Source organism: Convolutriloba macropyga, chromosome 13 (genome assembly GCF_964194025.1).
Source record: "Convolutriloba macropyga chromosome 13, txConMacr16.3, whole genome shotgun sequence".
NCBI classification, from domain to species: domain Eukaryota; kingdom Metazoa; phylum Xenacoelomorpha; order Acoela; family Convolutidae; genus Convolutriloba; species Convolutriloba macropyga.
The window spans coordinates 21,210,353-21,282,441 of NC_134480.1; the positions used below are offsets into that span (position 1 = coordinate 21,210,353).

The window sequence follows — 72,089 nt, forward strand, 5'->3', positions numbered from 1 at the left end:
AACTGATTATCGAAGAGTAGCTCAGCTGAAAAAAAGAATAGGTTAAGTAAGATGACTGAGTGGTTGAAGTTCGATTTTTATCGTTTATCCCACGCTATGAACTTTTGCGATCCAATTAATCTTGCGTTTACATGTTGCCTGTTTTTGTCATATATTTCACTGAATGAAAAATTTGATAGGTGTACAATTGATCTGATCATTTATCAATTGAATAATTTTATTGTTCATGCGATCCCTAACAAGGTGATTGGAGCAAAAATTGATAGCTACTGCGCGCAAAATTACGTTCCCCTAACATTCAATTGCCAAGATTGAATCTATATGATTTTACAAGATATCGGTGGTTTGGCGGAGCTGAAATATAATTTCCTTTTTATTTGGTATCTGTTTTGTCATCATTGTTGTAAATTTTTTTGTATCACTAGTTTTAATAGGCTTTAACATGGGTTGATTCTCTCGTAAACAAACGCTGCAACAGACCGTTTGAATTTTTTAAAAATATCTCTAAAATCAAATGTTAATGCTGTCATCATTTAGTTGATGCACATAGCTTTGCAGAGCATTAATTGACCATCGGCTGTGATCAAGTTTCGACTCTCATTGATGGCTGCTAACGTATCTGATCTAGAATTGCCATGTGTGATTTCCTGACGATGAATGTAGGAACTGATTTTAGGTTAAAATGCTGTCTGTGGTTTTGCAAACATTCGGATGGGATGATGAAGGCGATAGCTAGAAGGCTCCGAGAGCAGTTCGCGGTTCGTTGAACAGAAGAAAATGGGCTTTTTTCAACAGCTCAAACTGCTGTTATGGAAGAATTACACTGTGAAGAAGCGTCACCCGGTATGTGTCTGGGAAAATTAAGATTGGTAAAATTAATCAAAGCCAAATTTCTCACAACTTTTCTAACCTGGGATGTGACTGCTCATAATTGGTATTAAAAAGCTTTGTATCTTTTAGTTAATAGTTTTCTTTGCTTATCCAAACTCAAAGCTATACGAAGCATAATAAAAGTTGTGTTTTTTTTTACAAGATTCCGAAAATATACCGGGAAAGTTATTTTAAAATTGGTATGCGATGTTTGGTTTCAGTTTGTGTTGCTTGCGGAGCTGACAATCCCTCTGGTCATTTTCTTTGTGTTGGTCGGAATCCGGCTACGCGAAGAGCCAAGACGATATTCAACTTATAACACATATAAGCAACCATTGCCATCTGCTGGGCTATTACCGTTTCTTAACAAGTTTTGCCCTGGTGGCGAGAGAAATCGAGTATCAATGTTTGCTGATTTGATTCGGGTTCTTTCGTCGCTCCATCTTAACAATACCCTTCTTGCGGAAAACGACGAGATAGCCCTGGATAATGCACCACGTGGAAATACTAATGATGGTTTGAATGGGGCTGAAACGTCCGACCTTGGTTGGGTTCAAGACCCTGTTGGTGATCTGGAGCTATTCAACTCTAGTAAGTAACGGTCAAGCTCAACTTTTGAAAATCATTAAAAATACTTTTCGAGTAGATTTTGGATTCTTTTAACTGCAAAAAAAAACATTTCATTTTTCGTCGGTTTGCTTGACATGAAATGTACCGATTTTTTTTTACTTTGCGCTGCATAAGTTGAAGCAACAAAATTCCTAAGCATATAGCTATGCTGTATTTGAAGCCAGCTGAATTTAAATCGTTTTTTTCGTTTAACCATTCTTCGTTGTAAGGTATGTGCGCCCTGCCCTGTATTTGAAGGCATCCTATAAAGTCATGTGTGATAATTTTGGAACTAATGTTTTCGACGTATCGACTTACTAATGGGTTGAGAAGAGGCCGAAGTCCGAGTGAAACCACTAATAGCGAGTGTCGAAAGCAGTAGCTTATGTGCTTAATTTACTGTGCGTCCGACAAAAAAACTTTATTGATACTGAAGATTACGTCAACTTTTCAGAACAATAATATTGCCTATTAATTGCTCTCGAACGAAGTTCGTAGCAATTATTGTAAACGTGTTGGTATTTTTAATGCAATTTTTTCGCTTGACCGTTGCGGCGCTTTTCTTCTAGAACATTCTTTGACTTCTCAAGTGACTTTTTCACGCTTTCGTTCTTCATTTTTGGGTGATCTCTAAAATGAAAAATTGATTGCAGCAAAGCGACAAGAAGTGGGCAGTTCGAATCCAGGCGTGGTTTACAATTTTTGCACAAATAAAGAAAAATTTATCTAGGCTACAGCCGCTGAATTAAATTGCCGCGCCTGTCGTTCGAGAGCAACTCTTCCCACATTAGTCGGTTTGTGTTTATCGGACAGTTGACGTAATAGCTGTAATCATTGGACAGTTGACTTAATAGGTGCTGTTTTATTAGATTGTAGACGTAATTTTCAGTTTTATTGGCCAAAAATTCTGTATTAACCGGCACAAATCGCGCTTTTCTGTAAATTAGTGTAAATTAATTTGAAGTAGAGATTTGAAATTGCATGATTCAATAGTTCGTGAGGATTACAATGTTTTTTGTCCAAGCTGCGAATTGCCGAGTAGGAGAGTTTGACACAGCTGAAATTAGCTATATGTTTGATGTTAAATTGAAAGCTTTAAATTTTTGTTCATTCATTTATGAATGAAGAAATGCCTGGTTGCTTGGTAAAGTAATTCCAGGAATTATTTGTTTTCAAACTAATCATTGTTTTAAAACTGATTGATTATAGCTAAGTAAAGATTTACTTCGGTTAGTGATTTTTAGCAGCCTCACTATGCCGATCGATATAAATGTGATCTCAGTGAACTATTAAAACTCAATTTTGGATTGCGAATACATACATTTACTTAAACAGTCATGTACAATTCTCGAGTGTAAAGTAGTTATTTAATTGAAGTAATTTTTCCAAAGAAATTACAAGTTATACATGACGTCTAACCTAGAAAATCAAACACTTTAAAATACATCCATGAAAGATTTCTGCCCAATTAATGAAAATCCGGATGATAGTATCGCAAAAAGAACTTTATCGAAAAGCGTTCGAAACATTTTTTTGTTTTCCTACATTTAAAAACATAGTGGTAGGTCGTTCAAACTGTTGATGTCAGGCGGCATGAATGCTTGTTTGAATTTTCTGCTTTTGAAGAATGTTGGGGAAGTTTCTTCGTTCTTATTGATTCTGTTGTGCCGTTGGAATTGGTTGAGCCAATTTATAGAAAAACGAAAGCAAAAGACCTGGCTTAATATGCCAGAATTTTGACACTACTTGTTTCGTCTAAAAAAGGTATAAAACAAAAATAAAGATGCATGAATTTGAAAGTCAGGATAAACCGTTGAAGACGGAGAACGTGCGTTGGGGTGCAATTTTTAGAACCTACTGAGCCAGTAATGTGGACCGATTTGGAAACGCAGTTAGCGAGTCAGATTTTTAACATTTCCAGGATTTTGGATTGTATTGATGCTGTTTTTTAAAATGTTTCCACAAATTTTTCCATGACAGCTTTAAAAACGAGATAAACAGGTGACGCCCAGAGGGCAGTAATTTTCATTAGAGGTTCCTATAGTAAGCCAGTAAGCCATATTTTTGTCTGTTTTTTTTGCTATATGTTTTGACATACATTTGGTAAAAAGGACAATTCTTTTTCCACCCACAACATTAACCCACCGAATTCTTCTGTGTTTTCTGCATGACAACTTTTGATGGTTTGAATACCCCTACGACCTATCCAGTTTTGCTGCAATCCACTCAACCTAACCGATTTCATAGAAACTTCTTTTCAGTCTTTAACTATAGCAATTACTTTACTGTTGTTGGTCTTTTTATGCAATTTGCTCTCTGAGCAAGAAACATTCGCAACTTTTTTTACTTCAGAAAAGGTGCATTTCTCTTAAAGTTGATCTCTAATTATGCAATTCACCGAAACTGCCGAGGAGACATACATTTGGTAAAAAGGATAATTCTTTTTCCACCCACAACATTAACCCACCGAATTCTTCTGTGTTTTCTGCATGACAACTTTGATGGTTTGAATATCCCTACGACCTATCCAGTTTTGCTGCAATCCTCTCAGCCTAACCGATTTCATAGAAACTTCTTTTCAGTCTTAAACTATGTCTTTACTCTCGATGCGATAGCAACACTTCTATAACTTATGAGAGGATTTACTTGATAACGTCCAATTTAAATAGAAAATCAAAAACAAAAGTGGCATGATATGTTCCGTGATTAGAGGAGGAGTTTACGCCCAATTTTTATTCAACAACAGTGTCAATAGAAGTGTCATATAATCATATGAACAGTGGCGTAATTTATGCAACTTTTTATCGCGGTGAGAGTTGGGATCTTTTCCGTTTTTTGTGCCCCCCCCCCCCCCCCAGCTGAGTGCCGTCATATTATTTGCACCCCCCAGAAGCACGTGCCAAAGTTTAACACAATGATTTAACATGTAATGACACGTGCTCTACATCTGGGGGAAGCATAACGTACTTGGGGGGGGGGGGGGGCACAAACGGAAAAGATCCGAGAGTTAATTAAAACAATATACGTCGCGGTTGTAAGCTAAATCTCTAAACTATTCAACGACTATTCTTCGCCTCATGTGGAGGCTCAGCATCTGCGAACTACCTCATTTTATGTTTTTGTGTGAGTTTTGTGTGAGGATTTTTGAGCATACGTGACTCCAGTAGAAAAGAATATCTGTTGTTTTTTTTGGGTAATTGTAGCTGAAGCTCAATTGAGTTTACGGAAACTAAAGTCTTGTGCTGAATGATTTATAAGTAGAATAATCGTGATTTTTTACGAAATTGAGGCTGGGCGTGGAGTTGGTTCACACTTTCTTATACTAAGCATGGACTAAATTGAACAGTTTAGCATAGACTAAATTGAGTAATTTAAAAATGATGTTTGAAGTGGCATTTTTCATATAATTGAGTCATGTATTTCAGGTTTGTAGCTCTCGGTATCAATGCACTATCTCGCATAGCTATATCAGTATTGATGTATTTGAAATAAATTGTTGTCATTTCTATTCCTTGCTGCAAAAATTCAAAAGTTTCAACCAAAATCAATTGTGATCCCAAATCTAAATCTCGTTTTGAGAATCGTTGGTTGGAAACAAAGGATAACATCGATTGTTGTGAAACATGTAGTAATGTATCGTGAACATAGTCGTTTTGTTGTTTAGATGCACTATGGAATGTGAATGTTACTTTTCGAGAAGTGCTGTTGGATGATAGAATCGTGGCCTTCAACCATTTTGTGGAGAAACAGTTCGGAAACTATTCCCAAGTTGCAGATCAACTACTTTCACAAGAGTTTACACTGGCAGTTGTGAGTTGGTTGTATCTAAGAATACAAATTTAAGAATTGTTTTTGATAACACGTTACTTATTGCTCCGACATTGACTGGTAATGGGGAACTAAATCAGGATGTCTTTTTTTTCTCCGGTCGAAATGGGAAATATCTCTACGCATTTTAGAAAATTAAGGCTGGTGCCATTTGAATGCTCAAACAGAATTCAAATAGAAAAATAAAAAAATGTTTACCCCCCACTCCCAGACACACAAACAGCGCCACCAACTTTTTTTAGCATTTTTTTTTCAAACAGCCGCGTCATCTACGCCGACAACTATTTATGTGCTCCTAAAGTTTTTACAATTAAATGAGCATAATTTTGTTTAGGGGTGCTGCCTTTTTTACGCCTCTTAGAGGATTTAAGGTGGTCTTCGGTTTTTGAATCGGTGTCATCGACAAAACATAAAAGTACGCCCGGGTATAGAATTAAGCTTTTTGGTCAATCTGCCCAGCATAATTAAAAGGAAGAGAGAGTGTATTCTTTTGATCGTGTTACACGAGGGAGCGAGAAAAGTGGCTTCAGAAAAATTGTCGCTCATGGTGTAGAAAATTTTACGTTGATATTTTCATTTTTATCTCTGAGTTTTATCTCTTAAGTTGTTATGCGCAAATTGTTCTTCGCAAATGCTAACAATTGGCATGCGAGAGCTTATAACGGGAGAGTATATTGGACTATTTTAGACATTTACTAGTCCGTAAGATGTAATATTGAGCTGTTTTGCTATATAGGCGTTTTAGAAGTTCTCAGAACTTTTTGTACTATACTATGCTATTGGGCATTCGTTGGGAATCGTTAAGCTCTTAGTGATGTTTTTGTGACATTTTGATCAATTTTGAAGTTTTAGATTACTTGCTCTTAAGGATTCTTAGATTACTTGCTCTTAAGGAAAGCAGCTTAGATTTTTTTCAACTGTGGCTATTTGACTTGTTGTTTTTTCTCTAAATGCTTTTCAAAATAAAGCACTTGTCGTTTCTGTGTCTAGTTTTTATGTTCAGTCAATGAATTGTTGTTGTTGTTGTATGTTTCTTTGAATTGTTGTTCATCAGTTGCCCTGTCTTTTTTTGAGTTCGTTTCAACTTTCGATCACGTTTTTGTTTTCCACAAGACACTACTTTCACGCTTGACTTATGACTGACCTCGCTCATTTTCAACTGAATGGATTTTAAATTCTTTCACTCATTTTTTTACGCGATGTAGTGAATACTGTCATAATCAGCGAAAATTCAAAAGTAACTGAATGAACCGATAAAGCCTGGACACTAAGACTTAACGACTTAGTGCCTTATGTTGTCGAAATTCCTCGGAGTATACTGCTGACGGGTATAAGAATTGAGTTTGTTGTTCTGACTTCACATTTCATTAAAATGAAGTTACGAAATAAAGTGAATTGTGTCAAAAGTGAAATCAAACGAAAAGGGATAGACCGATAAAGCGTGGCCAAGTAATAGTGTATAAGGTTATCAGGGTTGATTAGAGAAATTCAGCTTCCATTATTATTAACTTAAAAGCCGAATAAAAGTATAGTTGTGTAATCTAACTTGCTCTCCTAAATAGAACATTTAGATAAGTCTGTTAATTCTTCTTATGTTTTAACCCTGGGCTTCAAAGTGTTCAACGGCGTCTGTTTTCCGACGATTTGCCAGCTGTGTTTTGATTTTGGTGACATTGAACAACAACTGATAAACAGTCACTACAAATTTTTCAGTTTTCGACTTTTTGTATACTGTTTTATTAACCAAAAGGATATCGATTCGGCAATTCAATTATCAATGAGCCAGTAAGTCAACAGTTCGCGCTATTTTGACTTCGCTGCAGTAGCAATGAGTTCAGGAGCAATCACAGGAAGTTTTTTGATTTTGTACCTTGAGTACATCAAAAATTCTATATATTCAATAATCAGTTCACGCGAGAAGGTAGCTGCACTGAGTTCAGATACTATTACATGCATCATATATGTTGGTAATTAAGTACGGGCTTATGTATTGAGCTACTACCTGTATGAATAATATCATCGTGTATACAAACCGGATGTGAGTGCCTGTGAGAATATCTCATAAGTAATAAACAAATTTATTCTTGTTACCATCTTTTTGGCTTTCTAACTAAAGTAATCTGATTTGTGCATAATTGTTCATCATGCTGCATCTTCTTCTTTCACTTTCGCTACTTTTTAGAGTGTAATTGAGAAGTGAATTGCTTCTTCAAGCGAAATATAGCCAGAAAATTGTGTAGCACACGAAGCATATTTTGCGTAAACTTAGAAGTTGAAAATAATTTGTTAAAATTGCTGAAACACACTGATAAAAACTAGATTTGTTAGTTGGTATAAATATCCATCTGCATTATGGAATATTAACAAAAGAAAGCAGATGCGGATCTTTTCCGTTTGTGCCAAACCCTCATCCCCCGGCTTAGAGGGCGCATATTATTTGCACCCCCAGACGCACGTGCCATGTTTTTACATTATGATTTACATTGTAATTTTACGTGCTCTGTAAATGATGGAGGGGGGCGCATAACGTACTGGGGGCATAAACGGAAAAGGTCCGCAAATGCAAACAAAGTGTATTTGGCTGATCTGTAGTGATTTAAAAATTTTAATTTTCCTACACTACACCCGCTGCTGTAGCACAAAAGATGTTATCTCTGGTCGTTTCAGCTGTATGACATGTACAAGGCGCCCGATGGAACAGTTGGAAGATCGAGGCAGGATCTTGGCTTTGGGGCTATTCTGGCGACCAAAATGATCCCATTGCTGATGTAAGCGTTCACTCCTATTGGCTTCGGGACAACTCAGGGGAAGTCAAATTAGATAATTAAAGTCAATTAAATAATTTCTTTAAAAATGGTTGTAGATCTTCTTTATCATGAAGAAATACATAATATTGATAATGAGCTAGTTTTTCGGCAATGCTTTGAAATATTACACGTTGATCATTCAGAGAAAAAAATTAAGCCTTGAATTTTTGCAGGTATTTTATCTTTTCATGTTGCAAATATGTAACAAAATTATTTGTCAATTTATGTAATAGATTTTTAATAGCCGCACAGCGATAGCTGGGGCTATTATTGGCCTTCTCTTGGTTTTTTTACGACTCGAAGAGGAGTATTGGTTTTCTCTCGGTTTTTTTTACGACCCGAAGAGGAGTATTGGTTTTCTTAAGGTTTTTTTTTACCGGAAGTACTATTCGTTCAGACGCTGTTTTGACCTAAAAGCGAAAGTGAGAAAAATTGCCGTGTGAACTAATTTTTTCTGAGCGAGAGAAGTTTTTTGATCATGCGCTGCGCTTAGTGAATGACTTCTTGACTTTGAAAAGTAGCTTGAAAAGTATAGATAACCGTTTTTAGCCGTTTTTTCGTCTAAGTGGCCCATTTTTTTTGCTTGTAATTTAGTTTTTTGTAGAAATGATTTTTATTCGATGCTATATTGAAATGTAAACCTTGAAAATTAATAGCAGTGTTTTGCAGAGCCTGAAAACGCGTTTCAAGTTCAAAATTGTCATAAATTTCCTGATTATTTAATTATTTTTTGGCTTTTTTCCTATTATTTTCTTCATTTTTGGATCTTTTAGCCGTCTTTTTGTCAAAAATCAGTCAATATGACAACTTCCCTTTGACAATTCATATACTCAATGCCTCTTTTTACCTCGATATAATTTTGTTTTATAAAATTGTACATATGCTAATCCGATTTTGGTAGTTTTTTTTCCTATTTTTCTCAGTTTTTTGTCTGTATTTTGGTTTTAATTACTAGAAATATTCTTCTTGTGCAACATGAGGGGCTTTAATTTTGTTTCAATAAAAACGTCAATAATTTTTTAGCGTTGAATTTTTGAAAAACAGTTAATTTTTTTTTATAAATGCAGTCCTAAAAATTTTTTGACCTTTTTTTGCAAAATGTTTCAAAAAATGCTTCTGCTTTTTCTTTTTTTGATCTGTTCAGAAGGATAAATTTTTGTCTCGGATGAATCGTTTTTCTTTTCTACGTCTCGAATGCTGAAAAATGAAATAGTGTTAGTTTTTCTTGTTTTTTTAAATTTGATTTTTAAACTTTCAAAACTTTAAAACTTTGATTTGAATTTTCAAAAATCAAGAATTAGTCTTTGTTGCGGTGTTCCTTACATTGTGTCCATATTGTTCACATTCTGGCTGTGTCTTGGCACCTACATCTATACTGGTTATATTGATTTTTTCAGGTATTAACAAATTGAATGATTTCGGCTTTTTCTTAGATTTTCGTCATTTCTTTGGGTTGCAATTGATATCATTCAACATAAGGCAGTACTAAGAGTTTACTCGAAAGCTTTTTCCAGAATTTCCTCTTATTACTTTTTGTATTTTTTCCGACCTTGGTATTGTTCTTAAACATTTTTCGCCTTTAAATATTACTCGGTTGCTTTTCTATGATTATTTTAATTTTTCAATTAGTTTGAAATCATGTCTATTATATATACAAGAAGAAAAAGTATATGTTGTTTTTGTCTTAATTGCAGTAATGAGAAATCTAACTGTAGTAGTTTTCTGATTCTTAACTTTGAGCATTATTTTTTGTAAAATTTAATTTAGTTTCTAAGTTATTATTATCTGCCGTTTGCGTTAGCGATCTTTTTGAGATTAGAATCATGAATTGTTTTAGGGCAGTTGATAGCCCTGTCAGCTTTTTGAGACTATCAGTGTTTCGACTATCTTAATTATTTTGCACTTATCCTTATCAAACGTTTTCAATAATAAAATAATTGCGGCATTTTGTTTCTCTGGGTGACAGGGGTTTAAATTTCACCAATTTTTAGAGCAGACCGAGGGGGGGGGGGGGGGGGGGGAGGGAGGGAGGGAGGGAGGGAGGGAGAGGGAGGGAGGGAGAGAGGGAGGGAGGGGGAGGGGGGCAATAAGTTTATGGTTTATTAAAAAAGGTAATGTTTTCAGCTGCAATTAGGGTTTTCGTCAAGTTTTTACGCTTCGAGTCGCTTCCGGAATTCTTCCGGCTGTTTTTTTTTTACAGGAAGTAGATTTGTTCACGCGGCATTTTGACCTAAAAGCAAAAATGAGAAAAGCTGTCTTGGTGAACAGATTTTCGCTAAGCGAGAGAAGTTTCTTGATCATGCGCTGCGTCTAGTGAATGACTTTTTGACTTTGAAAAGTAGTTTTTGACTGAATTGCACATATAGATAACCGTTTTTAGCCGTTTTTTCGTCTAAGTGACCCAATTTTTTTGCTTTCAATTTGGTTTCTTGTAGAAATAAATTTTATTGGATACTATCTTGAAATGTCAACGTCGGAAATTGATGCCACAGTGTTTTGCAGAGCCTGAAAATGCGTTTCAAATTGAAAATTGACACATAATTTTTGATTTTTAGTTAATTTTTGGCTTTTTTATATTAATTTCGTCATTTTTGGATTTTTTAACCGTCTTTTTGTCAAAAATCAGGTAATATGGCAACTTCTCCTTGGTAATTCTTATACTCAACGCCTCTTTCTACCTCGATGTAATTTTGTTTCATAAAATTGTACATATGCTAATCCGATTTTGGTAGTTTTTTTCCGATTTTCGTCAGTTCTTCGTTTGTATTTTGGTTGTAGTTGCTAGAAATAGTTTTTTTTGTGAGACATGAGGGACTATAATTTCGTTTCAATAAAAATGCAATCATTTTTTGGCGTTAAGTTTTGAAAAAACAGTTAAAATTTTTTCATTTCAAAAATGCAGTCTTAACTTAATTGTTCTTTGACCATTTTTTTGCTAAATGTTGCCTTGTTTCGTATATATGAATTCTGCTTTATCCTATATTGTTGTTTTCTTCAGGAGGATAGATCTTGTATCGGATGACTAGTTATATTTTCTATGTCTTGAATGCTGAACAATGAAATGTATTCGTTTTTCTTGAATTTTTTAAATTTTAACTTTCAAAAATCAAGAAGAATGTCTTTTTGTTACGGTGTTCCTTACATTGTGTCCATATTAACATTGTAGTTAGTATCTTTCTAGCTTTGTCCTGGCACCTACATTTATTTTCGGTATATTGATTTTTTCAGTTGTAAAAAGAGAAAGATTTCAGCTTTTTCTTAGATTTTCGTCTTTTCTTTGGTTTGCAATTGATTTCATTCAACATAAGGCGGTACTGGGAGTTTGATAGCAAGCGTTTTCCAAAATTTTCACTGATGGCTAATAACTACAGCTTTTTTCCGGCCTTGGCAATAATTTAAACTATTTTTTGCCTTTGAATATTCTGCTACTTATGTCTTTTCTATGATCAATTTTATTTTTGAATGAAATCATGTTGTCTAGCTTATGTACAACGAGGAACAGGTGTGTGTTTTTGTCTTAATCGTAGTGATATGAAGTGAAATTATAGGTGTTTTCTGCTTCTCAATTTTGAACTCTCTTTTTGGAAAAGATTTAAACTTAGTAAGATTTTCTAAGATTATTATCTGCCGTTTGCTTTCGCGATCTTTTTCGGATTAGAATCATGAATTATTTGAGGGCTGTTGATAACCTTTTCAGCTTCTTCAGTCTATCAGGTTTTTGAGCACCTTAATTATTTTGGATTTTTTTAACGTTACCAAACGTTTTCAATAATATAAAATTTTGCTGCATTTTGTTTCTCTTAATGACAGTTGTTTAAATTTCACCAATTTTTAGAGCAGACCTGGAGAGGTAGTGAGCTAATGGTTTAATACAAAAGGTAATGGCTTCCGTTGCAATTACGGTTTTGTTAGTGAAGTTCTGATGCTTCGAGTCGCTTCCGGAATTCTTCTGGCTATGTTTTTTATTTCGTCGTCATGATTTTTGTTACGACCATATGACGTCACAATCACTTCAAATCTGCTTTTCGTTCATGCAATTTCAATTGAATTGCGTGCGTCACGTCATTTTTCACTCTTAGTGGAGCGAGTTTTTTCGTTCATTCGCGTGATTAAATTTTTGGTCACACTTGACTTACCTCACTCTCCAAAATGACTTCCTCACTTTGAAATTGACCTTAATTTACTTTAATTCAAAGAGATAAGGTCAAATGGGTGTGTGTCACTCTAAATGAAGGTTATTTGAGAGCAGCTATTAGAGGCAGCAAAAACTTATACAGATTTTTAATCGAAATATAACATATCAGGCTTCAATGAAAAGACGAATTTTTTTGGTCTGTCTTACTGTTTTTTTTGAGACTGCAGATCTACGAAGCTATTGCGGCTATTTTCTGACAGTCTGCCAGCTATGTTCGACAATTGTTGCAACATTTGTCAAGCGTTGCAATATATTTTCATGAAATATTCGCTTGATGTAAATCTCGGTGGTAGAACTGGACTTTGTGAAATCAATATCTCAATTAAAAAAATCGGTCATATTGTTCAGTTTTGATTGACCTTGCAGTTATATTCATGTTGAGTCCGCTTGCTAATATATTATTTGCAGCATGACTATAGTATGCTAGATGCAGCATAGCTATGTATGCATGCAATGTTATGGTCGCATACGTAGAAGAAAATTCAAGCAGTTGAAAAAATTACATTGATCTGATGGAAATAGAAAATCGCACCTCAACCAGAGGCATGTCAAAAATTATATATTAGTTTGCCTCAATCCGAGGTTTTTCTAGTTGCACGAATTGCCTCAGTGCGAATAAATTTCACGTAAATGCAAAATACACTCGGAATTGCGGTTTGTGAACGCAGAAAAAATCTTTAAGAAACTGGTACCGTGGAAATATATGGTGGTCATTGTATTGGCTTTCTTGTCTACTGATACAAAGAAAAAACTAGTAACAAGGAATGTGGCTTGTAAATCCAACCGTCTTTTGACGCCCAATTGGGAAAGCGCTTAAATTTCGTGTAACTAGTCTCCACACGGCAATTAAATAGGCTAAAATGGAAATTATTTCCAAAATTTGTGATGATAGTTACGTTGCGTTCGGTGGTAAGGAAATTTCACAAAATTTTGATCCTTTTAAGTGAAATGATACCGAAGTGAAGCGAAATGTACAGTCAGATAAATGAACCGAAGTGAACCGAAGAAATGTACCGAATGTACTTAGACAGACACATTTATCAACATTGATTACTAAAATGAAGATTATACTTCAATTAGTGATATTACGGCAATTTTGCGGGATGCGCTTCCGCAAATAGTATTCTGCGGCAGAAAGTAGATTCCAATTTTTAACTTCCAGAGACCGAAATTTCCATATAGGGAACCGCCTTTTTATCTGCAAAGTTTGTAAGTACGTTTCACACGTATAATCTATTAAGATAGAATTGAAATCTGGTTACAAAAATGAGTAAGTGTGCTTAAAAAAATTGGTACCGGTAGACGCTCGTAAATTGTACTAGTGAATTTTTTTTAGGTGTGGCCGAGTGTTTGAGTGAATTGCTTAAGCGTTCTAAACTGCTAATCTGTCTCCAAGCGATTTTTATGCAGTTTTTGTCTGCATGTTCTCAGCAGGCTTTTTTTGTGCTCCCATTTTGTTTTTTTTTATTTCAGCGATTAAAAATTTGTTTCATTTTGCCACTTTTGACCTGCTCGAAACCTTTTTGACTTCTCTAAGCTAGTCTCGTTCTACGCTCATGCTGCTCATAATGCTTATCAACAGCAGTTGCTCAGCAAAGCAATCTAAAATGAATAGAATCAGCATTAAAAAACGAAATCAAATTAGGAAACGAGATAAACCCTTAAAGCCAATTTTAGATGCCAGCTACATGATCTTTGTTATAAGTCTTTGTCACCATCACTAATGTCTATTGTTGTTAGTACTTACCCCTGTATCCTCTCACCAAGAAGCTGGAGTATGTCTAACAACAGAATGAAATCAAAATAGTTCGCTTTTTAAAATTGTTTTAATACTTCAATCTTTTTCTCCCATTTTTCTGTTCTATCTGTTCTAATCGGGGTTATGGGAATCAATGGCGTCTCCTCTACGGCAGTTTTTTGTACTTTTTCAGTTTTGCGAACCAATGAAAATGTCTGTGTTAATATGTTCAAATAATTAAAACTTCTTTGTGCAAGGATTTTAAAGCTTTAGAAAGTCATCTATTCAAATTAATTAAAAACATGATTTGAAAATTTGGTAGAGAAACTAAAAATATATCAAAATTGATATCATTGTGGAAATTTTGCGCTGATACAAGTTTTCAACTTTCAGTTTAATGGGATAATATTTTACTCAACAGCAGTTCTTCTGTATACTGGAAAGTCAAAATTAATGTTTCTCGTTACTTCCGTTTTGAATATGAAAATAATGATGAAACTAGGTGGTGCGAAACGTTCATCGTAGAGTTGATTTTTGTTCCTTTTCAGCAGTGGGCCTCATCTCAGCTGGCTATTTTGCTGGCCTGTTTTTTAAAAATCAAAACATTTCGGATTGTATTTGTTTTTTTAATCATAAAAATTTGGATGGTATTTGCTTTTTTGCAAGATGAGTTTGCACACTTTTTCATCACTTTGAGACTTTCAACACTTCAACAGTTAAAACCCAATGCGGATAAAGTTTCTTTGGATACCCCCGGCTGCCCTAAGTAATCGTGTAAATGCCTAGTCTACGAAAGTTGCTGGGAATGCCAAATTTCAAGTTAAATGTTTTTTTGGAGCTCAATTTTTCATTTTTTGTTGGTCCCTTTACTTTCCAACAAGTAGAGTCCAGAGGTCATTAGATCTACATTAGAGTCCCTGTAATTTTCTGAATGCTAAGTAGGCTGAACTTGCTGGGAAGGCCTAACATCGAGGCCAAAAGGTAGCTTTTAAGGGTTTGAGGACAAAGTGAAGCCTTTTTTGTAGTTTTTGGTGTTTTGTTAAATGATTGTTAGTTAGACGTTTGTAATAGTTCATAGAGGTATTGTACAAGCTAAATTAAAGAAACCAAGTATTAGTATTTATTTAAATTCTTTTCAATTTTCTTATGAAGTTTTTGTTGTTTTTCGAAATTGTCGACTCTTAGGGACCAATTAAAGTTTGTGTGTAGTCTAATAGGTAGGTTTTAACTACACAGATTTGGTTTTGAGAATATTTTAAATATTTTGAGTTCCAGCAGTCATGAAAACTTCTTTTTGAGCTTGAAGCTATGTTCTTGCGTCAAATGGTTATCAAAACATGAAATGCCGGTAACTTCAGTAATTCTTTGTATTGTGCTTAGGGCTCTGATATTATTCGTTTTTTTGCCTGCCTTGGTTTTTCTCTTAGATATCCAGATTTTGTTAAGTGGTTTCCCAGCATTGTCCATAAAAAAGCCTTTTGAACAGTGATACCAAATGTATGTATAATTTTAATATATTTCATTCATTTTTTTCGGTACTTCTCTAAATTTTTGTAACAATTTGTCTGGTTTGCTCTTAATGTTCAATTGTATTCCTGGTCATTGCAAGCGTTATTAGTTTTTGTTCAATTTTGTGGATTGCTTTTCAGGACTTGGTCGTGCTTTGATTTTTTTACAATCCAAGAATTGGATTGTATTGGTGCTCTGTCATCTTTTTTATTTTTGTAACATGTTTTCACACCTTTTTCATGACTTTGAGCTTTCAAAGCGGGATAAACAGGTAAAGCTCAGAAGGCATCAAGTTTCATTAGAGGCACTTAGTCGCGTTTAGTAGTCCTTCAAGTACTTTAAGTGGTCTAGTCCTTTAAGTGGTGAAGCTCCTGGGAAGGCCTTAATTCAAGGTTAAAAGGTCATTTTTTAGGAGTTTTTGAGCCCAAGACGTGAAAATTTTTGGTATTTTTACTTCGTGTTTCATTTCTTTATTCGATTTGTCTATAATTGGGATTTGTAAAAGTTGACAAAGGTCTTTTGCAAGACGTAATTACTGTTTATGGCCATTTTGAGAGCTATCTATTTTGGTACGCCAAACATAAACACTTAAATCTATACTAATTTTTACAATTTCGTGCAAGTTTTTTGAGAGCTTTTGTGATGTTTTGAGTTTTTTCAGGCCTTGGTGTCAAGAAACCTCAACATTAGTTTACTAATAGGTTATTGCATAGCTTTTAACATCACGAAGTTCAGCAATTTTCTGATGAAACTTTCGTTTTTATCAAATTTTCTTAAATTTATCGTCATTATTCAAGTTTTTCCAATCCCGTCAGGAAACGTTAGGATTGGATAATAGGCTATTAAAAATTTAAAATTGGTCATGGAACTCTTTTCAACTTATTATCACAAATTTTAGCAATTTTTTTATTTAACGTGCAATTTTTTGAAATTTTTTTTTGTCATTTTTTAGGTTTCTCTAACCTGAATGGCCAATGAATCTCCTCTAGGTTTTGGTTTTAGGTTACTGCACAGTTTGCAGTGGTAATGGGGAATGTTTTTCAAAATGTTAATCTCTGAAATTCAGCGATTTTGAAAAAAATTGCAAGTTTTTTTCTGAAAATTTAGTATTTTTTCCTCAGTGGCCACGGATTCTCCTATAGCGCTTGGTAGTATATTACTGCATAGATTTTAGTGGCAATCAAATGTTTTTCAATTTTCTAATATCACTAAATTTAGCAGTTTTTTGCTATAAAACTTGCAGTTTCTTCAAGTTTTTTTTTCAAATTGTTTATTTTTGAGTTTTTTCCTGCATCAGGGGTCCAGGAACCTGCTCCAGGGTTTGATGACAAGTTACTGCATTGTTTCTAGATGCAATGCAATGGTTATCAATATTTTAATAACACGAGTATTTGCAATTTGTCGATAAATTTTATGGATTTTTGAGCTATTGGAACTAGTTAAGGCTTAAAATAGTGATACAGGAGGATGGTTTTTAGGGACACTAAAATGGTTCTGAATATATTAATATTACCAATTTTAGCAAGATTTTGTTAAAGTTTTTAATTTCTTATAGATTTTTGAATTTTTTTTGTCTTTGAGTTTTACGTTATTTATTGGCCAAGAAAATGTATTTAAGTCTTGGATAAGGGTTAAACGACAGAGCTCCGGAGAAAAAAAAGAGGTTTTGAAAATTTTTTACAGCAGATTTTGGAAATTTAAAATTATGCACTTCAGTTTCTTTGAAGCAATTGTCATGTTTATCAAGTTTATATACCTTTGGTGGCAAAATAATCTCTTTCAAGGCTTTTGCGTGATTTAATGAGTGTATTGAATTATGTCATTATAACCTTCAGGATATAGTGTTCAAGGGTCTTAGCAATAATTATTTCAATTTCTTCAACGTTTAAGATTTTGTGTTTTTGGCTGCGATTATTCGATTGATCTCCTGGTCAGGTACATTAGGTCTCTTTTTCATTCAATTCTTTGGATTGTATTTCAGGACTTGTCCTGCTATGTTTTTTACTTCGTCGAACAAAATTTTGTCCTAGTTGTACCTTATTTCAATGTTTTAACATTTCGCATATGATCTTTTTGATTTCTCTTGGCTGGGATCATTCTTTGCTCATTTTGCTCAAAGTGCTTTCGAACAACAGTTGCTCATCAGAGCCATCTAAAATGAACTTAGTCTATCGAAAATAAAACAAAGATTGAAGCTGGATAAAACTAAATAGCCCAATTTTGCATGCCCGTATTTGAGTTTTGTTCTAATTGATATACGCCCTCATTTTCTCAACCTGCTGTTGTTACCAGAATTTTCTTGCTTCCTCAATTTTTGTCCATTAATACAGTTTCATTCGCAATCGCCGTTATGGGAATCAATAGCGGCTAATTTCATGTTTTATATGGCAACAGATCACGCGATTTTTTTCTAAAGAATATAATTGAGAATTCTCTTGATTCTTTTGATAACTTTCCAGCGTTGTTTTTTCCTTGTAGTCAGATGACTGCAAATTTTTTATTTGAACCGGATAGGTCGAACCCTTTTTTTTGCAAACTTAATATACGAGCGCTTTTTCTAAGATTGTGTCATCCTGAATAGTTGGTGAGGGTTTGAGCATGTTTTTGAGCTAACAATTTGTCTGTAGGAAATGGGGTCTGGACAAACAGGCATCCAAACCGCCTCAAGAATTAGCCGAAAATTTTCTATCAGCTGCCGAAATAATATCATACACATTTGCTCGGCGAGCGGAGCCTGTGGACGTCCGCAACAAACTCAGAAACCCGGTTGCGAGTTCTCAAATCTGCTCTATAGTGCTTTCATCTTTCTTCACTTCTTTACAATCTGCAGATGATTACAAACAGTTGGTCAAACAGTTGATTTGTGATGACGATCCGAATGCCGAAAGTGACTTAGCTTTGATTATTCTATCGAGTATTAATGCTACAAAGGCACTCGAAAGTGCGTACATAAAAGTGGGAAGAGATTTCAGTCAGTCGAGATTCGACCTCTACTCGACGTTCACCAGTGACCTTGATGACATTTACAATTTGGCTGATTATCTTCTAAGACATTCTAGTGAGTAGTGGCTCAATAAACTTAACTGCTTAAAAAGCATGCTTGCTTAACTGCTGATCTGTCCCAGAAAGTAATAGCGCAAGTGAGTTTTCGAAAAATTCCCGTCTCAAAGTAATAGTGCAAGTGAGTTTTCAAAAAATACCTGAAAAGCAAATGCTTGTCTATCAACGAGAACATTTACATTCAGTTATTTTTCATTTACATTTTGAACATTTACATCATTTGATCTTTAATTATATATTTTTTGCACTTGTCTGTTAATTTGAAACCATTCTTTTTAATAACTTCATGTGATGTCCTAGAACAATTTTTAGTTTAGAGCTGACCACTTTCCACGTTAGAAGACCAAATTAATGATGCTGTCATTCAGTCAGTGTATTTCTCCCTTATCTCGAACCTTCGTATTTATTGAAGGCCCCTTGCTGTTTATAAGATGTTTTTGAGTTTCAATATGGCCCAGGCTAGCTAGTAGTGTTACATCAAGTATTTATTAGATGTGTCAAAACTAGCTTAGATTGAACGGAATTGATACAAAGTGCTGAACAAATTTTGTTCAGGTATCACAGTTCCAATAGTTGCTAATAATTGCGATATTTATAGCTAAGCGGAACTAATATAGGCCTTCTCTTATATTTTTTCGTGAGTTTCTAGACATTTCTTGAGTTTTTGCATAAGAGTAATCATCAACCATGTGAAAAAGTCTTCCGAGATACTTCGTTCTTGAAAATTAAAAATTGGTGGGGAGGTATTTAAGTTGCTTGAGTCACCAACTTGGTAACATTAAGTTTTCGAAATAAAAGACGTCAGTATAGGGTTTCAAATGTCCCAGGCAACTATTGTAAAAGTCACAGACGCTTTCTCTCCTATTAAGACATCAAATTGGTTCACGAATACGCTAAAAAAAGCTGCGTGCCAAAAGAAATCGATTTCACAGGAAGTGGCATCGAGTTAAATCAAACACTCAAAAACCGTCAAATTTCAGCGAAGTACGACTGAAGTTTGAGAAATGCTATGCAGCAACTAAAAAGGACTTCTATATTAAAAAATTTGTCAATTGTGTCGGAGACTCAAAACGTACCTATAAGTTGTTAAATGATATCAAAGGTCGATCTACAAATGACCTTACTCTGCCAGCTCTGTCATCTTGCGCGGGTGATAAAAATAGTCCTCCCGTCACGGAAGTTGTGAATAAATTTAATGAGTTTTAGGACCATTGGAGAGAAAATCTGATATTTTCTTTATACTTCTACACTTATCTTGCCTAGTGATCAAGCTTTCTTTATATGTGCATCAAACTGACGAATCTGAAGTAAAGCCGTTTATACTCAGCTTGGTGATAAGTTGTGTTTTGGTATTGACAACTTGAGCAATGTACTAGTGAAAGAACCGTGGTTCCAGTTCTGTTTATTTTAGTATACAACGAAGTCCAGTGCCATTTGTACCGTCTTGTAAGTATCTAGGATTGTGTTGAACTGCACGCTGTCTTTCCAAACCGATATTGAATATGTTATGAAGCGATTAAGTACACAATGCGGGTAATCTCCGCAATGTACCTCGAAAAGAACTTTTACTTTATTACAATTACTAGTGAAAGCGACTGAGCCCATAACTACGTCGTATCTAGTTGAGATCATTAACAGTTCCTTTGGACAGGGTTGTTTTTCAAATCACCTGCATAAAGCTAAAGTTGTAGCGCTTTATAAGTCGGGTTCAAGGGTTGATGAAAATAACTATCGGCCAATATCGCTTCTTGTTGTATAGAGTAAAATTTTTGAAAGAGTCATGTACAACAGATTTTACTACTGTTATGAAGTTCTCCATCTATTCCACAATAAAGAGTTTGGTTTTCGGAAAAGGCATAGTTGTGTTGTTGCGTTAGCAATTTGTTTTGATGTAGTTGTGTTGATGTTGCAATTTTTTCCTGGATCCTAAAAATGGCTTTGATTCACTGTATCAAAGTATCCTAATTCAAAAGATATCCTGCTATGGAAAACGTGGTCAAGCATTATAATGGTTTGACAGCTACTTGTTTGACCGGTCGCAGCATGTAGAATTTGCGAGTTTTAAATCTTCATTTAAAACGGTAACTTGCATTGTGCCTTAGGGGTCTTACCTGGGCACCATTGTTTTCTTAATCTTTATTAATGATCGCCCACGTCTCTCTAAAATCTTTGAGTTTTTTCTGTTTACTGATGATACTAATTAGTCTAGAATGGATACAACATTAAATGATATCTCTGCCGATCTGCAATCTGTTAGCGCTTGGCTAGTTTTAATAATTTATTCCTCAATGTTGATAAAACTGTAGTACGAACAATCGGTAACCGTGCTTCCAGTTCTGTTTACTTTAGTATAAAACGAAGTCCCGTGCCATTTGTATCGTCTTGTAAGTATCTAGGAGTTGTGTTGAACAGCTGGATGTCTTTCGAAACCGATATTGAATATGTTATGAAGCGGTTAAGTACACATTGCGGGGAAATCTCTAAACTGCGCCACTGTGTACCTCGAAAAGAACTTTTACTTTAATACAGTTCCAGCGTTAATTCCTTCATTCAGTTTGGTCTGCTAGTCTACAGTTGTTGCAGCTATTTTAGTTTGAGTGAGATACTTACGTAACAAATAAAAGTTCTGATGTTTATACTCTTTAGAAAAAAGCGTGACCGCTGCTCAGATCTTTTTCAGAAAAGTTTTCACGGTTTATGAGCTATGCACATTTGAACTGCTTATATTTGTTTTGCGTTCTTTAAATAGTCATCACAGCGAAGCATATCTCAACCCATACTTTACGTTTGATCAGTCTCTTCGTTAAACTAGAAATTCTGGACTACGGCTGTTAAAGGCTCGTTGATGCAAGAGAGAAATCCATATATTCAATTTTTTTACAGGTCTACCATTATTTTTAATGATTTACAGAGAGCGAGAGAATTTGCCCGTGAATATCACTGATGTCACACCGTTGCAGCTTTCATCTTTTGTTTAATCAATTAGAAAGAACTTTCTCATTGGGGATACTGATTTAGTCAATCTGGTGTCCCTAATGTGTTTTCGGAAAAAGCATAGTTGTGTTGATGCGTTAGCAATTTGTGTTGATGTTGCAATTTTTTCCTGGATCTTAAAAATGCCTTTGATACACTGTATCAAAGTATCCTAATTCAAAAGATATCGTGCTATGGAAAACGTGGTCAAGCAATAAAATGGTTTGACAGCTACTTGTTTGACCGGTCGCAGCAGGTAGAATTTGCGAGTTTTAAATCTTCATTTAAAACGGTAACTTGCAGAGTGCCTTAGGGATCTTACCTGGGCCCCATTGTTTTCTTATTCTATATTAATCTCCCACGTCTCTCTCTAAAATCATTGAGTTTTTTTCTGTTTACTGATGATACTAATTAGTCTGGAATGGATACAACATTAAATGATATCTCTGCCGATCTGCAATCTGTTAGCGCTTGGCTAGTTTTAATAATTTATTCCTCAATGTTGATAAAACTGTGGTACGAACAATCGGTAACCGTGCTTCCAGTTCTGTTTATTTTAGTATAAAACGAAGTCCCGTGCCATTTGTGTCGTCTTGTAAGTATCTAGGAGTTGTATTGAACAGCTGGATGTCTTTCGAAACCAATATTGAATATGTTATGAAGCGATTAAGTACACATTGCGGGGAAATCTCTAAACTGCGCCACTGTGTACCTCGAAAAGAACTTTTACTTTAATACAATTCCAGCGTTAAGCCCGTGATTCAGTTTGGTCTGCTAGTCTACAGTGCTTGCAGCTATTATAGTTTGAGTGAGATACTTACATAACAAATAAAAGTTCTGTTGTTTATACAGTTTAGAAAAAGGCGTGACCACTGCTCAGATCTTTTTCAGAAACGTTTTCATGGTTTATGAGCTATACACATATGAACTTCTTATATTTGTTTTGCGTTCTTTAAATATCCATCACAGCGAAGCATGTCTCAACCCTTACTTTACGTTTGATCAGTCTGTTTGTTAGACTAGAAATTCTGGACTACGGCTGTTAAAGGCTCGTTCATGCAAGAGAGAAATCCAAATATTCAATTTTTTTTAAAGGTCCACCATTATTTTTATTGATTTACAGAGAGCGAGAGAATTTGCCGGTGAATATCACTGATGTCACACCGTTGCAGCTTTCAACTTTTGTTTAATCATTTAGAAACAACTTTCTCATTGGGGATACTGATTTAGTCAATCTGGTGTCCCTAATGAGTTTGTTCGGGCGCCTGTACCGGCTGCTCCGGGCGTCGGAGCCCTTTTGTTTTTCTTCGGGGTTTTTCTTTGCAAATATGAGCACCGTTTTTTTTTGTTTGCCAGATATGGCCCTTTTTTGGTCCATGAGAGCAAAAGCACAAGAATATTTTGGTTCTCTCAGGAAGCTAAACTTGAGTTTTTTGAAGTTCTTATTTTCCCCACGGCTTTTCAATTCAATTGAGTGCAATATACCAGCAGCTTCCAGAGAAGAGAAACAAAAAAACTCGTTTTTTTGGTACATGAAACTTCTCAGCACTACAATGATAAAAGTTTCATATAGTCTGGGGTTCTTCGTATTGTACTCGAGATGGGTTACGCACATTCGGGTGGACCATTTGTAGGGCTGATGGCCTCGTTGTCCGCGCTCTCCAGACGCAGTATCCAACACAACTTCTTTCTCTATTTTTGTTTTCAATGACATAAATAATATGAATTTATTCATTTTTTTCTAGAAATAAATAAGTTCCTGTCTTCAAAATTTTTTGCACGGCCATATGACCTCACGCTCACTTCAAATCAGCTTTTTTCAATAATTCATGCAATTTTCCAACTGATTTGAAAGCGGGGCATCAGTTTACTCGCATTGGAGTAAGGTCTGTTCACTCGAGTGAATAAGTTTTTGGCCACTCACGACTCTCAGAATTTATTTTCATCGCACCCAAAAAGACTTTTGGCTGCTTTAGCTGAATGATTCATAGTCCACAGAGAATATGCCATTCTAATTGAAGGTTATTTAAGGGTAGATAATAAAAACAACAGAGAATATACAGATTCGTCTTAATCAACATGCGACTTTCAGCAATTAATAAAAACTGAAATTTCTCGTCTTTTTATTTTCATTGACTTTTCGGAGCCAGGGGTCTACACAACTATCGCAGCTATTTGCTGGCAATCTGCTAGGTATGTTTTATTGACTGAGTAAACTTGCGGGAAAAATTATTCAGCGTTATATCATGTTTTTGAAAATCTGTTGGAAGATCTGTTACGGTTAAGGAAACAAATGCTCTATCGTTGTGGCATTATTTGATTGAAAATAATGACCGCTAAAATGGTTCGATTATAAATCGTTTTCAGTGAAACTATATTTTGCGCACTTTTGGATGGCAAATGCTCGAGGAAGATAGGAATTCGGTCTCAACAAACAACCTATGTGTATTTTTCAAATATGGAGTTTCATTTGAAAGAACTAACGTACCTAAATTATTGTTTTCCATGTTTTTGAGTATCAAATTTAACTCCTAAGATTGTCTAGTTTACTAAAATTGTCTAATTAATTATCAGTATTGTTTTGTGAATCCCTCCAAAACCCGAGCCCAGTTTTGAGCTCTAATTGCTCTGAGCTTCTCAGAATTACATTTTAACATATAATTATATGCTAATTTTCTGGAAGAGTATCTGTAAGCTATTCATATGCTGATTTTCACAATTGAAATCAATTATTTTATGAGCCGTTCAGGAATTGTCAACAATTAGCCCGCCTCCATCATTGCGGCAAGTTACATTAAAATCGTCCACCGTCGTTCTAGAGCGATATATCCGACTCTAGATCGCATGTTCAGAAAATCATCGTGAGAAAGCATATTTATAATTTATCCCCGGATCTAATCAAGCTAGAATTAAAGCCAACTCCTCGCCTGTCGTTCGAGAGCGATTCGTCCAACGGTTGTTGTTTATGTTTAAGATGATTTTCTTCGAAGATATTCTGCGGTGTATTGTCCACGTGACTTTTCCTTATCAATTGCTCGGGAACTTATTTTAAATGAGTGAGTCTTTTTTATACAAATTTTTCTGCTTTACCGTTTTTGTTGTAGAAAAAAATTTTCGCTCTCTTGTGACTTTTCCACGCTTTGCTTCTTGATTTTTGCGTGAGTTTGTTCTCATTCTGAAATTAAATATCTTGCTAAGTTAAAACCGGTTGTAAAAGAAATTACAAGACTGTAGCGTAGTTGTTACGGTCTGGGGCTGTAATGCGGGAGGGTGCGGGTTTGAAACCCTCCACGGTGGAATTTTTTCACCCAGAAAAAGTCTAGGATGGTCTGGGTTACACCCCCACTTTATAAGATTGCCCTTGTCGTTCGAAATCAATTTGTCTGACGTTAGTCCGTTTTTGTTTACTATTTTTTTACACGCATTATGTTATACAGCGTTATAAAAGCATCAAAGTTCATCATTACGCTGTATTTGGTATTAAAATGGGATCTACGATCAAGTAAACGTATGCAGATTAGTATGCGGAGTCTGTTTTTGCGGTACTAATAAATGAGATATATGAATTTCAAAACCTTTTCTTTGTTTCTTTTAATGGTTATGTGTACATAATCTGAATATGATTTATCTGTTTTTAGTATTTTTGCTCCAATTGTTTTAAGCAATTATTTTAGTCCTGTCGATCTTGTGATTTTTTTACGTAACCGATTTTTCGCTTGACTGCTTGTTCGTCTGACCAACAATTTTTGTGACTATTTGTCTTGAGGAATGCCATAAACTTATAAAGCCTGAGGGCAATAAATATGCTAACGATCTCTCTAACGATCTAAAATCATCTCTTGGGAGTTTTGGGAGTGTTTTAGATTAGCTAGATGCGCCAAACCTAGCTTAGATTGAATTGAACTGAGTGTTGTTAACAGATACACAACCTTTGTTCATTTTTGGCTATTGTAACACTTTTTAATTGCTCTTGAACGAAGTTCATAGCAATTATTGTAAACGTGCTGGTCTTTTTTAATAGCCGCGAAGCGATAGCTGAGGCTATTATTGGCCTTCTCTTGGTTTTTTATTTATTTCGTCGTTTTTTTTTGTTACGACGTCACAACCACTTCAAATCTGCTTTTTGTTCATTCGTTGATGAAATTTCAACTGAATTGCGTGCGTGACGTCATTTTTCACTCTTAATGGAGCTCGTTTTTTGTTCATTCGCGTGATTAATTTTTTGGTCACACGTGACTTATCTCACTGTCAAAAATGACTTCCTCACTTTGAAATTGACTTTTTTGCTTTAATTCAAAGAGATAAGGTCAAATGAGTGTGTGTCACTCTAATTGAAGGGTATTTAAGAGCAGCAAATAGAAACAGCAATAAGTTGAACAGATTCTTAATCAAAAATTAAAACCTCAGCCCTTAATGAAAAGAATAAGCTTCTTTTGTTTGTCTTTTTTACTTTCTTTTTGAGACTACATATATGTAAAGCTATTGCGGCTTTTTTCTGGCAATTTACCAGCTATGTTAATGCAAATTTTTCGCTTGACCATTTTGCGCATTTCTTCAAGAACATTCTTTGACTTCTCAGGTGACTTTTTCACGCATTCGTTATTCATTTTGGAGTGATCTCTATTGCGCTCACTCCGAAGTAAAGCTTGTTGATAAAATAAAGTCGATTGCAGCATAGCAAGAAGAAGGGCCTGATAGCCGAGTGAGCAGTGCTTCTGGTCAGGGAGCGGGAGGTCAATGGTTTGAACCCAGGTGTGGTCAATTGTTTTGGCAGCCATAAAGAAAAATTGATCTAGGCTACAGCCCTTGAATTAAATTGCCTCGCCTGTCGTTCAAGAGCAATTCTTCCGACATTAGTCGGTTTATGTTTTATTGATGAGCTAACTAAGGCACATAATTGCCCCGATAAATCTTTTCACCTTTATAAGAGGTGACACTGGCCTACAATGGAATAATAAGGGTCCAAAATATCCTTTACAGATGTCTATATGTTAGTGGAGGGGGTGGTGGAGGTTCTGTATTAATTTTTTGTAAACGACGGTTTGAATAAATTTTAGCTTAAATCCTAAATCTGTACAACAAAGTGCTTTAATGTGATTTTGTAGAATTGGGCTGTTATGTTACAGGCAATTCATCCCTTGAAGATAATGACGTGAATTCAGAGGCCGAAAAACAAGACGAACGGGAATCGAACCTTCTCCGATTCTTTCTCAACATCGCTGTGAGTTTTGCAGTAGTGAACTCAACTTTTGTTAGACTTAAATGTTGCGGGTGGGTTTTTTCCACGATAACAAACAGCTAAATAAGCTCTAATGTTGACTTTAAGTTCGCAAGCAGTCTGTGAGCTCGAAGAAAGTTTTTTGAGGTGATTTGCGGGTTTTCATTGCGCATGCTTGAAGATTTTCAATCAAACGGTTGTTTCTCTACTGTAAATGTAAAGATTGAAATTGTATTTTAGCCCTCAATTTGTGGTAAAAGTGACAAAAAGTTCTTGGACGAAGCTTTCCCCAAGAAAGTTGACCGTGGATTGCTATTCACATCCCTGAAGAAACTGGAAATGCATTACGAGATGATTAAGTTCTCGGAAGCGGGAATATTTTTACTCAGAAACAATCCGCATATCCTTTTTGCGCCGAATACGTCCGAAAAAGTGCAAGCAATTGTAGAAAACGCTAACAGAAGTTTTGCAATGGTTGATACGGTAACGCATTACGCTCAAATTTGGCTGGAAACCTCCCAACGGCTTAGAAAATCAGTTGTTCAGTCAAAATCTTTCCAAACCAGTTATATATTTTCGGAGTCAGTTAAAAAGCGCGATCAAATTTGCGACCAGTTGTTTTTCATGACTTCGATTACGTGCTTAATGCGAAAAAGTGGACTATCGGGCAGTAGAAATTCAAAGGATGACGATACTTCGAGCTCAAAAAGTATGCCAAAATGGCTGGAAGAATCGAAACAAAAAGCTAGGAATTTTTTTGAAGTTTTGGAGTTTAAACTTGATCAAATTGACGAAGCAGCGAACCGTTGGCTTTCGATTTCAAGCAATGTTTCACTGAATATCTGGAAAGGCTTCGAAAGCGAACGAAAAGCTGAGTCCTGGTTCAAACATGAAGCCTATAAACAGCAAGTTGGCGTTTTAGCCATAGTATCTTTTGAAACTGACAAAAATGGTGATATTGGATCTAACGTCAAGTACAAAATCAGACAAAACAGCACTTTAATCGCAAGTCCAACGCATGAAGAGTTGCCAAATTTTTGGACCCCAACTATCCGAGCTGACATGGCGATTGCAAGGAAGTATTTCATCAACGGTTTTGTGATTATTCAAGACATTGTTGAGAGATCCATTATCGAAGTTGTCACAAACCGGACCATCAAAGAACCAGGTCTCCACCTGACGACGTTCCCAGTCCCGTGCAATACCCGCGACCACTTTCTGTTCACAGTCAGTTATGTAATGCCTCTATGCATGACGGTCGCGTGGGCGTATTCAGTTGCTATGTTAGTGCAGTATATAGTTTACGAGAAAGAACAGGGCTTGAAAGAGGTCACAAGACTTATGGGATTGTCAAACGCAGTTCATTGGGTGGCTTGGTTCATCAGTGCCTTCATTCAGATGCAAGTCATAGCGGTTGTCACGTCATTGATCTTGAAACTTGGAAGCGTTTTGCCGCAGTCAAATTTCTTCCTTATTTGGGGTTTCTTGTCGTTGTACAACATTGCCAATATTATGTTTTCCTTTTTGGTTTCGGTTTTGTACAGTAAAGCGAAAGTTGCAGCAGCTTGCGCCGGAATTATTTACTTCCTAACCTATGTACCGTATTTGTATCTGTCTATAATGGAGGATTCCCATATGTTGGGACGAAAAGTTTCGCCTAGAAGCAAATATATTGCCTCACTTTGCTCAACTACAGCTTTCGGTTTGGGTGCTAAATACTTTGCAGTTTACGAAGTGCAAGGCACAGGTGTACAGTTAGCTAATTTAGGGTACAGTCCTTTTCAAAATGACCAATTTAACTTAACTGATGTGGTCAAAATGATGATCGTTGACTCCATTTTGTACGCTCTGCTGGCTTGGTATATTGAAGCTGTTTTCCCAGGGAAATACGGACTTCCGAGACCCGTTTATTTTCCGTTTATGAAGTCCTACTGGATCCCGAAGCGCCGAAAAAGCTGGTCCATAGGCTCCGAGGCCTCCCCAGAACATGACCATTGCAACGGATGTACTGACGAAAGCGAAGAAAAGCTAAATGACACTCGAATTCTTGAAGATGAACCGGTGGACTTGCAGCTGGGCGTGTCAATAAAGAATTTGTCGAAGAGTTTTAAACAGAACTTCAAACCCGCGGTTGATAATCTTAGCTTGAATTTGTATCAGAGCCAAATAACAGCGTTGCTGGGTCACAACGGAGCTGGTAAAACCACAACTATGAGCATATTAACGGGCATGATTCCAGCAAGTAGCGGAACTGCGTCAATTTATGGTAATAACATCCAAGATGGAATGGACCTGATCCGGAAAAGCCTGGGAATGTGTCCGCAACATAACGTCCTTTTTGAATCCCTGACAGTCGAAGAGCATTTATGGTTTTATGCTTCCTTAAAAGGAATGTCTAGCAATGACATCTACTACGCAGTTAACACATTACTTAGAGACATTGGAATGGAATTAAAACGGGTGGATTTGGTGGACTCGCTTTCCGGAGGAATGAAACGGAAGTTGTCGGTTGCGATAGCTTTTATCGGAAATGCGAAGCTTGTTATTCTCGACGAGCCAACTGCGGGTGTTGATCCGTACGCCAGGCGTGCAATTTGGGATCTGATTTTGAAGTTCAAAAAAGGTCGAACTATTCTATTGTCGACTCATTTCATGGACGAAGCGGATTTTCTAGCTGATAGAATTGCGATCATGTCCACCGGAAAGCTGAGATGTTGTGGTTCCTCAATGTACCTCAAATGTAACTATGGAAGTGGATATCATTTGACACTGGTAAAGGACAAGTCAAAAGACACGGCGAAAGATGGAAAAGATCAAACTCCGATTGCTTCTCAACGTCACACGTCGACAGCGACAACCAGTTCCAACAATACAATTGATTCAGTTAGCATGGATTCCTCAGTTTCGGCGCTTACCTGGTCGGGAAGTATTTCGACGTTCATTGGAAAATATATCGAAGGAGTTTACTTGGACTGGGAAAGTAGCAGGGAGCTATCATTTACACTGCCCTACACACAGCGTCAGAAATTCTCAATTCTTCTAGAAGCTTTGCAGAACACAACGTCTCAACTTGGTATCACGAGTTTTGGTGTTCGTGATACCTCACTGGAGGAGGTTTTCATCAAGGCTATCTTTGACAGCAGTGTTGCTATTCATCCGAACAAACAAGAGCGATATAAGCAGATTTTCAATTGGTTTCATAGAAGAACAGCGAAGCTAACAGCTCCGATTACGTCATCGGGTGCCAGTCCAGATACGAGTAAGCTCGAACATGGGCAGTTAAATGGCCTGGCGACGAGCAAAATGAATGGCAATGGAGGCACAGGTAATTCGATTCCTATTGTAGTCACAACTCCAAATGAAAGGCAAGGAGAATGCATGAATGGACGAGCCGTTCCAACCGATCTAGACCTAACCTCAAGCAGCCATGATTCGAGGCTGCGAACAATCTCGCTGTCGACTCCCATCAGAGAGCTGAAGAGAGGGAATTCGTTCACAGATTTGTGTGCCCAAATGAAGGAATACCCGGTATTCAGTGAGTATATTTTGAGCTGAGAAATCGACATATTTCGACCAATTGTCAGCGAAGAAGTGACTAAATAATGGTGCTTTTATCAGGCCTTAACTGAACACTTATTTCTGGATTTTTAGAAGCTGGTCAGTTGGTTTATCGTCTGCTGTTTAAGCGCTCTCAAAAACAAAGTTTGTTGCATTTTTTTGGGTCTCGGCCTTTTTAATGCAATTTGTCTCTTGGTTGATTTTTTGTCTTATCGTTTGGCTATTTGAGTGTTTTCTTGACGCTCGATATTTGCGTAATATATATTGCTCTCAGTCTGAACTCCATTAGGGCCTTTTTACAACATCGCAGATTATTCGACATTTTGTGATATTTTTAGTGAAATTCTGATTTCTATATCTAGAAAATAAGGAATTTTTTTTTATTTTGATATAAATTAAAAAAAAACAATTGAGGGTTTAAAAGTACTTTTTAACGAACACTTTTTGCGCAAGTGTAGAAATGATCATTGGTTTTTTAAATTGCTCTCGAACGTAGTTTAAAGCAATTATTGTAAACGTGTTTGTCATTTTCATGCAAATTTTTTGCCTGAACGTTTTTTGCGCTTTTATTCTAAAACATTTTTTTGACTTCTTGACTGACATTTTAACGCTTGAGTTCACGCTTCATTTTCGAGTAATCGAAGTAGCTCTCTTCTTGGTTAAAATTTTGTGTCCGGGGTTTGAATGTGGGGTCGGCCGTTTTTCCGCACCCATTAAACATTTCTAAGCTTCACCCTCTCTAATTAAATTGCCACCGCATGTCGTTTAAGAAAAATTTATGCGATGTTAGTCACCTTGTTTAAGTTATGAACTGGAATGTGATTGTTTCTGCTCCAGATAAGTTCTCGGAGTTTTGTTACCGATGTAGCAAGGAAGTATGTTACCGATGTAGCAATGTAACCATGGAAGTGGATATCATTTGACACTGGTAAAGGACAAGTCAAAAGACACGGCGAAAGATGGAAAAGATCAAACTCCGATTGCTTCTCAACGTCACACGTCGACAGCGACAACCAGTTCCAACAATACAATTGATTAAGTTAGCATGGATTCCTCAGTTTCGGCGCTTACCTGGTCGGGAAGTATTTCGACGTTCATTGGAAAATATATCGAAGGAGTTTACTTGGACTGGGAAAGTAGCAGGGAGCTATCATTTACACTGCCCTACACACAGCGTCAGAAATTCTCAATTCTTCTAGAAGCTTTGCAGAACACAACCTCTCAACTTGGTATCACGAGTTTTGGTGTTCGTGATACCTCACTGGAGGAGGTTTTCATCAAGGCTATCTTTGACAGCAGTGTTGCTATTCATCCGAACAAACAAGAGCGATATAAGCAGATTTTCAATTGGTTTCATAGAAGAACAGCGAAGCTAACAGCTCAGATTACGTCATCGGGTGCCAGTCCAGATACGAGTAAGCTCAAACATGGGCAGTTAAATGGCCTGGCGACGAGCAAAATGAATGGCAATGAACGCAATTATTGTAAACGTGTTTGTCATTTTTATGCAAATTTTTTGCCTGACCGTTTTGGCGCTTTTACTCTAAAGCATTTTTGACTTCTTGACTGACATTTTAATGCTTGAGTTCACGCTTCATTTTCGAGTAATCAAATTAGCTCTCTTCTTGGTTAAAATTTTGTGTCCGGGGTTTGAATGTGGGGTCGGCCGTTTTTCCGCACCCATTAAAGATTTCTAAGCTTCACGGTCTCTAATTAAATTGCCACCGGATGTCGTTTAAGAAAAATTTATGCGACGTTAGTCACCTTGTTTAAGTTATGAACTGGATTGTGATTGTTTCTGCTGCAGATAAGTTCTCGGAGTTATGTTACCGATGTAGCAAGGTTTGGTTGAACAAATTTTATTAATTTTGATTAATAGCTGCCGTCAGCCTCTCAACGGCTGTTTTTTAGGCGCTCTCCTTTTTTAATTGGCTTTACCTTTTGATTCCGTTTTTCGTTCTATGTATGTCACGATTTTCACGTTTGACCTCTGACTTACCTCACTCACTGTTTCAACTGTATGGATTTTAAATTCTTTCACGCATTGAATTACGCAATGTAGTGAACAATGTCAAAGTCAAAAGAGCAAAATCAAAAGATCAAAAGAAACAGGATAAGCATATAAAGCCCGGTCATTAAGTCATAGTGCATTAGGCTATCAAAATTGAGTAAAATGATTGCTAGCTGGAATTAGTATTATGCTTAAATGTTCAGTTTCGAAGCTGAATTAAGTTTAATATTAGAAGCTAACCGAATTTTTACACCAAATAAATAAAACTGTTTGTCAATTTCTATCTTTTTTTCTTTTGCAATCACAATGTGCGTCAAGCGGGTCAACGGGGGCTATTTTCCGGAATTTTGACGGCTATATTTACTTTTGCTTACATTTGCATTCGTATCAAGCAAGTTTTGAAAATTTTTGGTTTTGTCTTGATAGCGTTTTGTAGGCAGTTGATAGTCTTTGCTCTATATTCATGAGAACCGAATCAGATTTTCAAGAAAAATAATTTTGCTCCACATTTTTGTGCAATACACTTGTAAACATAGATCGAAAGAAGATATTAAGGGCTCTTTGCTTTTGCTCTTCGATGTCTTGTTTCTATCAAATTGTTTGAAGAACGTTATGTTAAATTCCAAATTTGCTAGTACCTTGTGGAAGTTTGCGTTCTATAGAGAAAAAAACTTTCCAATTGTGCAAGGAATACTGGTTCTTTTATGCCTTTATAAGAGATACATTTCTATCTTAGTGTTTTCGTTAGCTTTGTTTCGAATCTTTATTAAAATTCGAAAGTTTTAGGTTGTTTTTAGATCTTTTTTGCAGGAAATAGTCCTCAGTAATTGTCAATTATCTATTCGTTTGACGTTTCCAGCTATCCTGTAGAGCTTAATTTGTTGACAACGGCAGCTGTCTTGGGTTTCAAAATTTTGGAGTTCATTCTTTCAGCGTTAAGATATTTCTGCAATTTCATTCTGTTTTTCTCATTAAACTATTGTTTTGGGCGTTGTCTTTTTAATTGCTCTCGAACAAAGTTTGAAGCAATTATTTTAAACGTATTTTCTGCGAAATTTTTGCTTGACCGTTTTGCTTTATAACATTCTTACCATTTTACTTCTCCATTGAATTTCATGCTTAACTGATTGATTTTGCTCTTATTCAGAAATTAACTTTATTGCTGAAACAAATGCTATTGTAAGGTAAGTTTTTACAAGTCCCTGATAGCCAAGTGATGACTGCTTCTGTCTGTTGCGCTTGGACATCCGTGGTTTGAACCCCCCCCCCCCCCCCCCCCTCTTGGAATTTTTTGGGCACAAAAAATTCTCTAGGCTAAAATTCTGAATTAAATTGCGCCGCCTGCCGTTCGAGAGCAATTTGCCCGACGTTGGTCGGTTTATAATTTAAAGATCCAATTAATTTTCGAAGTCAAATTGTGAAAATTGTCAACCAGGAAAAAATACACCAAAAAGGGCGAGTAATTCAATATTTTGTGTGCATTTTTCTTCCTTTTCACCTGTGTTTCATCTGTCCTGCTCTTTTTCCTTTTCTGAGACAACTTTTCCTGCAGCCTTCACATCTGAAAAGCTTGAAGAAACTATTTTGTTCATTGATTTGCAGCGCTCAACATCTGATTTTTTTGCATAATGTTATTTTGTGCTCTCCTTATCATGAGATAAGTTCAATGATGTCATCTGTTTGTTTGTCATGCGTGATTGAACTCACTCAGAAGATCTTTTCTGTTCTGTGGACGACATGATTCTGCAATATCTATGATATAAGGGCAATTGAGTGCGCCTCAATTAAATTAAACGTCTTTTGTGGGGATTCTTTTGTGAGAATTTAGTGGTCACAAAATTTGCGCACCGAATATGAACTTTCAATTTTTGAGATTTGCAATTCGCATCCTTTTCGTTTCCAGCTTCAATCCAATAGATTATCAATAAAGTAAATCCCATTTTATGGGCACCCACGATAGTTGATTGCTGTTTTTATTCGGTTTTAATCTGAAATATTTAAGGTGCTGATGTGACAACTTCTAAAGAATCATGTGGAATCCACCCATTTGTTGCTCTTTGGTATCTCTACCTCCGACAGTTGAAAGCGTTACTCCATAAACGGTTTATCTTTGCCCGACGCAACCCGAAAGCTATTTTCACCCAAATTTTCTTGCCCTCTTTATTCGTAAGCATCGCCATGACAGTAGCGTTTTACAGACCAACTTCAGGAAGTGACCCTCCAGTTGTGATGAGTACCTCAAACTACCACCGATACACTGGCTGGGGTCAAAATATAGTCCCAGTGTTCATTCGAAAGGTTGACGAAAATCACCCGGCTCCAGAGGCCAGAAAAATTCTTGATTCCATAATACAACCATCTGGACTTGGAAGCAATTGCTTAATGACTGATTCCTCAGAGACCGCCTCTTTTGACCAATTCTTGCCGCCGAGATTTCCCCTCAACTCTACGTTTGTTAACTTTATCAAGTCTTGTTGGCGCGTTCGTCGAAATGAATTCAGACTAAACAAAGGATACGTACCGATGAACATTCCTCAGACATTTCAAATATCGTATCCAGGTAATAGAAACAAGTTAGAAGAGTTCATAGAGACAGCACTGCAAGAATTCAAAGATACTTCCGATTACAAGTGCAAATGTTGGTATGAACACACTGGCGTTGAATGTAACAAAGAGGTAATTCAAGGTCAGAAAGAATCCGAAAGCACTGCTGGTTTTGTAAGCATGACGGGCGATGAAATCGTATTTTTGTCCAAAAAAGATGAAAATGATTTTCTGCTGTCAACATATCAAGAATCACAGCTAAACAGATTTGGTGGATACTCTATTGGTGGCACACGTCATGATGTTAATATAGATTTCTCGCTTCGGTCGTCTGAGCGATTGCGAACTCTCGTCAAACGAGAGGAGCTCTACGTTTATTACGATTTAAAACCTCGGCAGACTATACCAACGTACATAAATGCCATTAACAATGCAATACTGCGTGCCAATATTGATCCCGAAATTCAAGGGAACCCTAATACGTTTGGAATTACATTAATAAACCATCCCTTGAACAATACACGTTTGATGTCCTTGGAATACTTTGAAACAGGAACCGATGTTGTGATTGCCTTGTTCATAATAATTGCGATGTCATTTGTGCCTGCTAGTTTCGTGGTGTTCCTAGTTTCAGAACGTTACTCAAATGCTAAACATTTGCAAATGGTGTCGGGAATGTCTCCCCTTATTTTTTGGATCTCGAATTACATATGGGATATGTTGAACTATTTGGTTCCAGCGTCTGCCTGTATTTTGATACTCATTTGGTTTGATCTGGACGCTTACACCTCGAAAGAAAACTTGCCTGTTGTTGTTTTCCTGTTTCTGCTTTTTGGGTGGTCGATCACGCCTATGATGTACCCGCCATCATTTTTATTCAGCGTTCCTAGTACGGCGTATATTGTCCTAATTGTTGGTAATTTATTCTTTGGAGTTACGGCTATTCTATCTGTTTTCTTACTTGATCGTTTTGTACAAGAGGACGAATTATTGCTGAATGTTCGTTATGTATTAGAGTACATTTTCTTACTTTTACCAAATTATAATTTGGGACGCTGTTTAGCAAAACTTGCCATTAACGATGTACAGAACAAATTCAACATCCAAATAGGCCAAAGTCACAGATATATTTCGTCGTTTGATTGGAAAGTAAGTGGTCAGGCTTTGACCGCAATGGCTTTCGAAGGAATGGCGTTTTTCATTTTAACAATTTTGATCCAGTATCGATTCTTTTTGCGTAAAAAGCGGCTACCTGTTACCTCGGATCCGATTGAGAACGAAGATGTTGATGTCGCAGCCGAGAGATCTCGAGTTTTATCTGAAGCGTACAAGTCCAAGAATCGTCAGAATGATGAAATTGTCTTTGAGAATTTATCGAAAGTGTACAAAAAATCGAAGACTAACGTTTTAGCCGTTGATCGGATATGTCTTGGGGTTCCACAAGGTGAATGTTTTGGTCTCCTGGGTGTTAATGGCGCCGGGAAAACGAGTACCTTCAAAATGCTCACTGGCCATGCTTCAATCTCAGCCGGCGATGCGTTGATACACCAACATAGCGTTGTTCACGATTTGAAGAATGTTCATTCGGCCATTGGGTATTGTCCGCAGTTTGACGCGCTATTTGGAGAGCTTACAGTGATTGAACACTTGGAATTGTACGCAGCTATTAGAGGTTTGAGTTCGACCAAAAAATCAGAAGTATTAAATTGGGTTCTAAGCACGTTGAATTTGAGAGATCACATGTCGAAACAGACGAGGACACTATCGGGAGGTAACAAGAGGAAATTGTCAGCTGCGATTGCGTTGTTAGGCAACCCGAAGGTTGTGCTGTTAGATGAGCCCACTTCGGGCATGGATCCGATTGCCAGGAGGTTCTTGTGGGATTTGATCAAAAGCGTCGTGAAAAGTGGGCACAGTGTTATTCTGACATCGCATAGGTTGGTAAATTGGTAATGAATATTTTTTATAGCTGCGAAGCTGTAAGCTGAGCTGAGCTATATTGCGGTGCTCTTGGTTTTTTCCAATTCAAAGAATTTGAATTGTATTGGGGCGTTGTCTTTTTTTTTAAGATCTGTTTACGCATTTTCATGATTTTTGAAATCAAATTGAAGTAGTGATTTTGGTCACGCCGGAACAGGAAGTGGAGCAAAAAAGTGATTGGTTTTGCGGGGTAAAATTTTTTGCTCTAATTTTAAAGTGGAGTACGTCTCTTGAGCAAATGTTTTTTGCGTGTTTAGATTTTGATCACAAGTGACTTACCTCACTCAATAAAATGACTTTTGCACTTTAAAACTTAAGTTTAATTTGAATTTGTTTAAGGTCAAAGGAACTCTATGTGCAGTAAAGGTCCCTAACAAGAGGCTTCTGTGGGATGAATTTTAACAAGCTTTATTAATTTATCACTGAATGTTTTTTACCTAGCTTTTTGAGCCGCGTCGTTTTTTCAATTTAGATCTATCTCTGTTTCTATCTCTATTATACGGCACGCGGGTCTCCACATTCTCCTCGAAAATACTGGAGCATACTAATTTAGGAATTTCTCGCGGAAACTACAGCTGTTTTGGGAAATAATACTGCGTACTTGCAAACGTTCTTTAGAAGCTGTGATTTTTTCATGTGTTGTCTGCTCTCGTTATTTTTTGATTTAGGGGCAATGTTTGAAGATATTACTGCGGTCATTACTGTAAATTGATTTTATTTTTTTTACTGATAACCTGTACTCTCTAAGCATTCCATGATTTTGGTGCATTGCAAATTTGTCCAGAACAAAATCTGGGAAGCATTTCAGCAAAAAATCCTGCGAATAACTTCCATCAAAAATTGTTAGCTCGAACTATAAATTGTGCATTATAGCATGGAGGAATGTGAGGCGCTTTGTACCCGCTTAGCCATAATGGTTAACGGTCACTTCAAGTGTCTGGGGAGTTGTCAGCACCTCGTGAACAGATTCGGGGATGGATACACTGTCAATGTGAAAGTCACTGGGTTCGCAAAACAGCTGAGAAACTTCCTCAGATATTTCTGCAGACAATACCCAACTGCTGTCATAATTGATAGGTGAGTTGGGCATAAGATAAAGAATACCGACTTCTCTTTGGTGATCAATTCTACCGTAATTATAAAGGATCTTACTTGCTTGATTTCCTTTAGTAAGGGGATCTATAAGCGATTAAAAAAGGGGAAAAGAAAGTGGATACGAGTTTTCAATTTTCTTAAAAAAAAAAACATTTTTAGACACCAGAACCAGATCCAGTATCAGGTGGCCTCGGATGGACTGAATCTGTCTAAACTTTTCCACTTTCTGGAGCTGTGTGTGGCCGATGCTAAAGTGGAGGAGTACTCCATTAGCCAGACGACACTGGAGAGAGTTAGTTCATAGTTTCACATAATAAGGAAAAACTGCATTTTCTTGTTCATACTTCCAAATTGATTTAGCGTTACAAACTTTTGGAATATCATTTTGGTCAATTGTCACCGGTTGATATCTTTTTTGGAGATGTTCAGTAACTAGTGGTGTCATTGAAATTTTTTAAAATTTTATCCTGAAGGGCTTTTTTAACATGAGAATTGAAGTTACCAAAATTTCTTTGCGTTTCTGGCCTGTCACGGTTTATGCGCGCTTATTCAGTCGGAAAATAGGCATAAAACTAGAGCATTTCTAAATGATTCTCAAAGTTATCTAGTTTTTCATTAAAACAAAAAAGAGCATTGTTAAGTTCCTCTGATACACATAAGAATAAAATGCAAATGTTAAAAGAGGCAATGTAAAGTTAAGAATATAACATTATGTATAATTCATTAAATTACTCAACTGAAAGTTTGACCGTAAATTAGTAAAAAAAAAAATGGCCTAAAATGCGAGCATAAAATGTTCTAACAATTTTATATGTATATCATGAAGATTAGAAATCAAAATTAAAATCTAAATGCTCTGAATGTCATCTTTCATATCAATTACTTTTCGGTCCTTCAAAAATTTTTTCCAAAAATATTCTTTCAGTTCTTTCTTTAAGGAAGCTTTTGATGCTGTTTTCAGTCTAATATTAGAAAGCAGACTATTATAAATTGGAATGGCTTGTGCAATAAAAGAATCGGTTAAAAACTCATTAATCTTTCTTACGTCGGACGTTATTTTTTTGACCTGTCTTGTTGTTTTTTTTCTCATGGTAGAGAGAGGTTCAATTTTATATGCTGGAAGATCTTTGCTAATTAAGCGAAAAAAAAGGTTTTGAGCAATGATATTTCAAGAGAAAGAGACTGATAATATTTTGTTGCGAAGTTTGAGATCTGTAGACCGATCGTATTTTCTATTAAAAATGGTTTTTGTTCAATTCAATTGTTTTTCTAAAGTTGTGAGTAATGACTTTTGCAACGCTATCAAAATTGAAGCGGAATAATGTAGATGACTTATTTCAATTGCATTAAGTAATAAGATTTTCGTTTTCTCTGGTATACTTTACTAAGTGTATTCTAAACTTTATTCCACAAGAATCTTTTTCCATTCTCCATCAAATTTTAGTTTGCTATCAATAATTACGCCAAGTTACTTCAAATTCTTTGATTCTAAGTTTTCATTATCGACATTCCACAATATATTGTTTTTTGTTTGTTGACCACTAACTGGGACTTTGCAAAAAATCGATAATTTTTGAAATGTTATGTTCAAGTTTTGTTTTTGACGATATTGCATCAGTGTCGGATGTAAAACGAAAAATGTCGTATGCATACTGGATGACCGTGCAATCCTTTTCTACAATCATTGCTAAATTGTTGACGTAAATGTTAGAATGCTAAGATAGTACCTTGTGGAACTCCTGTTCTGATTCAATTCCGTTTAGGACAACTCTTTGCGTTCTTTCACTCAAATAATTCGCTTTTAAATTGGTAGCATATTCGTCAAAACCTATTTTTTCAATTCTCTGTAACAGTCTTTGTTTATAGAATCAATAGCCTTTGAAAGATCTAAAAATGCACCTGTAACATTTTTTTCTTGTTGAGTTCTAATCTTATTTGTTCTGTCGATTTCAGGATAGCATCAGTTAATGACATTTGTTTTCTATAACCAAATTGACTAATAGACAATAATTGCATCCTTTCTAGGAAAATTGTGATTTGTGACTTGAGCGCCTTTTCAAGAAAATTTTGACAAAGCAGAAGTGACAGAAATAAGTCTATAATTGAGTGGGTCTTTGGGATTTCCTTTTTTGAGTTACACAAGCTTTTTAAGATATTCTAGAAATTTTCCTGCCGTAATGAATGGATTAATGAGATAACATTGTTGCTCCGCTAGCGCGGCTTTAGCATCTTTTGTTGCCCAAGCTGGTATTTGAAGGACTGAGTGGTTTACTTGTATGCAATGAATCTATGAGCACATTTGTTTCCTTGATTCTTTGTATCGGAACTTTCTCGGAGCAATTTTAGGAGGAATGTTGTTTGTTTGTTGCAAGCTATTGAACTCTCTTTGAGTAGAAAATCTGCGATTTAGAAGATTTGCAATTTGCATAGGCTCTGTTATCTTTTTACCAAAACTGTTTAATATTCATTGAATTCTTGTTTGAGCCTCTTCTTTATTACAAAGATATTGAATGAAGTTACGTCTGGCTTTTTCACTGTTTAACTCCATAAAACTTGAAAGAAGTTGTTTTTCTTTTTGACGAATTAAATCGTTTTAAGTTTTATCATCGCTAATTCTTGAAAACTGTTTTATTGTTCTCACGTAGCCATTTTTCTTGAAGCAAAAATTTTGGTTTGTGTTTTCTAATATACCAGAATTTAGTTGGAGCATGTAGTGCTAATGCTCTTTCATTAATTGTTTGAATTTCTAATAACATCATATCTCCCGTCACTGCACCGTAAAATTGTCTCCAGTCTGAATTTTCAATAAAATTTGGGAACGCTATGGCTGAATAGTTTTTTGTCAAAAAATTTTTTCTTTGTTGTTTTTGATATTAGCATCACAGATTTAAGAACTCTTATTGTTGCAAAATGATCGGTTTTCAAAATTGTATCCGCTACAGAATGAAAAAATTGTGTTGTGGAAGAACTGAGTGTTGTGAAGGAATTGTATGTTGTGGAAGGAAGTTATTGAAACGACACCTTATAATAGCAAATAGTCATTGAGAAGCAATTGCAACAAGGATGGAAATTATTGAAACGAAACCTTAATAGCAAAATAATTTGTAAGAAGCAATTGCCTTCTACAAGAAAAAAAACTATTCAAGGAAATGCAAAAGTCTTATTAACAGCCGCGCCGCGATAGCTGGGGCTATTATTGGCCATCCCTCGGGTTTTTTTCGTCGTCAAGATTTTTTGTTACGACCATATGACGTCACAATCACTTCTAATCTGCTTTTCATTCATTCGTTCATGCGATTTCAAATGAATTGCGTGCGTGACGTCATGATTCATTCTTAACTGAGGAAGTTTTTTTGTTCACACGCGTGATTAACTTTTCGGTCACACGTAACTCACCTCAATCGCAGAACTGACTTCACTCTGAAATTGACTTTTCAAATCTTTTTGAGACTGCAGGTTCACGAAGCTAACGCGGCCTTTTCCTTCACTGCTAGAAATCTTCAATACTCCAACTCTTCAATACTAGAAATCTTTTCAATACTAGAATTTTGTTACAGATCGAAATGAAGTGTCAACGTGGGTCTAACAAAATTGTCTGTTACTAAATTCTTAGAAAAGCAGGCTATTTAGTTTTATTAAGAAAGGAATTCATGCAAAGGTCAAAAGGAATTGCTTCTTACAAATACATTTTCAAATCTGGAGGAATTTCATATAATTTTAAGATAGCTGCAAAAGATGGTTATAAGTTTAATTTTTTGTCAAAAAACAAGAGCATAAGCGATTTATATACAAAATAGAAAATCGTCTACGAAATGTACGTCTCAGAATTTTTTTAGTTGCATGTTTGAACACCTCTTTGGAAAATTCTATCCCTTTTGTTGATTTGATTCTGTCGGAAATTGGGCATAACACTAGAGCACTTCTAATTGATTGTCATATTTATCTAGTTTTTCATTTAAAACAAGGAAGTAAGGCATTGAAACGACACCTTATAAATAGCGCATAATTTGTAAGAAGCAATTGGCTTCTACAAGAAAAAGAACTATTCAAGGAAATGCAAGTAGTGCTAATGCTCTACATGTAGTGCTAATGCTCTTTCATTAATTTTTTGAATTTTTAATAACATCATATCTCCCGTCACTGCACCGTAAAAGTGTATCCAGTCTGAATTTTCAATAAAATTTGGGAACGCTATGGCTGAATAGTTTTTTGTCAAAAAATTTTTTCTTTGTTGTTTTTGATATTAGCATCACAGATTTAAGAACTCTTAATGTTGCAAAATGATCGGTTTTCAAAATTGTATCCGCTACAGAATGAAAAAATTGTGTTGTGAAAGAACTGAGTGTTGTGAAGGAATTGTATGTTGTGGAAGGAAGTTATTGAAACGACACCTTATAATAGCAAATAGTCATTGAGAAGCAATTGCAACAAGGATGGAAATTATTGAAACGAAACCTTAATTGCAAAATAATTTGTAAGAAGCAATTGCCTTCTACAAGAAAAAGAACTATTCAAGGAAATGCAAAAGTCTTATTAACAGCCGCGCCGCGATAGCTGGGGCTATTATTGGCCTGCCCTTGGTTTTTTTTATTTCGTCCATATTTTTGTTACGACCATATGACGTCACTATCACTTTAAATCTGCTTTTTATTCATTCGTTCTTGCGATTTCAAATGAATTACGTGCGTGACGTCATATTTCACTTGTAGCTGAGCGGTTTTCTTTCATTCGCATGATTAATTTTTCGGTCACACGTAACTTACATCACTCGCAGAAATGACTTCTCTCTGAAATTGACTTTTGTAATCTTTTTGAGACTGCAGGTTCACGAAGCTACCGCGGCTTTTTCCTGGCAATCTGCCAACTATGTTCAAGACATTCGGGGACTTCTATTGTATGGTTAATGGCGCGTTATTTGAAAATTTTTCAATAGTGCGCTATTGAATGTTTTCACCCTAAATACTTCTCATTGGCTTCAGAACCTCTGGAAACTCCCAAGTTTAGCTACAATTATTTTTGAGTTTCCGTCCAGACAGTTGAATTTCTTTAATTAGCAGATAACTTTTTAGCTGGTAAATTCAAATTCGTATATACGCAGTATGATAATTTTTTTCAATCATCAGATGTTTGGAACTCAGAATGTTTCGCGAAGAATATTTGGAACTCAGAGTGAATTTTAAAAAAATAGAATGAAAATATCTTACTTTTACTTAAAAATCGGGTGTTCAATTTAATAATTTTTTCTGTGTAGTTGGACACAGAAACTCTGGCTGGCCAGTTCTGTACTACATATCAAGGCGAACTTTTGCGAAGTGTCGATCTCAACATGTAATAACCGGGTAAAGTTGCCGTTGATTAAAAAAGAGTTTCCGGGTTTTTAGGTATTGATGAAACTTATTATAGATCTTATTCTCAAAAATTATAATTTACATATAGGTATCAAGCTGCTCAGAAGCAATGAACTCCATGAAATTTTATTAACGAGTTATGCTTCATGTCGATTATGAAATTTTTCATTGTTCTCGAACGATGTTAGGCAATTATTCTAACCAAGTGTCTTGTTTACGCCGATTTTTTTCTTGAATATTTTTTCGCTTTTGTTCTAGAACAATCTTTGACTTCTCAGGTGACTTTTTTATGCTTGAGTTCTGCATTGTTGAGGGAGCTACCTTGCTCTGATTCTGAAATAAAGTTTGTTGTTGATATAAAATCGATTATGAGCAGAAGATTCAAAGGCCTTGTAGTAGGTGAGATGCCAGACTGTTATTCTGGAGGTTGTGGGTTCGAACCCCTCTAGGGAAAAACTTATAAGCTACTCGTCCTATAAACTAAATTTCCCCGCCTATCGTTCGAGAGGAATTCGTCCAACATTAGTCTGTTTATGTTCATATTTGTAAATGCAAGTTCATTTATCTGCGGATGGATGTTCACTACTATTCGTTTCAGGTTTTCATTAACTTCGCACGTGAGCAAGCAGACGAGGACATCAATATTCTGCGTGAACCATTGTGCCAACATAAGAGAACTCTGTCAGGAATCTCAGACATTGGATCTCTCGCTAGTGAGGCTGATAATGAGCAGGTATGATAAATCCTCCTTGCATGCAATATAGCTGCTTGAGGAATAAGATCCCCTAAAAAGGAAGTCGGACAACTCGCGGCGATAGGTCGTCCGATATACTTGTATATTTCCTGCGTACTTTTCATCTGATGGTTTGACTTTTCGTCTTCAAAAACGGGCGTTTTTGAAGACCCCATCCCACGCGTAACAACACCCCTTACCTCGCCCTTGCCGAACCCCCAATTGCCACTTCATCCCCTCCACATCATTCCACCCGTCACCACGCACGCTCAACACCCCATCCCATTCTCGACGCGCCTCCTCCTATCTGCGCCACCCCCCCCCCCCCCCCACCAACTCCTTCTCACACCCTCAGTAAAACTAAAGCTAGTCTCCTTAAGAAGCATCCAGCTACTGAGGAAGCCAACTGCTCGACAGGCGTTTGCGAACAATTCGCCCGACGATGGTAATGTCAAAATCTTGTTGTTGATCGGACTTAACTAAATTTTTATGATAAGCGTCTTGGTGTATTGTAGGAGTTTGTGTCTTTGTCACCCACTGCTGACTTCATCAACAACCCAAACTCACCCCCACCCACGCAGTCATTTGCACCCAATTCATTCCTGGTTAGTCGATTTCTTATACACTCGAAGCACAAAAGAATATTTTTGTAAAAATGGAAACGGTGCACTACTGAAGCGACAGAAGAGCCTCTGGAAAATAAGCATTTCAATATAAAAGTATGGAGATACCTGTTTGGTTGAGATATCTGAGTAAAGATAGTTTTGGCTTTTTATTTTGTGTTAACGCTACTACGTTTTCTTAAGTTCTAAAAGTTTAGAGGTCGGGAGAACGCCGACGTTAAATCTAAATCGTCAATTCAAATTGTAGTGTCTCAAGCAAACAGCTGGTTTGAAATTTCACCTCAAATTTTGGAGATTTTGTTTTGTTGGCTGAAATAAGGCCATGAATAACAAACGAGAAACTCTTTTCCTTAATCCTCCATTGAAATGAATCAAAGTTATTTTCGAAGAAATGATTGGTATATTTTTTCAGGACGATCTACACCTGGACGAGGTACGTATTGGTAATATCTTCTATGTAGAATTTACTGTATGCTAAACCATTTCCTTGAAAGTAAAATTTGAGAAACGGTTTTGAAGGTCCAGTTTCATAAAAACTTGTTCCTGAATCGTATCTGCCATGGATCACATTAGAGAATCTGCTTTGTTAACTCTAAAGCATAAACCAGATTCTTTTCACAACCCTGCAAACACACTTTAGCTTTGAACATTTTTTTAAACTTTAAATGAAAAGTTTTAAAAACTTGATGTTCAGAAGAGTCATTACAGTCTTCTTTTCCAGGTTCCGATTGGAATGAACTATAACAATTACGGGGGACAACGAAGTTCAACTCCAGTAGGAGCTGCAGAACACTGTGCCGCTTCGTCTAAGTGTTGAACTGGGACTACTCTGGTTATCGGACAAGTTTCATATTAACCCTTGGAAAAATTATCCGTGCTGCAAAAAAAAAAAACGAAAGATAGTTGGCTTGTTGGAGAGGATTTTTGCTTCCTGTTCAAAGGCTGTTGAATTTTGCTCTTGTTGCGGTCTTATTGGTTATTTCTAGTGAATGCCATAATTATTTTGCTGAAAATTTTATGTTAAGTCCCAATTCGGGTGCTTAGTGATTGATGGGTCAATGGTGCAGTTAATTTATTGACCGAAAATGTGATAGGTATTGAGTTTGAGACATGAAAGATGTAGGATCTTCCAAACGTCTCACGAAACTAGTGTTGACTCAACTGATGTGGTTGTTTGGCATTGAATTTTAAATCAATCAAGACAATACCCATAATTTGACCTTATGGTTGAAAATATAAAAGATCATTTAGCATAACTATACTTGTGTACATTGGCTATTTTGGCATTGGGCAGAATGTAATGTAGTCCTAAAGAATATGGAGCGTAGAGAACTTGAACCTTTAATCGCCAGAATCACAGGCTATTTTGGAATCATTACAACAAAGTTCAGTTGAGGAAACAAATTTGTGAGCTTTGTTTCACAAGTTGGGCGATTACACAATTGGTCTATCGTCAGACTTTATACGGTATTCACACTCTGTGTGTGTGTCAGCTATTCAGATGTACCTCTAAGAGATAAATGTGCAGTATTTTGAAAGTGTTTTAATGGTGCTCTTGGAACGTCTCTTTGTACTTTCATATCTTTGTAGAAATATTTCCGAGAAATTTTAAGTTCCATTAAACAACAGTGAATCAAAAGGCTGATTTTTGTTTGCTAACAAAATAGATAACAAATGAAGACTGTGAGAACAAAACAAAAATTGTCAGAATCTAGGTGTGTTTTGGGGGCAATTTTTTTTATTTAGCGTTATAAAACTATAAGTTTGCTGCTGAACTATTTTGAGGGCATATAATTAAAAAATGGCTCGTGCGTATCTACACGTAGAACAGTATGTTCCAACATACATCACAAGGATGCAAAAACAACCATTTATTTCATCAGAGAAATCGTTGGGAGAGTCCTAAAGCAACTTATACGCATTGGAGAAGGTTACTTTCTTTTAACCAAAAAATACGCTGTCTTTTCTCTTTTACATATTGTAGAATGACAAGTGAAATACAATTTGAGAGACAAAGACAACCTTACAAGCACACATACGTCAAACATTACACAATTACACACCCCAACACCATTTTTTTTTTTCAAGTTTTCTTTTGACAACTGATCTTTACTTACTCAAGGTGCGTCACCGTTCGTTTAGGTCTTTTTTGTTTCCTTACTAACTAGGTGTTATATTTTTGAGATAATTTTATCAGTAATTGTATTTTGCACTAGACTTTGAAATGTAATTTTCTGTAGTTTTTAGAAATATTTTGTCAATTTTGATATTACATGAGCGTAATGGCAGAATTATTTTGTACGATTTTGCAGATGTCTTAATAGCTAGATTCGAAAACACAATTTTGGTTTTGGAAATATTAGAAGCGGCTGTTTCTAACAAATAAAAAATAATTTTACTAAGTTTTGTGGCTTCTGACCGTTGTTGCATTCTGCCTTAATTTGTCTAACATTCAAATCACTAACTTTTAGGCTAACTCTGTTTCTCTCTCTCCAACGATGCTCACACCAACACAAGTGCGCACACATGCAAATACACAAATACAAACCCCGACACCAATTCAATTTCTTTTTTAATTGCTCTCGGAGAGAAGCAGTTACTTTAAAGGTGTGTCTTTTTTAATGCGAAATTTTCGCTTGACCGTTTTTGCCTTTTCGAGTGACTTTTGCGCCCTTTGACTTTATGCGTTTTGCGCGATTGAAATTCTCTCATTCACAATTTTAAGCAGCTAAACATAATCGGCGGCAATTTAATACTTTAAGTCAATTGAAAAGTGCGCCAAAACTGGTGCCATTTTTTCAATTTTAATCTTAACAGTGGTATATATTAACCTCTAATGAGGTCCTTTGAACCCCCCTAGTGACTTTCGTAGTTCCATTCAGGCTCCCCACCCCCGAATGAACCAGGCTGCAATTGATGAGCTCCCACTAGTAGTTTGAAAGAACTTCGGTTATGACGGTTAGTCGGTTATGTTTCTTCATGGCAACTGATCTTTAATCATGTTTCGTCGCCTTTTATCTGAAAAAACTATATGGGCTGCTTATGTCAATTGTATCGGTCATTGTAAAATAGACACATAAATTTTTGGTGTTTCATCAGCATGATCGTACAATTCGTTTTTTCGAACTCTCGCAGATTTTTTACCAGCTAAGTACACTATACACTGTTCTGGCCCTGAACAAATATAAAACTGTATTTTTTTTGAGAATTTGTAAGTTGCCATTTTTTTTATAATTTCTGACGGTTCTTGAGTTTTGCCCGTACTCGTGTCTAACATGTAAAGGAACGTTAAAGGTTGTCCTTGAAGGCTCCTATTTAGTACCATGGAAAAACATTGGTTATCAAAAAGTTTAAGTTTTGGCCATATCGCTCTTTGAAGTTTTTTTTTAAAGAAACAGAAAGAAACAAGGCATTTTTCATCTTTGAAAACAGCTCTTTCTTTTTATGAGGAGTTTCAAAATCGATGGTCTATTTAGTCTTTCAAATGACGGAAGTGCCAACAGACGAAGAGATGAGTTCGAAGAGCAATTTAAAAATAACGAGAATTAAAAATAATTTTTTTTCTAAATTTATGAGAAGTAACTGTATTTTGACGAAAGTTCTGTGTTTGAATGGTTATGGTTGTATTTGTTGGGTTCTTGTAGCTTTGTTGTTGTTTGTAGTTTTAACTTTCGTGCCCTCTTCTTTAAAAAATTCTGGCCATCTTCGTGTGTTTCACGAAAGATTTAGATTTTCTGTAACTTATTGCGTATGTGTAGACACATCTGATAAAAGTATGGATATTCTGCGGCGTTTAAATTCCAGACTTCAATAACAAATATATAAGATTTAATGTTTTAAAAAGTTAACCTCTACTGTTTACTCTGGTTTTTTTGTACAGTGTTAGTAAATTGTTGTTTTTATAAAGGGGTTTTACATTGAAGTTGTCTTCTATAATCCTGTGACTCTTGTTTCTCAGCTGTAGTTCAAAGTAAAGAGATAAATGTGCAGTATTTTGAAAGTGTTCTAATGGTGCTCTTGGAACGTCTCTTTGTACTTTCATATCTTTGTAGAAATATTTCCGAGAAATTTTAAGTTCCATTAAACAACAGTGAATCAAAAGGCTGATTTTTGTTTGCTAACAAAATAGATAACAAATGAAGACTGTGAGAACAGAACAAAAATTGTCAGAATCTAGGTGTGTTTTGGGGGCAATTTTTTTTATTTAGCGTTATAAAACTATAAGTTTGCTGCTGAACTATTTTGAGGGCATATAATTAAAAAATGGCTCGTGCGTATCTACACGTAGAACAGTATGTTCCAACATACATCACAAGGATGCAAAAACAACCATTTATTTCATCAGAGAAATCGTTGGGAGAGTCCTAAAGCAACTTATATGCATTGGAGAAGGTTACTTTCTTTTAACCAAAAAATACGCTGTCTTTTCTCTTTTACATATTGTAGAATGACAAGTGAAATACAATTTGAGAGACAAAGACAACCTTACAAGCACACATACGTCAAACATTACACAATTACATACCCCAACACCAATTTTTTTTCAAGTTTTCTTTTAACAACTGATCTTTACTTACTCAAGGTGCGTCACCGTTCGTTTAGGTCTTTTTTGTTTCCTTACTAACTAGGTGTTATATTTTTGAGATAATATTATCAGTAATTGTATTTTACACTAGACTTTTAAATGTAATTTTCTGTAGTTTTTAGAAATTATTTGTCAATTTTGATATTACATGAGCGTAATGGCAGAATTATTTTGTACGATTTCGCAGATGTCTTAATAGCTAGATTCGAAAACACAATTTTGGTTTTGGAAATATTAGAAGCGGCTGTTTCTAACAAATAAAAAATAATTTTACTAAGTTTTGTGGCTTCTGACCGTTGTTGCATTCTGCCTTAATTTGTCTAACATTCAAATCACTAACTTTTAGGCTAACTCTGTTTCTCTCTCTCCAACGATGCTCACACCAACACAAGTGCGCACACATGCAAACACACAAATACAAACCCCGACACCAATTCAATTTCTTTTTTAATTGCTCTCGGAGAGAAGCAGTTACTTTAAAGGTGTGTCTTTTTTAATGCGAAATTTTCGCTTGACCGTTTTTGCCTTTTCGAGTGACTTTTGCGCCCTTTGACTTTATGCGTTTTGCGCGATTGAAATTCTCTCATTCACAATTTTAAGCAGCTAAACTTAATCGGCGGCAATTTAATACTTTAAGTCAATTGATAAGTGAGCCAAAACTGGTGCCATTTTTTCAATTTTAATCTTAATAGTGGTATATATTAACCTCTAATGAGGTCCTTTGAACCCCCCTAGTGACTTTCGTAGTTCCATTCAGGCTCCCCACCCCCGAATGAACCAGGCTGCAATTGATGAGCTCCCACTAGTAGTTTGAAAGAAATTCGGTTATGACGGTTAGTCGGTTATGTTTCTTCATGGCAACTGATCTTTAATCATGTTTCGTCGCCTTTTATCTGAAAAATCTATATGGGCTGCTTATGTCAATTGTATCGGTCATTGTAAAATAGACACATAAATTTTTGGTGTTTCATCAGCATGATAGTACAATTCTTTTTTTCGAACTCTCGCAGATTTTTTACCAGCTAAGTACACTATACACTGTTCTGGCCCTGAACAAATATAAAACTGTATTTTTTTGAAAATTTGTAAGTTGCCATTTTTTTTATAATTTCTGACGGTTCTTGAGTTTTGCCCGTACTTGTGTCTAACATGTAAAGGAACGTTAAAGGCTGTCCTTGAAGGCTCCTATTTAGTACCATGGAAAAACATTGGTTATCAAAAAGTTTAAGTTTTGGCCATATCGCTCTTTGAAGTTTTTTTTTAAAGAAACAGAAAGAAACAAGGCATTTTTCATCTTTGAAAACAGCTCTTTCTTTTTATGAGGAGTTTCAAAATCGATGGTCTATTTAATCTTTCAAATGACGGAAGTGCCAACAGACGAAGAGCAATTTAAAAATAACGAGAATTAAAAATAATTTTTTTTCTAAATTTATGAGAAGTAACTGTATTTTGACGAAAGTTCTGTGTTTGAATGGTTATGGTTGTATTTGTTGGGTTCTTGTAGCTTTGTTGTTGTTTGTAGTTTTAACTTTCGTGCCCTCTTCTTTAAAAAATTCTGGCCATCTTCGTGTGTTTCACGAAAGATTTAGATTTTCTGTAACTTATTGCGTATGTGTAGACACATCTTATAAAAGTATGGATATTCTGCGGCGTTTAAATTCCCGACTTCAATAACAAATATATAAGATTTAATGTTTTAAAAAGTTAACCTCTACTGTTTACTCTGGTTTTTTTGTACAGTGTTAGTAAATTGTTGTTTTTATAAAGGGGTTTTACATTGAAGTTGTTTTCTATAATCCTGTGACTCTTGTTTCTCAGCTGTAGTTCAAAGTAAGCGTTGCTGCAGACATTGAATAGATATTGAATTTTTGTGCACATTTTTGTACAAATTTTCAAAAAAAATTGAAGAATTTCTACATTTGTACATTTTTGTACAAATTTTCAAAAAAAATTGGAGAATTTCTCTATATAAACTGGTTTCCTCTTAACGTTGTTGCCAATCAGCATTCTGTTTCCTTGCTAAGATTCTTTTGTAATTGTTACACAAACGAAGTTTATCTTTTTCTTCGCTTATAAAAGTTTGGCAATGTCTTTTACTGTTTAGACGTAAACTTTGAATGACTATCAACAGGGTTTCTTGAGTAATAGAGGCTACTAGTTATGAGCGTGCGTTCACCTTGTTCTCGTAACCCGAGGAAATTTAAAAATGGGAATGGGGATCGTAACTGAGTTAAAATTACCAAAGCTTTTCGTTCTTCAGAACTCATCTGGGTGTTAAAAATTAAGCCGTTTCAGTGAACAAATCTGTTTATGCCGCTTAAAACAGTTCAATTAACCAAATGAGTTTTATTTCTCGTTGTTACGCTTCCTCTTGTATTCATCTTTTCTGACCTTCTTGAATTTAATTATCTTCGTTTATAAGGATTTTTTGTGAGATATATATTTAGCCAACTGTAGGGCAAATAAACCGTGTCATTCTTTCGCTGACTTCAAAATAAAAGCTGTTCACGACGGCGGTTCAGACAATCAAGGAATGTTTTCGCTGGAACAATTAATTGCTCTAACACACCGGATCCGGTTGAAGGCGAAAAGAGGAGCAAATCTTTTTCTTCCGAACCATATAAATTAAAACAATCAGCTGCCTCGATGGAGTGCCGGCATGCAAAATTAGGACTATCAACGGTTAACAGATGGACTCTAGATAGCTGTTAACCTTCTCGTTCAGCCGGAATCTCGTAATATACAATTTAGGTCGTTCAATCTCTTCCTTTGGAAACACTACATTAGACGTCATCTCCCGAATTTGTTAATCGATTTTCCAGTACTTTGAATCTTTGCCTCCAACTTTTGATCTTCGCTAACTACCCAATGCAGTACTTGAATAAACAGTCAATTTATAAACCTACGATATCCGGTCCTGATTTCCACTTGTATCTGCCGATACGGTGCTTTTCCGCATAATTTCAGGAAAAACCATCGGCCGAATTTTTGAGTACTCCTTGAGTTCTTTTCATGTTTTGTTAATCTTGATAAACTATTTTTTTTATAGTTTGTGTCGACATCTTACTAATTGTTGTTCTATTACAGTGATTGAGCGTCCATCATGACTTCTTAAAAAGAAAGTTAATTAGTTTAAAAGTCAATAATCCTAAACCATTCAAAAGGCAAAACAGAAAAACAAGTCTACAATTATTTCTACGATTTCATATTCTAAGTTCATTTTATGTCAGTAGCCTAGCTCTGTCAGTTTGTAAACAGCATAAGTGAAGCTGAAATGAATCTGCTTACAGAATCGACAAATTTTGAGCATTCGCCCAATTAGGGCAACCCAATTGAAGTCTTCGTAGCTGAAAGTTGACCCACACATGTGGTCGGGCATCCGCCAACACTTTGCTTCCATCGTACTCGGTAGTAAATTCCTTGGGAACAACAGTTTAGCACATGACCGCGCCAAAGTACACTTTTGCAACAACAAGCGGCACCCACAAGAGCGAGAAACAAACAACATTCAGCAATTTGAACTGAAATTGGGTGGCCAAATAACGATAATCACATTTTTGCTCACAGAAAACTATCTGTTTTTAAAGATTTGAATCTGAAACAAAGGCAAGTGCAATCTCCATTTTAAAAACCCAAGACCCCCAATCACTCTAGTTCTTACCCCGACCCCCCCCCCCCCACTCCGTTAAATATAGATGGTATTTGAATCAAACAATCGCAGCAATTTGAGAAATCAACAAAATTTGTCGCTCATGTGAAATGAAACTGCAATATTTTCACACACGGAATCCGATGAACCAACGGATGGGTCAAAAGAATAGCCCATTTAGGAGCTGAGGCAACGGCGGGAATTGGTCTATTTGGAAGCGGAATCGTTATGGGTAGTGCAGGAGGAGCCGAAAACAGGATTTTTCGGAAGTTGTCATGACGAAGCATAGGTCAATGCCCAATACATTGAACAGGTAAATATTTATAGGAAGAGTTGACAGAGTATGTTATGCAAATAAAAGAAGAGACGAACGACAATTTTCTCATGAGAAGCAACGAACTGACAGACATGTGCACTGCACTGGAACAACTGATCGAGAGGCTGAGCAGAAATCTGGGAATCATTGCCCAATCTTTAGACACTTTGAAGACAACATCCATTCCGAAGTAATTGAAGACAACATCCTTTTACTTGAGACTGTAACCAAGTGCTGTTCTCAAATCAGCAGAATAATTTTAATTTTGATACCGTGGCTTCATTGCTTACTATACGCGGATATAAAATGCTACAGATCAGCTCTGTATGGTTACCGATTGAGTTCAATTCCAACTCCCCTTCAAAAACCTCTACCAATGTCTCTAGTTCCACCCGATTCTCTGATGACAATGCTAGAAAGCGCTGGCCAGGAAAGTATAAAACAGCGTATCATTAGCCATTCGGACAAATGACTTCATGTCCTGTTTTCATTCAAAACTGCTCGGAGACGAAATAAGTCAGAACAAGGAGTTTGTGTAAAACATCTATTGACCCGGTTCACCCGAAATGCAGTGAACTAATAGGGGGTGACAGGATCTGAATCTTGACTATAGACTGTGGATAACAGTTATTAGGTCACATGATAAAGATCAGAGCTGATCTTTCGAGTTGTGAGGTATCAGCAACCAAAATTCAGGTCAAATTGCCCGAGCCTCTGCAATTTTTACTTGAAGAACTGCCATCCATAGAAAATTCACATTACATTGAAACAAAATGTCGCAGTTGTGAATCTAATGCGAAGAGTTCTAGAAAAACTTGATTAAACCAGTGGTATTCGATAATTACCAAACCGATATAGACAAACCGATTGCTCCTGAAGTGAGGCTAATCAAACCTATATCTTACGTCTCTATCAAAATATCGTTTACATTGACCGTTGTTTTTTCCTTGAATGTGTTTCTTCGTGTTTTCGTGTCCTTGGCTTTATCGTAGACTTCAATTCTTCCAAAAGTTTGTCCAATTTTTTCTCAAAAATAAAGACCCACAAATGGAATTTAAAACTGTATTACGAATTAAGTGTGATTGTCAATCAGTTATTCAAAATCTTCCCCCAAAATGAAAGGCCGATATGATATCATGGTTCAATCTAACCTGAATGAAATGTCTGTTGTTACCCAGCAATGAGGGACAAGCCAAAAATATAGTCTAGAAGGCGAGAAGAGTATCGTCTTTCGATCTTTGAATAACTTTTGAATAGCTATTGGAATTTACCAAAGTTGTGAAATGGCCTAATATGATTATTAAGTTATAATTGTTTAATAAGCCTCGCCATCAACCAAAACATTTTTAATCTTATAAGACAAATAGATTGTTGCTCAGCTCTGAGATCTGCTCCAAGATCCTGAAACCTTAATAAAATGTTTTCTTAGGATACAAAACACATAACACACATGCAGCAATAATATTAATTTGTTGAGAACGTTAGTGGCAGTAATGCTGTGTGTAATAACGTTTTTTTCTTGATTTGACTCAAGCGTGCACTTTGTTACGTTTTTTTATATATAAGGCGTGTCTTCTTTTAGGTGCTGTTTTCCATTATTATGTTTGGAAGTCTGCAACGGAAAGGTTTAGGAGTTTCATCTAGAATATGAAATATCCATATTCACTTTTGACTTTCACAGTTCTCAATATCCCCACGTTATCAGTTTTTGTTTTAAGAGCAACTAAATTTCGTTATTTCGGAGAAATTTTTATCCCGAGCTCTGATATTCAAAGGGCTCGGCTTTTGAAGTGTACTGGCCGCAACAGGTTTATTATCGTGCTCAGTGTTTTAGAAATGATCTAGCCAATGTATTGGAAAGATTGCTTAATTAATATTGCTATAATTGATACGGTTTTTTTCTACAACTAATTGTTTTAGAGTTTTACATTTACCCTACACTCCCATTGGCTGGCTAATTTTATCTGTCTTTGGAATTCAAGTGTTCGTTTTTATTGCGACCGAATCTTTATGAGCGAAGAGGAAAAATCAAGGATAAATACAAATCGTGTTTTAAAAGAGAAAAATATTCACATTTTACTGAGCAACTGAAATTCCTAGAAAGGTGTTGTGTCCGGTGAACAGATAGATAGATGTGGATGTTATCAAAAAAGTGTTTGAATTTTTTGTTGCCCCGATTTCTTGGTTTTTGAAGGTCAGTTGATTGATAAACTAGGAAATTTACATTATGCGAGGAATAGTGAAACTCGAAGGGTATCTTTTCTATCATCTTCTGGTCAGCCTTTTGAAAATTCTTTTTGAAGGTGCTGGTAATTTCTGCGCGTCAGATTATTTAATTCATATTTATTAGTAAATAGTTATTTTTTATTTTGTAGTTTCCATTTTATGTTGTGTAAATTGATAAATTAAAATTTTGCTTTGCATTAGTTTGTATAGTGGTGTAGTTTTTTAGCATTAGAGCGTTCTTTTAATTCATCAGGTTGAAACTTGGTGTGTCTCATAATAAAAGGGCTAGTTGACCAAATGTATTTTTGTTCTGGGATGCCTCATTTATGACACCTTGTACAATTAAAGTAGCATATTTGAACAAATAATCTAAGTGATGACAGTAGAGAGTAGTTTTTCTTAACTGATCTGATTTTAGCTCTTATGGTAATTTTCAGCAAAAGATTTCATATATTTGTGCTGCAAAATTTGGCTTTATATTGAAAGTCTAAATTATTAAACGCAAAATACCTGTAATCATTTTTTGTCTCATCTTTTCGAAAAAAGTGATTTTACAGATTTGTACATGATTACATTTCACACAACTTGATGCAACAAATGGCATCATTTACACGTGATGGAATTTCTGCAACTTCAACTGAGTCCCTAAAATCAATGGGCAATTCTTCACCAGTTAACGATACACAACAGAAAGTATCAAAACTTGCCGAAATCACAGCCAAGACGTTTTTCGAGTTCATTCTTCAATCTCGATCTGGAACCAACCAGGATGCAAATAACCAACAGCAACTGAATTTCTCAGAGATTCTTGAATTTGCAGATAAATTTAACAAAGTTTTTGTCGATACTTTGACTATAAAATGGAACGACAACCAGGTTGGAAAGAGCCCGGATTACTCGCAACATTGTGACAGTGCCGAGGAAGATGAAGTGTTCGAGAACTCACTCTACCAACCCTGTCCGGACGGTCCAACGAATCAATACGAGCCAGTGTATGAGAACTCGATGGATTCCGCAGGTGTTGACTACCGTGATTCTGACGACGTCTCGGAATCGAGTCACAACTTGGGCGATGTTACTCCCACGCCTCCTACAGAGTCGCATTACAGTGCTATGGGTGATTGTGACAGTGGGGTGACTAGGTCAAATTCGGGTGGAAACAGGGTTTACGATACACCATCTGGTGCTGCCTCTTTGGAGGAGAAATTGGTCTCCCATCTGCAGGCTCAAGGGTTCAAAGTTCCGCAAGGTAGGCTCTAGAACACGTAATTTCTCAACAACAGTAAGCTTGGCATAAATTCTAAGGCAAACTGTGGTGTATATACTCTTATAAGCATAAACTTCACTGGCTTTTATAAGCACAAGCGAATCGAAGGTGCTTGTAGTTAGGGGCGCTTTTCACGCCATCAACTCAAAGTATCACAGTAAAATGATGATTTCGTTTTGGCTCATTTTGGTTTCTCCTCAGCTGTCTTCCAGAGGTTTATGGTTTATAGGTACTGTTCTAAATTGGAACAGCTGAATGGTTCAAAAATTTTTTTAATTTTATTTTTGTTTTTATTTTTTAGTTTTGTTCTATCACTTGTATTGCCTAAGAGCCAAAACAATAATGTTTGGTGATGATACAGCGCTACTGTTTGAGGGTAACGATCTCTCATTCAGCACTATTGATCATCACGTATACAATTAGAAAGTTGGCTGTCGCGTCACAAGCTTTTATTAAACATTGGCAAAAGCCATTTCGTAGAGTTTCACTCGAAATTTCTTGATAATACTTTAAACAAAATTGGTGGTTTTTGAGGGAACCAAGCTAAACGTATGTAGGCATAATTTTAGATAGGAATTTGAACCTTAAAGACCATGTAATTAATATAATTGTTAGGATTAGATCTTTTGCTGGAATTACAGCCAGATTGCGTCTACTGTCCAAAGAAAGTTCTTTCTATCAAAGTCATGTTCGGTTAGTTATTGAATACGGCATATATGTTTATGGTTGCACCAGCTATAGTATCCTGAATCCTATACTAGTTTTACAGAAGAAAATAATTAAGTTAATGTTTTTCGAGAATGTTGGCAATGAAACAAAAGAACTATTTTATAATAACAAGATTTTAACTGTACATGAACTATATATTAGAAATCTTCTTTCTCTTGCTATGAAAGCATGCAATAATCTCAATAAAAACGAAACTTTGAACATGATTGACAATAAAAAATTAACTGGGTACTCGACGAGGAGGATAAGGAATAGTCACTAGTCTCCGATTAAGCGATTCACAGAAACTGTTTTGGAGACTTGTACTTATGGCGTGAAAGGTGGTTCTTTGAGGCCGACCCCCGCCCCAGACACACAATCCCCCATCACCCCCCTCCCACCCCATTTCACCCCCTAAATCCCCACCCCTGTACATCGTTCAGGCCGTAAGGGCCCCGTGCAGCCAAAGACCCCCTCCCACCGTTGCCACACTTCTCACCCCACTGTTGCCACCCCCTGCTACGCTCAGCTCACGCTCCTTCAATTAAGGTAAAGCTAGCCTCAATAAACTGGCTAACTAATGACAAAGCCAATCGCGCGCCGGTCTTTTGACAGCAATTCCCCCCGACGTTAGTCGGCTATGTTTATTATCTTCAACGATGATTTTTGTTTCTCCGTTGAGCTAGACTTCAAGTTATGTATAATACGCAAAATTGTTTTTCGCGCAATGTTAGAGTGTAAACAATTCGTTTCTGTGTTGCAGTTTGACAAAAAATTTTTTAGAACGTTTTTATGAAGTGTGTGACTTGTATAATATTAATTTGTCAATTTTCTGCTTCACTGTTTTATTAGTCATTTTTTTGCGTCTAATGGGCATTTTTTTTCTGTAAAGTTTAGATGTTTTTAGTTCCCAATTTTATAGAGTCGGTTTCTCTGATTGTTTGCTTGATTCTCCAGACTTTTTTCATCTAAGAATAAAATTTAAACTCACTAACTGGAACAATTTAATTTTTGGATATATTTATGCTGCTCCATTTTCTACTTCTGGTTTTTGGAATTTTTGCGGCTGGTTTTCTATAATTGAACATGCCTCTTTGTGGTCAATTTGGTGCCAGGGAATCACTAATCATTTGCCCTCTTGTGACAATATGACTTCGTTGACTATGCTCAAATAACGTTTTAACTTCAATTTCTGAGCTTGGCAGTCTAGTTTTCAAGTAATTGCGATCAAGAGCGAAATTGAAGACGGGATAAACCAAAGCGTCATGGTCACTAATTGCCATTACATAACTTTGTTTAGCTGGTAGCATCAATTCATAATTTGACTTTGTTTTTGTTTTTATTTTTTAGTTTTGTTCTATCACTTGTATTGCCTAAGAGCCAAAACAATAATGTTTGGTGATGATACAGCGCTACTGTTTGAGGGTAACGATCTCTCAGTCAGCACTATTGATCATCACGTATACAATTAGAAAGTTGGCTGTCGCGTCACAAGCTTTTATTAAACATTGGCAAAAGCCATTTCGTAGAGTTTCACTCGAAATTTCTTGATAATACTTTAAACAAAATTGGTGGTTTTTGAGGGAACCAAGCTAAAAGTATGTAGGCATAATTTTAGATAGGAATTTGAACCTTAAAGACCATGTAATTAATATAATTGTTAGGATTAGACCTTTTGCTGGAATTACAGCCAGATTGCGTCTACTGTCCAAAGAAAGTTCTTTCTATCAAAGTCATGTTCGGTTAGTTATTGAATACGGCATATATGTTTATGGTTGCACCAGCTATAGTATCCCGAATCCTATACTAGTTTTACAGAAGAAAATAATTAAGTTAATGTTTTTCGAGAATGTTGGCAATGAAACAAAAGAACTATTTTATAATAACAAGATTTTAACTGTACATGAACTATATATTAGAAATCTTCTTTCTCTTGCTATGAAAGCATGCAATAATCTCAATAAAAACGAAACTTTGAACATGATTGACAATAAAAAATTAACTGGGTACTCGACGAGGAGGATAAGGAATAGTCACTAGTCTCCGATTAAGCGATTCACAGAAACTGTTTTGGAGACTTGTACTTATGGCGTGAAGGGTGGTTCTTTGAGGCCGACCCCCGCCCCAGACACACAATCCCCCATCACCCCCCCCCCCCACCCCATTTCACCCCCTAAATCCCCACCCCTGTACATCGTTCAGGCCGTAAGGGCCCCGTGCAGCCAAAGACCCCCTCCCACCGTTGCCACACTTCTCACCCCACTGTTGCCACCCCCTGCTACGCTCAGCTCACGCTCCTTCAATTAAGGTAAAGCTAGCCTCAATAAACTGGCTAACTAATGACAAAGCCAATCGCGCGCCGGTCTTTTGACAGCAATTCCCCCCGACGTTAGTCGGCTATGTTTATTATCTTCAACGATGATTTTTGTTTCTCCGTTGAGCTAGACTTCAAGTTATGTATAATACGCAAAATTGTTTTTCGCGCAATGTTAGAGTGTAAACAATTAGTTTCTGCGTTGCAGTTTGACAAAAAATTTTTTAGAACGTTTTTATGAAGTGTGTGACTTGTATAATATTAATTTGTCAATTTTCTGCTTCACTGTTTTATTAGTCATTTTTTTGCGTCTAATGGGCATTTTTTTCTGTAAAGTTTAGATGTTTTTAGTTCCCAATTTTATAGAGTCGGTTTCTCTGATTGTTTGCTTGATTCTCCAGACTTTTTTCATCTAAGAATAAAATTTAAACTCACTAACTGGAACAATTTAATTTTTGGATATATTTACGCTGCTCCATTTTCTACTTCTGGTTTTTGGAATTTTTGCGGCTGGTTTTCTATAATTGAACATGCCTCTTTGTGGTCAATTTGGTGCCAGGGAATCACTAATCATTTGCCCTCTTGTGACAATATGACTTCGTTGACTATGCTCAAATAACGTTTTAACTTCAATTTCTGAGCTTGGCAGTCTAGTTTCCAAGTAATTGCGATCAAGAGCGAAATTGAAGACGGGATAAACCAAAGCGTCATGGTCACTAATTGCCATTACATAACTTTGCTTAGCTGGTAGCATCAATTCATAATTTGACTTGGAAAGCAAAAATCAGAGCCTGCAGAAATGAAGAATCAAATCGAAGTGTCTTCTTTGAGGAGAACTTAGGCCTATTACTAATCGATATTGTTTGAAACCATAATTTATTATTTCCTCTCAAACGAAAATTTGTAGTTATATTAGTCCTGTGATTCTTTTTATCACCTTGATGATAGCAGAATGAAGCCTGACTGCAGAAGCCAAATAACATCGCGCATAATTTTTGAAGTTCTGTCTCAGTTGCATCTTTGTTCTCTTCTATCCTTGTTGTTAGCCGCCGTCAGCCTCTCGGCGGCTAAGAAGGCGCTCTCCCCTTATTTAATTCGCTTTACCTTTTGATGACGTTTTTTGTTTACATAAGTCACGTTTGACTGGTGGCTTACCTCACTCAGTGTTTCAACTGAATGGATTTTAAAATCTCTCACGCATTAGATTACGCAATGTAGTTAATACGGTCAGTGTCAAAAGAGCAAAACCAAAAGTAACGGTACAAGCCAATAAAGACCCATCATTACGTCGTAGTGCATTAGGTTATCAAAGTTCATTAGAGTGATTGCTAGCTGTCATTAGTATTATGCTTAATTGCGTTCAGTTTAGAAGCTGAATTAAGTACAGTTTTAGAATCGTAGAAAATACTGTCAATTTAATCGCTTCTTTTTTATTGTTTCAATCCCGATGTGCGTCAACTGTGGCTATTTTCCGGCAATTTCGGGTATGTTTTTACTCACAATTGAGGTGATGGAGATCAGTCGTGACGAATTTCCGGCAAAATTTCTGGCGTGCTTTGGTATTTAATAGCCGAGATTTTAGGCAATGATTATCGGTTTTTGTGTTAGGTGTTGTGAATGAATCTACGGCAGCTTCCAAACAGATTGTGGACTCGAAGGAACACGACAGCTCAACAACAGCAGCAAATGAGGATACAGTGCAATTTTCAGATATCGAGAAACGAATGAAGACTTCAATGCAGCTGAGTTTGACTCAAACTCAATCGAACGACAACTTGAAAGCTGCGGCACAAACAAATCCAGAATCACAAAATGCGTTGTCCAAAAATAAACCCAAATTGAAGACTGCGATTATGGACTTGGGTTCAGAAGCTACAGAGTTTTTGAGGTCGAAGAAAAGTACAGAAAGTCCGAAACCGGCGCTTAAGACAAGCACTGATCCGAATCAACCGAAAAGCGCACCGGTCGTGATTAAGAAGGAAAGTGTCTTGGAAGTCCGAATTCACAAAACCGATTCCTCCCCGTCGTCATGGAAACCTTGTCGACTGGTTTTGCTAAAAACACACGGTGGGTTAATGTTGAATGTGTACACACCTCCAGAAAGCGACAAAATTTATTCAAGCATATTCTGTCCTTTGATTTACGAAATTGGCGAAGCTACTGAAGCACAATTTGGCAAAACTGCTGATCGAGTTTTGGTTATCAAAGCTCAAGAAAACGTTGGCGTAACTTTGCGGGCGAGAAATTATGAAGACAAACATGATTGGATTTGCGTTTTGAGGGAAAACACGGATGCTAAGTCAACTAAAAGGGTCATTTACACAGACGCGGAATCACTATCGCCAATGACTCCAACACAAGAAATTTTTGAGGAGCAGCAGCAACGCAAGCCAAGAGTTAATACTGGAGGGGCCGTATATTCATACGAAAGTGGTTCGCCAAATCATAGTCGTCGGGCTTCGAATAGTTCTATCAGTTCCAGTTACAGTCGAGATAGTCTGGATCGCAGCAACCCGTACGTGTCGACCGGATTTGATAGCTATGACAGGCAAAAATCCTGCCCAAACCCTTCGAATTATATTTATCAAGATGGCGCTGTATATGTGCGACAAAGCAGTCATCCTGGAAAAGCAGTTAGTCAAATGAATGTGAGCGACAAGGAATTGAGTGTGGCCCCAGGAAATGGATCCGGTGGTCATGTTCCAAGGATTCAAAGCGTCGGAGATTTCATGAATGGACCCCCGGTTGCTGGAGCTGTCAATCGTGGACAGTCGGTGTATGGATCTCGGGTCCCTCCGCTGGAGCAACTTAAAACTTATCCTTGGTTCCATGGAAAACTTCCGCGTGAAACGGCGTCCAAAATGGTTCTGGCACAATCCAATCCAGCCGCTGGTCATGGTATCTACTTGGTGCGACAAAGCGAAACAAATGAAAATGAGTTTACGCTTACTTTCAACTACGAGGGCAAAGCGAAGCATTTGAGGATAAACGTGGATGCACAAACAGGAGTCTGTCAGCTGCAGAATTTGCAGTTCAAATCTTTGAGACACTTAATTGAAACTTACACCAAAGAGAAACTACCAATTGATGTAAAAGGAACATCAGACATTACACTGAAGTCATACATTGCCAATTTTGGAGGTGCGTCCAACGCGGGGGGTGTTGCGATGAACCCACAATTGCAACCTCACAAGAGGAACAAATCGGTCGATTTCAACATTGAACGCAATATGGAAATGGGTCCGGGTCCAACCGGGGGTGGTTTGATCAGAGGTCAAAGTCACTACGGGTATAACCAAAGACCCACACCGGTTGGAGGCCCTAGCAAAGTGAGCAATTCGCAAGGCGTTTATTACGCGTCCCACAACTAATGCAATAAACACACACTGAGGAAAAATGACGACTGATAATTTACGCAATCAAGATGGCAAATATTTACGATGAAAAATTGGAATGGAATCTTGCATGAAGACGGAATCGTGATCGCTTGACGATGTTCTATTGAATGTAACGGGTTACTTTCAGAGCGTTTGCAGTTGCCACTAAACGGTCCATAAGCATGTTTGATTAATTGCTCTAAAACGAAATCCGTTTACTTTTATTTTTAGATAAATTTTGTGGGAGCGTTTTTAAGGGTAAAAAAAACTCATATTGTCTAGCTGTAATTTTTCCTGGTCAAAATAAAATTTTGGGTTTCGGCAATTGTTTTAAAGCAATTTTCTAAAAACGGCGATTGTTTGTGATTCTCGAATCCGATTTAATAACTCGTGGCTATGGATTCTGTGTGGATAGGCGCTGCATGAAACTCGAATGAAAGATGGTTCTTGTTGACTTGTTTACCTTTTTCCTCATATGTTGTTTCTTTTGTAGTGATTTTTGGAAACAATCAACTTCAGAAATACACATTTTGGTGCTTCGTTCTCGTTATGTTATACTATTTATAGCAACCCTAACTGATAGTAATAAAAGAGTGGTATTAATTTATTATTTAGCTGGCTTAAATACTCTCAAAATTGATTTTTTAAATGTTGTTTGATGCAGTTTGATTGAGTATAACCAAAATTTCTGTCCCTTTATTTCTATCTTTGGTCAAATTTGTATTTTCACCGCAATCTTTAACACCTTCAAGTTTTATTCAACATCTTCAACACCTTTAAGTTTTATTTCGTATTATAAACAGCTTGAGTTTCTTTTTAAAGTTAAGCATAAAAAGAGCGAAATAAGTGCCCAAATTTTTAAGTGCAATTCAAAAAAAAACAAGACATTGAGAAACTCAAGTTTACTTAAAAGTGGAAAGGAATATTTTTGCATGTTTTTAAAAGATTTCGCGAAATATAAGATAGCTGTATATGTTTGAGAGATGCCAATACGATGTTGCTCGATTTATAAATGCAGTTGTTCTATTTTTGTCGGAGGCGGGTGCATAATTGTAGACGTCTCTAATCCACTTGAAAAGGTTAGAGATATGTATGCCTTACCGCGTGTTAACAATAATGCCGTAACGGTTAAAAGTCAATATTTTGTTGTGTACGAAACTGCTCTTGTACAAGGGGAATGGGGTCTGTGTGTCATCCAGGTGTTTCCATAGTCCTTTGTGGTTCAACAATTGATTTCGAACTATAACCAGAGTTTGCTATAATTGGCGTTACGGAATGTAAAGTTTCAGTTGTCTTATTTTAATATGAAAATTTCTGCGGCTATTAGGAAAGTATGATTTATAAATTGATATCATTTCGGAGCAAGCAGGCTCTTGACGATGTTTTTTGTCTGAACTTAATGTTATCCATTTTTCATTTTTTAAAATCATATGTTATTTTGCTGTCTTAGAGAGACTCAATTCAATATGGCTGCTTGTTTCGGTCTCTTATCAGCGCGCAAGCATAGATAATGTTGTACCTGAGGACAATTGTGCGAAACTAAAATTGTTTTAAGATTTTAGCTTGTATTTTATCGTCGACTTTTCCTAATTCATTGTTTTCAATGTATGATAAACAATTTGCTCCATTGTTCTCTAAATTATAACACTCTGCAAAATTTTCACGAATTTTACTTGAATGTGCCATGTCTTTAAGTGATATTTCTTTAATTGTTTCGTCAAAACCAATTACTTTCTACGGTAGCTTTTGATTATTAGCCTTGGAATTGCCCCCTTCATAGATTGTCGCTAGTTAATGTAAACCCCCAGCTCATCGCTTTGGCGAAAATGAGAGACCATGGAAACATGTAGTGAAATCCTTTAAAATTTCAACCTCTGAATCCAGCTAGACCAAAACCAAAATATGAAAAACTATGGTTTCCGACTCTGAAACATGCGACAATCACAATATTTTGGTGATACTTACGAACAAATTTTGCATTTTCAAAATCTTGAATAAGTTGCCCCGAAGAATAACACAAGATCGTGAGCTTTTTCTCGGAACGTTTGACTGCCAAAAATCTGCTTTAACATTGGCGCAAAAATGTCGACTAGAAGAGGTATGGGATTTTCTGATATTTTGCTAAGCATCGTTTCACTATAGGTTACAACAGTCAAAGATCAAATTAACACCTAAGCATAAACTTCCTGCTTATGTTTAAATCCAGAATTTTCGAATACACCTGCGAGATGAGCTCACAGTGGAACTTTCATTGATGCGCTATTGTAATTTGATAACAACCTTATCACATTCCAAGTACAGTAGTTCAATGTTAGTGCAGCGCCAAGAATCTGGTAACTAATAATTTTTATTAACGTAAGGCGTAGCAATCATTTGTTAAGAAATGACTACATCCTTACTAATCTTACAATCTCAGATATGAGCAATGCTTCAAACCACTTCTTTGCAGGAAAAGCTCTTTACAAAACTTGATTGTTCACCGGCATACCACTCTGATGAAATGGCGGATGATCTTTCAATCCAACTATAAGCTTTCAACTTTTCCTCTGGCACCTATGCATACAAGTGTTTAGCACAAGGTCTAAGCAAGTCGTAACAGTATATAGTGGCACTCTTTAGATTCTAGCTTTGCAGTGAATATCTGAAGGCAAAGAATGGATGACAAAGGGAGCTCAGTGCACAATTTTCACGATTTGATTTCTAGTCTTAGAGAAATCTTGACTGCATAAAGACGTCAGTTATCAAGATTTTACCAAGTAAATGTACATCTGCCGCACAAAAAGTAGATTCTTGGAAATTTATAACCCCAGAAGGTATACAACCAGAATTGAAACGAATTGAAAAGTTTCTGAGAACAAATAAATTACCCAGAGCACCAAAACAAGTAAATCGTTAATTTGGTTTTGTCCAGTTTTGTCTTGATTTTATACCCGATGTGGGTGAGAAGCTTATACATTTCTATAAGCTACTGAGAAAAGATACCCTATGCTACCAGGAGAACATGTGAAACATTTTAAAAAAACCTGAAAAAGTATTCCACCATCAAGATGGAATTTTCTTGACCGTGTCTTTTCATGCTACCCTGTTATTGCTCTCTGCTTAGCTTCCTAGCAGAGCAAAATATGCGGCCGATTTCCACTCGATGTCAGAAACTGACCCGTCTGAAACAATGAATCTAAAGTTGACAGATAGAATACTGTTAGAGATTGAGTTATAGTCAACTTCAAAAGCACCTGATGTATTGCTGAACTCATTGGCAAACATTGAGGGTTTACTTAAAGAACAACCAAACGTCTGCATGAAAACGCTTTAAGCATTGAAACAATCTGGATTATCAGTTGAAGTTTTCAAATAATTTGAAGATCAAAGTTCGAAAAGCAACGAAGAAACAATACGAAAAAACAATACAAACAATTATTCTTTTGAAACCAGAAGTTCTAGAATTCAGTGTAGTATTGATGCATGATCCTGCAATTTTTTCCAGGGCAATTGATTGCTTAAATACTATCAACCTTAGACATGAATAGTCTTTAGACTTAAGATTGCAGGTATTCTTGCAATTAATTTGTTAGAAAAACAACGCTGTGGAGGATTTCAACTGCGCATCTTTCGCACTCAAGAGTACGCTAAGCAATTCAAGACTAAAAATTGAAAATAATGTTGTGTATCGACAATTTTTTTATGATACTGGCAAAATTCTAACCAGTAATGTCTACCTAAGAACCTTTGAAAAGAAGTGATCTATAGATTGCATAATCCAAGAATTGATGGACACATCGGAAAAGATTCAACCCGTGCTTCGGTTTTGAGTGCAACATCTGTTTAACCTCGGAATAGTGCAAGTAATACCTAAAGTGCGGCGAGACAACATTCTGACGCAGTCAGATCTGAAACTTTAAATATTGGCACGTAACTGACTTAAATAAAATCGGTATCACCAACTAAGTTTCTTAATTCTAAATCAGCTGAAACTTAATAAAAATTTTGAACAAAAAAGATTTGTTCACAGGCGGACTAAGAAACAGCTGCCTGACTTCTTTAAGCTCAAGTACACTCTTAGATTTAAACTGGCAATAAGTGTATCATTTCAAATTTTAACTACTGTTCAAAGCTTTCTTGATATTACCTAAAAATCTAATTTTAAAGGGGATATAGATCAATGTGGAAAACTACTGTTATTTATGGCTAGTTACTTCCATTTCGAGTGAATTTCAACGTTTTATGATTTTTATCCACTACGCCCTTTATTGCGCAATTGACTAAATTTGCTTACCATTCTCTCGTGCTTTTAGTGCATTCTTTCGTACTCGAGTAAAAAGAACCCAACTATCTCATTAAAAAACCCTCTCCTGATTTTCTTAAAAATAACCCGCCCGCTTTTGTGCAATAGTCTTCTTTGTACTACATCCTTCAAATTTTTGATATTCTTTGCAACCAATGTCATTTTGCAAGTCTTATTCACTCGTAATTTCTTAAATTGGGCTTCAACTATTTAAATTTTCAACTTGGAAATGAACTAATTAAAATTGTTATTGAGATCAATGAACTGAATGGTTTGGAGACTATTCCGAAAAAAATAGCTTAAATGCCCCAGTCAATTATTTGCCTTTTTGTAATAAAATCATTGTCGATAAGAAAATATAAATTGGTATACAAAGTTATCAATGTTAACCGATACAAATTTCATCAGAAAGTTGGAGTCTAAGTGAACAATACCAAATTAATCTCATCATATTTGCAATTTGTTTTTATGACGTGTCTACTGACTATTTTTCTGCAGTCTGTGTAATAAATGAGCTGAGCTAGTTTTACTACTGGACAAATTTTCCATTATCATTCAGAGATGCCTGCTTAAAGCGTGTAGTGCTAGAATTGCATACCTATTTACAAAATAGCTGAATGATTTCGATACATAGAACAAGTTTGCAACTGTCGAAATTTTACTAATCAATTTGATCAATAGTAGAAATCCATGTTGAAATTTCAAGGTATTTTATTGTATTGAGTGAACGAAGATCGGCCTCGGGTGGGGGGGGGGGGGGGGGTTGATAATAAGGGAGAATATGGGCTTTGTAGACGTTGCAAACTTTACTTATTTGTAGCAAATACACGATGATTAAAACATAGTTTTTAATATCTGAGTTAAGTTCTGTAAAAGCATCGCAGTAAACATCAACTTTACTTTGATCATTGGTGTGCAAAGGAATTACTGAAATTTATTGAGTTGATGTGCTGTGATGTGATCACTGAATGATTTTTGAAGTATCAAAAATTAATAATGAGTTTTGTTAATTAATTAGTTGAATCATTTTAAATTGTATGTATTATTACACAACCACTGCTGTTAATTTAAGATGACAATTTGTTTCCACATATAATGTCATTTTTAACAAATTATTTAGAGAAAACTAGTTTTTTTAAATCTTTCAGGAAGTTTCTAGATTACTGCTAAATTGTCATTGGATTATTGATCAAAGGGAATAAATTGGGTATTATGATATGGAGTATTTTGGGTAAATTGCCGTGTAACCTATAAAAGCAGTCTCTATTTTCAGATAATAGTGAATAGTTGGTTCGAAGAGCTGGAATTAATTAGAGAAAATGAAAAGGTCACCGCCTTTAAACAACAAATGAAGCTAACTCCTTCATAAGTAAGCAAGGGGTACTTTCGAGGTTGTTTTCAACAATTAACTGAAAATTAGCAACTGGTCCATGGATTAAAATGAAAATGAATACTTGAAAAATTAGTCGAGAATACTGAGCAAGTGCGAAATCACTCAAATTGGTTTTTAGGGTCTTGAAAGCATTTAGGAAAGCGATTTTTTTCCAAATTAAAACGCCACAATATTTTTGAACCTTTAGTACGTTTTTTCGGCTTTGATGAAATCGCTTCCTAACATTTTGTTCAAAGTAGCAGTACAAGTTTGGTATTGATAAGAATTTCTGTTATTTTTCTGTTAATAATCATTAAAGTGGCTGATTTTTTTCGGACAAAAGATTTTGTCACAAATATTACACTGGTTCGATTTGTAAATGGTAAATTTTCTTAAAAATGTGAATGTTTTGTTTTTGTCGCTTAAAGTTTTTATGAATGATGAATCTTTTGTCAAAATCAAATGAGGCTGTTTTTGCAGTAGCTGTAATGACAACAGCTGAACCGATCGATGATTGACCATTTTTTGTGTCATCTCTTTGTCATAATTCATCTTATCTGTGAATTGGGAAAAGTTGGATCAGAAAATATAAACAATCATATTAGGGAAGTGCAAAGTAAACTATTTAACATTGTAATGATCGCGATATCTCTTATACCCAAAGAAAAACCAAATTTTCGGGTTTCCAACCATATATACCGCTGAAACTACAAGGCGACTGTTGTTCTTATTGACAGCATGCTCAACTTTCGAAGACACATCGAACACCTAAAGCAAAACGCATGAGCTCAACATTGGAGTGCACACTATGGTACCAAAGAGCTCCGCACGCCGGAAGAATTTTTAAAAGGCCCTATAACAAATAGTAGATTTTCATTTCAAATCATTTTTCTAGCAACAAATCATTGCGCCTTTAGCTTTTTTTAGCATATAATAGACGGGTTTTAAAAAATTTTTGTTCAGTCAAGTTTCTATTGACGTCTGAGTCGAAATTCAAAAACTTTGTCCAAAATTTGTTTGTTTTCGTAGTTTTGATTTCGCATATTAGAAATTTCCCATAAATTTTCGACTGGATTCTAATCATGATCAGTTACTAAGTACTTCAGTATATCCCACTTCTTTTCGTTGAAGAAATTTTTGACAATCTTTGATTTGTGCACAGAGCATTTTTTGTTGAAAAATAAATTCTTTAAAATGCTATTTCTCGTATTTTTTCAAAATTTTCTTTTTAACTTGGAAGATTTGCTTGTTTGGGAATATAACAAACATTTTGAGTCAATCTGATTGTATTGGATCCGCAATGAGCGATAGTTCAATTGAAGTTTTGCCCCTTAGCTTTGAAGTTCTGCGATGTGTTGCAGGAATGCTCCAAATGACACGTTCAGATTCCAGGCTTGAATTGCCCGCTTCAATATCTCAACTGCTCTTTCAGCTATTCCACTAAATCGTGGATGATAGACAGTTGATTCCATTTTCTCAATTCCCACCACTGTATAAAATCACCATACAAATTCGGGACCATCACCAGATACTAAAGTCTTAGGTATACCGTGTCTTGCAAAGATTTGACTAAGATGAACTTCGGCTGTTTCTGATGTTCTATTTCCCGTACTGACAGCTTCTATCCAGCCTGAACCCGCGTCAAGAATTAAGATATTACTGTGGTCCTTAACATAACCCCAGCCTTGTTGAACCGTTCCCAAACGTCGGCTTTTGGCCTCGGAGACGGTTTTTCCCCGGCTAGGTGTGACCATTTAAAATTTACATTTACTAACAAAATTTTGAACGTCTTGGGTTAAGCCAGGCCACCAGCCAATAATTCTGGCTGATGCTTCAGTTGCTTTCTCAACATGATGTGGATCGTGTGCTTCCTGCAAAAGAAAATATTCCACCAAGATTGGGTGGAATAAAGGAAACAACGCCTGAAGACGATTCCATTGTGTGGTCAACGCATTCTTTTGTTCGAATCTTTTTTTTCTGTTTTCGATCTTTTTCCAGTTGCTAGTTTTGTTTCCTTTCATTATTTATTGGAGCAGTCTGTTTTCCAACTAACGTCCTAATTTCTGCTTGGGTCACCAGTGCTTTGAACGATATAGATGTTGTTTATCGCGAAGGCAGGAGATCGCTGTCAGATTTGTCTCCGACAGACTCGCTATGACTCGCTGAGTACCTGCGTAAGGTATCTGCTCTCCTGATGTGTTTCTCAAAGTCTATGCCCATCAGCTATTGCCCATCTTCTAGCTGATGCTGTCATTGGAATCTCCATCTGGTGTTTATGGTCTGTCTGTAAAGGAAACCTTTCGCCGAGAAATTACTTGAATCTTGTGAGCACGGAGACAATTGCAGAGCTTCCCGCTCTATGTTTGAGTATTTTTGCTCCTTTGGGGCCAATTTTGGCCCGGATACATGTTACTGGAGATTTTTCCTGCGAAAGAACACCGACTATTGCTCTTCAAGAGGCGTCAGTAGTAACTGTGGCTTCCTTTTGCAAACCCCAAGGCTGTACAAGTAGATTAGAACATAATTCGTTTCTGTCTTGAAAAGCTTATTGGTTGCATCTTATCCCATGATGACTCGCTATTTCTCATGTCATTCAGAGGTAGCGTTTTTGTGGGAAAATTGGGAATCATTCTCCCATAGAAATTTGCTGGCCCATCATGCAATTCAAATTGTTTGGTTTTAGTTGATGGTTTTGCGCTCCATTGTTTTTTATTGTTGTTTTGGATCTGGTGCTATTCCGGCCTTAGAAATTGAGTATCCCAAAAAACTAACACTATTGACTGGTTTTGAGTTCGATTTTTTCTCATTAATAGTAAACTATTTTTGAAGTAGTCGACTCTTGACTGTAAGCATTCTATCGTCGAACAGCTCTGTGTTCTTTCCATAGACCAAAACATCGTCCTGAAAGATTAGAACACCCCTTGATTCCTTTGACCGTAGATTAGATGCACTTCTGGAAGATTACAGAAGTTATTCAATCTTTAAGGTAGTCGGCACATTTTGAAAAGTCACTGAGCTGTGTTGATCGTGCATTTCTTTTGCCTATTCGCCAAGTTCCATTTCTTGATAGGCCTCTGAGAATTCAGTTTTGACAATTTGTGAGGCCCATAGATTTTATCGTCTTCATGTCAGGTATTGGGTATCCTCGTCCATGACCTTGGCAGTGATATGCACTTTCAAGTCCACGCAAAGTCTCAGCTCTCCACTCTCCTCTTTGCCACGCAACTGGTGATGCATTAGTGACTCCTGGCTGCTGAGGGTGACTCCTGGTTGCCCCGTTGGCCATCTGTGCCA

General features: G+C 36.2%; 2 protein-coding genes across 2 annotated transcripts; both read left to right on the top strand.

Annotated features, from left to right (window-relative positions):
- The first annotated feature begins 679 nt into the window (after positions 1–679).
- Positions 680–45,869, top strand: LOC142351873 (ATP-binding cassette sub-family A member 2-like). The gene is made up of 14 exons (XM_075404115.1): positions 680–843; positions 1,092–1,461; positions 5,144–5,289; positions 7,975–8,075; positions 18,184–18,614; positions 26,716–26,810; positions 27,048–30,342; positions 34,379–36,857; positions 37,774–37,977; positions 38,155–38,287; positions 43,942–44,076; positions 44,592–44,681; positions 45,112–45,132; positions 45,421–45,869. The coding sequence occupies exons 1-14, from the start codon at positions 778–780 to the stop codon at positions 45,514–45,516; spliced, it is 7,662 nt and encodes a 2,553-aa protein (XP_075260230.1). The 5' UTR covers positions 680–777; the 3' UTR covers positions 45,517–45,869.
- A 10,127-nt stretch (positions 45,870–55,996) lies between these two features.
- On the top strand, positions 55,997–63,858 carry LOC142352152 (uncharacterized). Its single transcript, XM_075404550.1, has 2 exons — positions 55,997–56,724; positions 61,373–63,858. The coding sequence occupies exons 1-2, from the start codon at positions 56,064–56,066 to the stop codon at positions 63,133–63,135; spliced, it is 2,424 nt and encodes an 807-aa protein (XP_075260665.1). The 5' UTR covers positions 55,997–56,063; the 3' UTR covers positions 63,136–63,858.
- Positions 63,859–72,089: the final 8,231 nt, after the last annotated feature.

Excerpts from the sequence above, each read along its gene's own strand:
- LOC142352152 (XM_075404550.1), top strand. The coding sequence starts at position 56,064 with ATGCAACAAATGGCATCATTTACACGTGATGGAATTTCTGCAACTTCA. Across the intron at positions 56,725-61,372 it reads AGGGTTCAAAGTTCCGCAAG|GTGTTGTGAATGAATCTACG; the intron begins GTAGGCTCTAGA and ends TTTTTGTGTTAG.
- LOC142351873 (XM_075404115.1), top strand. The coding sequence starts at position 778 with ATGGGCTTTTTTCAACAGCTCAAACTGCTGTTATGGAAGAATTACACT. Across the intron at positions 38,288-43,941 it reads GCCAGACGACACTGGAGAGA|GTTTTCATTAACTTCGCACG; the intron begins GTTAGTTCATAG and ends TATTCGTTTCAG. Across the intron at positions 45,133-45,420 it reads ACGATCTACACCTGGACGAG|GTTCCGATTGGAATGAACTA; the intron begins GTACGTATTGGT and ends CTTCTTTTCCAG.